Source organism: Ailuropoda melanoleuca, chromosome 14 (genome assembly GCF_002007445.2).
Source record: "Ailuropoda melanoleuca isolate Jingjing chromosome 14, ASM200744v2, whole genome shotgun sequence".
Classification (NCBI taxonomy): domain Eukaryota; kingdom Metazoa; phylum Chordata; class Mammalia; order Carnivora; family Ursidae; genus Ailuropoda; species Ailuropoda melanoleuca.
The window spans coordinates 7145621-7198237 of NC_048231.1; the positions used below are offsets into that span (position 1 = coordinate 7145621).

The 52617-nt window shown below is 47.6% G+C and overlaps 3 protein-coding genes across 4 annotated transcripts; 1 reads left to right on the plus strand and 2 right to left on the minus strand.

The window, feature by feature from the left end:
* The first annotated feature begins 6636 nt into the window (after positions 1-6636).
* Positions 6637-22304, plus strand: CHURC1 (churchill domain containing 1). Of its 2 annotated transcripts, none has more exons than XM_019793881.2 (4): positions 6637-6793; positions 11599-11734; positions 13159-13232; positions 19880-22304. In XM_019793881.2, exons 1-4 carry the CDS (start codon positions 6674-6676, stop codon positions 19970-19972), a joined length of 423 nt encoding a protein of 140 aa, XP_019649440.1. In that variant the 5' UTR covers positions 6637-6673; the 3' UTR covers positions 19973-22304. The 2 variants fall into 2 exon arrangements, with proteins under 2 accessions (XP_019649440.1, XP_002914199.1); XM_002914153.4 differs by having other exon boundaries at positions 13162-13232.
* Positions 22305-23326: 1022 nt separating this feature from the next.
* On the minus strand, positions 23327-27894 carry GPX2 (glutathione peroxidase 2). Its single transcript, XM_011217735.3, has 2 exons — positions 27491-27894; positions 23327-25092 (listed from the first exon to the last, which is right to left on the minus strand). Exons 1-2 carry the CDS (start codon positions 27710-27712, stop codon positions 24742-24744), a joined length of 573 nt encoding a protein of 190 aa, XP_011216037.2. The 5' UTR covers positions 27713-27894; the 3' UTR covers positions 23327-24741.
* A 2602-nt stretch (positions 27895-30496) lies between these two features.
* On the minus strand, positions 30497-46581 carry RAB15 (RAB15, member RAS oncogene family). Its single transcript, XM_034642925.1, has 7 exons — positions 46562-46581; positions 36843-36903; positions 35970-36030; positions 35435-35512; positions 34655-34744; positions 33412-33477; positions 30497-33250 (listed from the first exon to the last, which is right to left on the minus strand). The coding sequence occupies exons 2-7, from the start codon at positions 36887-36889 to the stop codon at positions 33092-33094; spliced, it is 501 nt and encodes a 166-aa protein (XP_034498816.1). The 5' UTR covers positions 36890-36903; positions 46562-46581; the 3' UTR covers positions 30497-33091.
* Between the last annotated feature and the right edge of the window lie 6036 nt (positions 46582-52617).

Here is a 52617-nt window from a genome sequence, read left to right on the forward strand (position 1 = left end):
CTTAAAGTCTGCTGAAGTATCAACTTTTTTGGAAAATCTTTGCTGACATTGTGTCCCTCCTTTCTCCAACCTTTCCTAGGCTGACATGCCTGCCCTTTCTCTGGGCCCCAGTAGCATCCCTAAGTGTAATTATTACATTCTATTGTGATCACCGGTTTTTCTTTCCCCCTAGATTATAAACTACTTGAAGGCAAGCATGGGGCAAGTACTCTAAACATTGTATGAATTGAATCAAATTGAATTCCTGAGCTTTAATATTCTCATTTTACCTCTTCATTTACATTTTGGGCACTATTTTAAATTTTGTAATGAAAGACTGTCTGATATAGGCATCTCAAGTATTAACTGAGTTGGAGAGGACTAAGAAACCAAACTGGTAGAAGAGTCATCTATCCCAAACCACTATGGATTCAATTAATCTATGAAAGAAAACGACAAAGTAGTATAGAAAACCAATTGAAGTCAGGAAGTTGTTGCTAAACTTCCAGGAATAAGGTGACAAACTGAACTCTAAGTTTACAGATCGTTTCCTGGAGAGCAATGAGGTGTTAAATTGAATATTAGGGTACTTGTTTTTGCTGAGTCATCCATGCCTTAGGCAGAATCTTCCTTTTGGTGGGCACAGCATGAAGACATGACTAAGGAATAGATTATTGGTGCATAAGAAGACTATATTGAGCTTAAGACAATATTTTTAACCAAAACTCCTTCTCCTAAAAGTTGTTTGTTTTGCTTCTCAAATATTAAAATCCTTGAACGCAATGGCCTAGAGTGAATAGGTCATGAAAGTGGGGGGTTGGGGTAGGCTGGAAGGATGAGTGAAACTGTGTGTTCAGCTTGTATAACCAATCAAAAAGCATTCCTGAACATCCACTATGTGCCACGCATAATGCTAACAGGTGGGAAGCAAGCATTATGCTAAATGAGTTTGTAGTCAAGTGGTGACTGCATTCCATAATAGGGGAAAGAATAAAGTGTTTTTATAGGATTTCAAATAGGAAATTAATATTTGGTCTTCATGGAAGCAGTGATATGGGAACCATGTCTGAGAGACTGAATATGATCTCAACAGGCAAAGAAAGGGCCATTCTGGGCAGAGGGGACAGCACACAAAAAGCTAAAAAGAAGACTTAAAAGAACTTGGTGAGGTTAGGGCCATAAGTAGTTTGGTGAGGCTACAAATAGGTAATGTGTGATGATAAGGAAAGGTAGCAGAAGGAGAGAGGGGGAGCAGCAGGACACAAGGTGAGAGAAGTAGACTGGGGCCACTTTAAAAGGCTTTGAATACTGTAGTAAGGAACTTGGTCTTTTTCCTGAAGGCAATACAGAATCATGGAACTTTTAGGCAGTGACATAAGGTGATTTATTATAACCATTGCATTCTTGGCACTGTCTTCTATAATGGCTTTATAATATGCCTCAGTTCCCTCAAACCTTGGTATGTACTTTCCCATTGGTTTTCAAAGAAGATTTTGTCAAGAGAAAAAAAGTACAAGGAACTGGAAGGACTGGGAACTGGGCACCTGAGTGGCTCAGTCGGCTAAGTGTCTGCCTTTGGCTCAGGTCATGATCCAGGGTCCTGGGATCGATCTCCACATCTGGCTCCCTGCTCAAGTGGGAAGTCTGCTTCTCCCTCTCCCTCTGTCCCTCCCCCCCCAACTCGTTCTCTCTCTTTCTCTCTCTCAAATAAATAAATAAAATCTTTAAAAAAAATGAAATTAAAAAAAAAAGGACTGGGAACCTGTAATTCGGTAGGAGCCCAAAGTAGGGCTCCCTGCCTCTTTGCGCCTTTGGGAAACTTTCCAAGTCAGCTTCCCAGAAGAGCCTGGTTTTTTTGCTCTCTCTGTCATGGTTTCCCTCCCTAACACAACCCTTTCCCCATGGTGTTTTCACTACCACAGCAAGTTCACTCAGTCTTTCAAGTGCACAAAACCACCTTATACAAGTTAAGGAACACAGTCTCAAAATATCCAGTTCAGCTAGACACAGATTCTCATCCTGGGCAGTTATTCGCCATTATTACCAATCCCCTTTTCCTAATTTATTATCCACCCTTAGGTGGTAACCTCATGCTTACGGCCAGAATTATGTTTCTTAGCACACCTTGAGTCATATGTATATACTCATATATAAAACATTGGGTATTATTTCATAAAGCAACCCTGAGAGATAGGTATATTTATCATTGCCATCACTTTACAGATGAGAAAATTGAAGCCCAGCCAATAAGTGGTTTATGCTCCTCCTCCTGTTATTAAGATTCAATTAGGATGGAATCTTAAAAAAATTTTTTTAAAGATTTATTTATCAATTTGAGAGGGGGAGGAGGGGAGAGGGAGAGGTAGAGAGAACCTCAAGCAGACGCCCCACTGAGTGCGGAACCTGACGCCCGGGGCTCCATCCCATGACCCACGAGATCATGACCTGAGCTGAAACCAAGGGTTGGAGGCTTAATCAACTGAGTCACCCCATGAAATTTAAAATTTTAACTTTAAACCACCATACTATTTCCCAAATATTCCGTGCAGCTTCTATGTACCCTTTCTCCATTCCAAGTCATGCTACTCTTTTCAAAACTACCCAACCTTCTCGATTCCTATGGATTTCGCGCCTGAATTTCCTTGAAGTAAACCTCCCTCTGTTAGCCAGGACAAAAGAGGAGCTTCTTAACTTCCATTTCCTCACTCCATTGGCTTCTCTGAAAATTCCAAACTCCTTCACCTCTCAGAGTTGATATAGGTGGTAGAAAACAAAAGTCTGCTCTGAGTTTTACTATATCCTTAGGGCACACATTAGACATGGAATAAAATAAACGCATATCTAAAACCCAGTTATATTTTGATTATTAAATCTATCCCAATCCATGTAAAATTTGAAGGATAACATTTCCCCTGAAGAAAATCAGAGATTTTTTTTTTAAGATTTTATTTATTTATTCGACAGAGATAGAGACAGCCAGCAAGAGAGGGAACACAAGCAGGAGGAGTGGGAGAGGAAAGCAGGCTTCCAGTTGAGGAGCCTGATGTGGGGCTCGATCCCAGAACGCCGGGATCACGCCCTGAGCCGAAGGCAGACGCTTAACCGCTGTGCCACCCAGGCGCCCCGAAAATCAGAGATTTTGACGTATGTTATGAAAATTGTATATGGAAATAATCATCTGTATATTTCAGCTAAAGGAAACAGAGTCAAAGGGGAACAGTAGCAATTCTCTTTTTGTTTAAATGTCACATATTTGGAAGCTGGAGTTTATAATCTGAATAGCCATGAGAACCCTGAATAAAAGAAAGTCCAACTTAGCCATTGAACTAAAGGAAAAAAATAAACAAAGCTGGCCCCAAGCTCTTGGGAGCCTTCTTAGGAGCTTTTTTGCACCTGCCCCCAGTCAGGCTCACCTGTGTTCACAGTAAAACACCAGAGTTGCTGCTGACTCATCCTCCCCAGGCAGGTGAAACCAGGTAAAGACAACCACCCCTGTTAACACTTCCCTTAAGATAATGGAAAGAACACATGCCTTCACCAAGCAGATAAATCTTCCTTTTAGAAATGAGTTTCAATCTATCTGTGAAATTACGCTCCAGGGTGTTTCCTTATCCCTTTAAACAAAGGATGAAAATGATAGGTATGCTCTAGGCCCTGCATCCTTCCAGCTTCTTGGAATCAGGCATCATAAAAGACAAAAGACAAACGTATTAGAAAGAGGGTGTTAAAAGAAGATTCAAACTGCACTCTTAAGGAAAAACTGTAATCCTGCCCCAGGGATGTAGTTTAGCATATGCAATTGAACAGGTTTAACATCTAGTTTCTTAAACGGGTTGTTTTTACCAAGAAATAAACTCATGCATAAGCTGCAACACATGGGCATACTTAATATACATTATTGACATCATATGTTTACTAATGATTCCTATGGTAGAGTACTGTCCCAGAGAAAATTCTATTAGAAGTTAATCCTTGAATGATTCCTACAAACTTTATTTTAAATAAATACCTATGAGAGAAAAGAAAATAGATTTTTTTGGTAACCTTTTTTTGCTTATTTTACACCACTACTTGGTCATTCCTTTCCAGGGCTAATCTCCTGTTTGGTAGCCTCTATTTTCCTTTCTTCTACCTGTCAACCTCAGAAAACTTCATATTCTTTTAAGGGATAATCACACTTCAAATTCTGGTGCTGCCCACCTCCTCCCATCTCATTTACTGCCTCTCTGCCCTGGATATATTTAGATTTGAATGGAGAATTTCATTGGGTGGATAGCCATTAGCTCTTGAAAGTTCATACCTAAGAATAGATGACCTTTTTATTCAGGTGCTCATTTTAATAACAAGATACCATATCACTCTGGGAAGTTAAAAAAACAAACAAACCTGGCAGACATGTAGATTGTCTTTCATGCCAAAGAACCTACTCTTTGAGATCTTTGACTACAATGTATTTTTTATTTATTTAATTTTTAAAATCATAATTGTTCCCTGTTAGTGATGAGGCAGAAAGCTATACATCTCCCCCTTGTGGTTTCTGTTAGTGTTTGCCTTTCAATGTCCCATTTCTTCTCGTTCCTATCATTCCCAATAAAATACTGTTAAAATGATCTTCATAAACACAATTCTGATATCACCCTCCTGCTCAAACTTCCAGTGGCTCACTATCACCTGCAGGATAATCCAAACTCCTTGCCATGGTCCACCTGAAATTCCTATACTAAAATTCTCTGCTTTTTAAAATCCTATATATCCTTCAAGGCCCAAATTTCTCTTTCCCAATTCCCAGCTAGAAGTAGTCTCTCCATTTTGTACTCTTAAACGACAGTCTGCCTGTAATTATAGGTATTTATGCTTATCTTAACTCTCAAGCTCTATTGTGAGTCTCTGGAGAATAAGAAGGGACAATGTCTTTTTCACCTTCCTATTGTCCACACAGATCCTTGAGCAAACGCCTCCATAAATGTCTATAGAATTGAAAAAAATAGATACAGTGGTTAGTAATATTAAAAGTCAGCATTAGGTTTTAAAAACAGAGGACACATTTAAAAATGGATCAAGAGAGAGAATTGTATAGACCAGCCTCGTCCAGCAGAAATACAATACATGGGGTGCCTGGGTGGCATAGCAGTTAAGCCTCTGCCTTCGGCTCAGGGCGTGATCCCTGCGTTATGGGATCAAGCCCCACGTCAGGCTCCTCTGCTATGAGCCTGCTTCTTCCTCTCCCACTCCCCCTGCTTGTGTTCCCTCTCTCGCTGGCTGTCTCTATCTCTGTCAAATAAATAAATAAAATCTTTTTTAAAAAAAATACAATACAAGCTACTTGTGTAATTCAAAATTTTCTAGTAGCCAGATTTAAAATAGATGAAATTAACTTTAATAATAATTTTTTTGCCCAATTATTTTAACATGTGATCAATATAAAAATTACTGATGAAATATTTTACATTTTTACAATTTTTTACTAAAATTGTCTTCTAAATCTAGTGTGTACTGACAATACATCTCGGTTCCAATTTGCCACATGTAAAAGTGCTTTATAGCCACATGTGGCTACCGGCTACTATTAAAAAGAAGTTGAGCCCAGGATAGGAACGAAGTCCTAGTCCTGGGTGACTGGTAGCAGTTTTGTGACCACAGATAAGACCTTTCACCATTTATTTCTTGGTTTCCTCATCTGAAAAGGGGAGACATTTTCCTTACCATTCTTATAGGGTTGTAAAGGCATAAAATTAGAAGCTGAAATGAGGACACTTTGGCAGGTTGAAAGTATCATACAAGTGGAAGGCATTGTAATTATTCCAAGAATAGAATGAACTTTGAAATCGCTCTTAATCTTTTCTTTAAAGAATCTGGATTCCACAGTCTCATATGCTCCCTGATTCTTCACTGACTTGACTACAATAGGCAGGGTTGAGGGAGGATGCTGATGCTCTTATTGAATGTCTCCACTGGAGTAGCTGGGTATGATGAAGACAGGTTGTTCAGAAACACAAAGACAGATTCTGGATATTCATATTCAGGTTCATTATGTTACTGTGAAAAGTAAGATGCTTTCAATATGGAGGAAAAGGAAAAGGCAGAGTTCCAACCACAAGTATTTTCAGCCCCTGCAGGATCGACCTGGTCATTTTCTATTTGCATAGTGTGTGCATGTCCCGGAGGTGCTTCTATGACACAGAAACACGTTTCCCACCGCTAATGGGATAAATGATGGTCATTTATTATTAACATTTTAAGAGTTCTTTTTAGGAGTTTTAGGAGATTCTCTGCAGAGCTGTAAGTGCCTCTTCCCGGACACTTCGGTTATTGCTTATTCACCTGCCGAGAGCTGATTTATCACTCTCACCGATATGATGTTGTATATAAATCATTATAATTTCAGCTTTATGTACGAAGTAAGCCGAGGCAGCGAGAAACAACTCCCTTTCGTGTGTGTTGTGACTCGCCTTTCTGTCAGTCCAGACTCAGGAGGGCGCCTGTAAGAACTCTGCTCCGTGGGAGCTCCCTTTCGCTTTCCCGCCACAAGCTCCACGGTCCCGCCCTTCTTCCTCCTTAGGTTTCCCAAGTTCCACTCCGGGCCCGGCGTCGTTGCCTAGGAGACCAGGCGCTGCCCGAACAACCCTGGCTAACGGGCGGAGACTTTGCGTAAGTTCCCGAGAGCAAATACTCCAGAGTCGAGTACTTCGGGCGCATGCGGCAACCTTTCTTTTGCTCTCGCGAGGTTTCGTCTTCCCGGAAGCGCTGGAGGACCGTTTTCGTGAACGGCGTCGGGATGTGTGGGGGCTGTGTGGAGAAGGAGTATCCCAACCGGGTGAGCGAGTGGGCGCTGAGAACTTTTCTCTCCCTTGGCCCATGGCCAGCCCCTGGGACTTCTCGTGGCCCCGGCTGGCCTTCCCTGAGAGGCCGGGTGCAGGCCGACCCAGCCGCTCTGCCCATTCCAGTGACCCGGTAGCTGTATTTAGGCACTTGACGGCGGGGTGGCCTGTGGCCGTACGTTCCGCCGGTCCCCGCCCTGGCGGCTGACATCAGCGGTCACCCCGCTTCTCTCGAGCTCCAGGGGACAACCAAGGAAACCCCATTACCACCAACAATCCAGTACGACGCCGAAGGGACACGCTTTCCACCCCTCCCCCACACACACCCCTGATTTCATTCTCAAGCTTGATTTGGTGAAATGCACTTTTCTTACTGAATTCTAGCTCTGGAAGGGACCTCTGAGGCCATATGTTATAACCCAGTTTTGCAGATGAAACTATTGCCCAAAGAGGGGAAATCATCACTTGCCCAAGTTCACATTCTCTTAAGAGGAGAGCCAAGGCCAGAATTCAGGTTTCCTGGCTGTTACGTTTTGAAAAATCTCGTCTCCTCTCAAGCTCGGGAGGTTGCCGAAGCTTGTTTACTCTCATTCATTCCAGGTATACTTACTGAACATTTATGTGTGCAGCTAGATTACTTTGCTAGGCCAGAAAGGGATGCCAAAGAAGAAATCGGCAGCTTTCATTGCATCTGAGGAGTATGTGTTTAACAAAAAATGAGTAGTACAGTTCATAAATGCTGTTCAAGTTCAGAGAAAGGGGAGAGAAATAGCGCTGTTCTCCCAAAAGGAAGGTGAACTTCATTTGGGACTTGAAGGCTGGTTGTGACCAGGGTAGAAAAGAAGGAAAGGAGGAGCCAGAGGTTTGGGGAATATAACAAGAACAAGGATTCTTGTAATGGTTGGGAGGTAGGAAATCTATAGTTGTTTCATCTCTTAATATCTTAATACGTAGTTTTTGGGGAAGGATATATAACAAGAACATTCACGGTACAACCTTGGAAAAAGGTTTAGCATTATCAAATGAAAATATGCATATGAATGACCCAGCAGTTCCCATTCTAGAGAAATAAATGCATTACATATGTTCCTGGAGACTTGTATAAGAATGCTCACAGCAGCATTATTTGTAGTGGTACACTGGAAAAGTGTGATGCAGTCATAGAATGGAATGAATGAATAATGAAAGTGAATTAATTAGAGCAGTGGTTCTCAACTAGGTGAGATTTTGCTTCCCCAGGGATGCTTGGCACTATCTGTAGACCTTTTTAGTTGTCACAGCTGGGGGTACTACTGACATCTTGTAGGTAGAGGCATTATACTGTATATTTATGTTTCATATACTTTATTGTGTTCTATTTCATGCTTTTTTAAAAGTGTAAAATTTTTTTATGAATCCAATAATGAACACTGCACGTTTCAGAGACCACACGAGGGAGGCGCTCGTAGTGAAGAGTACTAAAGAGATTGGGTTGGATTCTTAAGAATTGAGCTAATCAAAAGACTTAAAAATTGTATTAAGTTTAGATTCTACACTTTAGGCATTGGGCATCCATCAAGAAAATCGAATAGGTACATAATTCTGAAATCTATTATTTAGGAGAATGGAATCTTATGGCTGTATATTGAGGTTATGGTAGGGGGGGAATAGAAAAGGGAGAGTCCTACAGAGTATTTGGGGAGCCATGGTAATAGTAGTGTAGGCATGAGATAACGAAGACCTCCTGTCAAGGAGAGAATTACTAGAACTCAGCCAATTTAATGGAGGGAGGAGCATAGATGATCTTAGGGTTTTCAATCTAGGCAGTTGGGAAATTGGAAATATCATTACAGAAATTGGAGGCATATGGGAGAAAGAACGAAAATTGGGGTGCACATGGTCAGATTGTTTTTATCATGTTTCATCTAAGATTGAGAATGTAACATCCAAGAAGTTAAGTGAAAATACAAGATTGCAGTTTAGGTGTGAAATTCAACCAGATGAGTTAGTGGAATAAGAGTGTCAAAATAGAAAGGATTTGTTTTCTTGGGAAAAGAATGTGGAGAATCAAGCAGGATCAAGGACTGAGCTTCAAGGAATAATTTGGAAACTGAAAATAAAGTTAAGAAGAATAGAGAAAAGTATTGAGGGGATTGGGAAACCAGAAAAGTGCCTTTCATTGGCACTTTTTTCTGACTTAATTCTGTTCTAAAATAATTAAAGGGCTGTCATTCTGGAATTTCAGAAGGCAGATTTAGAAATCATTAGTGGGTGGATGTTATTGGGTTGTAGGCTTTGAATCAGAACAAAGAAATTTCTAACAGATTTTCAAAAGTGGAATGGGCAACCATTGGAGAAATGTTGTTCAGGAGGGACAGACCATTTGAAATCTGAAAGGTCCTTCCAACTCATGGAGTTTTCGATGTCATGCGATATTTCTGAGGGCAGTAAGAACAGAAGCCACTTTGAGCTTAGCAAAGGAAAGGACAATAAGATGATAGTAGCAAGTATAGTGTACTCATCCAAAAAATTGTCGGTGAAAAATAATGGATTAGCATGTCAAGAAGTTCTAAGTGCGGAATGAGTAGGTAATAAATATTTATCTTTGGTTTCATAAAATTTTCTAGAGATTTGTGGTAGATATTTTTCACAGACGAAATACTAGTCTTAGAAGACAAACAAATAGTGAAAGAAAAAGTTTGATAAATTGGACTTCATAAGAATCAAAACTAAGTGCTCTTCAAAAGACATTATTTAAAAATGGCATGCCAATAATAGGGAGAACATATTTGTAATACAAATCTGACAGAGGATTTGTATCTAAGATATATAAAGAACTCCTACAACTCAATAGTAACTCTTACAACTGGATAGGATAAACAACCTAACTTTCAAAAAATGGTCAAAAGACTTGACTAGACACTCTACAAAAGAAGGTACTGTGTAGGCACCATGAAAAGATGCTTAATGTTATTAGTCATGAGGGAAATACAAATTAAAAACTGTGAGATACCACATGATTAATATGGCTAAGATAAGAAAAGACACAGTACCTCAAGTCGGTGAGGACGTGGAGCAACTGGAGCTCAACAGTGCTGGTGGGAAGAGAAAATGGAAAACTAACGGGCAGTTATGACGTTCATATGGACCATATTTTTACCATCTGACTCAGCAACTCCACTTCAGGTGTTTACTGAAGAGAAAGATATATGTTTCCACAAGACTTACTGAATCTTTGTAGCTGCTTTATTCATAATAGCCCCAAACTGAAAAGGACCCAAAAGTCTCACAGCATGAATCCATGCTGTTTGGCAATGAAAAGCAATGGGCTACCAGTACAGCAACATAGGTGACTAATACGGACAGAGCAGAAGAAACTGGATGCAGAAGAGTATACCTCACGGTCCTATTTGTATAAAATTTTATAACAGGCAAATCTAATATCTAGAGATAGTAATCAGATCAAGGGGTGCCTGAGGCGAGATAGGGGTTGGAGATAGACTGCAAAGCCTGAAGACTGTCCTAGGAAGATAGAAATTTTTATATCTTGGTTGGGATAGTGGTTACCTTGATACACATATCTGTTAAAAGTCATTCACCTATACCCTTACAGTGTGTGGGTTTTATTGTATAGAAGCTGTACTTCAGTGATGTTTATTTTTAAGAAAATCAAAGCAAAGGACCTGTTCTTAATAGCTGGAAATTTATACTTTAACCCTAAGGCCTTTTTCCCCCTTTAATAGTTACGTTGATGTGCCTGTGATTTAGTATCTCCCAACTACATAGTTAGATTGATTTCCTCGCTTCCACCCACCCCCGCCTCCAGAGTTAATCTCTACCTTAATATATAGCATCAAGGAGCCACTCAAAAGGGAGAGGTTAACTGTGGTGCTGGGAATCCAGGAAGGCTTCACTGTGGCATCACTTAAAGCTGGTCTTCCTGATAGTTCATAAGCTCCTTGGAGGAAGAAAGAGGTGACTCATTCTCTGATCCTTCACTTGCTTTTGCACAGTATCAGGCACATAGCTGCATCGGAGAATTGGTGCTTGGACTGGTTTTTAGTCACATGGACTGTTAAAAATACTCTCTGTATTGGTCAGAAATGAGGTTGAGTTAGATTCTTTATAAAATGACTTTCTGAACAATTATTAGTAAGCCTTCAGCAAAGACCTCCCTTGAGCTAGGAGCATAAGGTGTTTACAATTTCTTCATGAAGAAGCAAATCCCTTTCTCTTTTGAGTGCCATGGTGTCAGTCTGATGAATTGCAGAGCTTATCTTCTCTGCCTGAATCACACATACCCTAAAGGACTGGCATCTGTAGAGATGAGAGTTTATTCTTGTTTGCTTATCTTGTGTTATTTTTTAAGGCATCAGAAAATGCTATTTCAATAATCAACTCAGCATCACATTGTATAAGATCGTTTTTATCATTAGTTCAGTATTTCCATTTTGATTGAATTTTAATTCTAGTTTTATGCTATGCCTCATTGAATATTATTGGCTATTAAATTTTTCTAATTTTTCCTTTTCACATTTTATATTATTAAAGCTTCATTAAGTTTCTAAATATCCATTTGCATTTAGTCCTCTCAAACACAGTTGCAGTCCTCAGAGACTTACAGCTTTAACACCGCTTCAGTTTTCTTTGCCGTAAATAGCACTTCTAAAGGAAAGCTAGTAATTTCAAAAATTACTTGGTGCAGACTTCAAGCAAGTAAATTCTAGCCATGTTTTTTTGCCTTTAGAAATTTTTAGTCTATTAATTATTTTCACTAAGGGTTTTAAAATAGAAAATTAAATTTCTATTTTTAATATTTTAGGGTAACATCTGCCTGGAGAATGGATCTTTCTTGCTGAACTTTACAGGCTGTGCAGTGTGCAGTAAGCGGGATTTTATGCTGATCACAAACAAATCTTTGAAAGAGGAAGATGGAGAAGAAATAGTTACCTATGATCGTAAGTAGACTTTTTATTTTCGAGCAAGTCTGGTAGCAGATACTGGCTTTTGAAAGCTGATAGTGTTGTACCTACTGATATGTTGTGTTTTATGAGGCCTGTTTCAATATTGTATTGCAACAGAGTTGCTAGTTTGGTTTTTAAGAGGAAAATAGAGATGATCCTAGCATCATCAGACTCTGCATAAGTGACTTTTGGAGATAACTGAAGCTTATGATTCAGGCACCATTTTTTGTTTATTTTTAAAGTCTTTATGCCTTCTGAAATGAGAGGTTTTTTTTTTTTAACCTTTCGGGTCATTCACGTGAGTTTTCTTTTTTTTATTACAGTCTAATACAGTGATGTTCTCCAACAGCTACTGAAGTGTTTAGGGCTCTTTGCTGCCATGCTACATGGCCCTGGGATGTTATGGTTTTTTTCGTCTTGTTTCTGCCCTCCTAGCTTTTTTGGTCTTCTATCTCATCATCCGTCTGTTGTTTCTTTTGCTGTGCTGCCTTCATATGCTGATCCTCATCCTCAGCACTGGGGACCAAATAAATAAGCTGAGGTTGGCATTCTAAGAATTTTTATGAGTAAATTAAGTATAGGTACATTTTAGTCGCCAGGTATGGTGACAAGAAATTAAACTGTTCACACCCCTTTTTGCTTGTTTCCTGGTTCTTTGGTATGTTCTGAATATATGAGGAATAGATGTGCAAATAATGATATTTTTAAAAAGGAATATGAAGGACACTAAGCCTTTAGAATTGAGTCGGACTATTGAAAGTATTCTAAAGTAGAACAGACTATTTCTTTATTTTAGCCATAACCCTTTAAATTCTGTTTTAAAGAGGTAGTAGGATATAGTGGTTACAAGCAAGGGCTCTGGAGCCAGAATGAATGGGTTTGAATTCTGTTTCCAACACTTCCTACCTCAGTAGTCTTGCGAATTACTTAACGGTGGTGTGGCTTTGTTTCTTTATCCTTAAAAAGGTGATAACAATAGTATCTGCTTCTCTGGGTTTTGAGAAGATTAAGTAAGTAAACAGATAAAAACCATTTAAAACAGTAAGCACTCACTAAGCACTCAAATCCTAGTTATTATATGTTTTTACTAGAGTCTCTTGTTACTATTAAATTCACTTTAATGTCTAGCATTGGCTTTTTATTTATGATTGTTTTTAGTAGCACAGTGTCTCTAAGTCCTGAGAATGGGAATTAATATATGCCTGTTAAATGTCTGAGTTGAGGCCCTTCGTTATGTAGCATTGCTATGTGATGGATTTTGGATTTCTTATCAAGGCAGATATTATAATGGGTTTCCTGCTGCTGTGTTAAATATATCAGTTAAGAGTCTTTTAAAGCAATACCATGCTGAAAATAGAAATTTTTCTGTCTTAAGACACCTTCCAAGGCTTAATTGTTTAAGTCTCCCTCTGTTTCAGCAGATCTGTGTAAGAATTGTCATCACGTAATAGCCCGGCACGAGTACACTTTCAGTATCATGGATGAATTTCAGGTAAATGTATCAATGTGGTATGTTATTGTGGGGAAGGGGGAATAATAAAAGTACTTTTGTAAATCTAGATATAGTTTTAATAAGTGAAGTACTAGTAAATATAAAAAAGGAGACCATCCTTCTTTTCTACTTATGTTAAGAGAGACACTTTAGACGTGAGTATATCTGTTCAAATCTGTCTCCATAAGAGTCACAAATCAAAATGCATGCCTTACAAGTAATATCTCAGGCCTGTCGTGTTTGTTTATAAAGAACAGCACATTGTGGCTTCTTATGAGGTTACAGTTGTGCCTGTTTTTCTCTATCCAGTTATGTAATTGCACAGTTGTTGGTTTTATAAGTGTTGGCTTGCCCACTGCCCCCATACTTGCTGAGCATGGAAATTTTGATAAGGAGGTTATCTTTGTCTTCCCCCACGGGCATATAGAGCTGAGCAACTCTGTAGTCTCAGTTGTGGTAAGGCATTTTAATACAATTCACTAAGTAAGATGACAGGGTGGATATATCAAGGTTGGGGGAAAGAAGCTGGACCACCATAAGGATAGAGAATAAGTACTTATTATAAGGACGAAGCCTTGTACAATCATGAGAGCACATGAAGAATTGTACGGAAGGCTACCGTATGCCTGAGTTGTTGATGATTCACAGATCTGATGGTCAGGAAGAAAAGCTGGACAGTGGGGCAGAGCCAAGGGTAAACTGGAAACCATAAGGACACACTGGAACCTGTGACTGTCCCTTACTGCCTCCATTTTCAAGCTTTCAGATTGAGTTACTTACTTGGAGTGAACTGTGTATTCATCTATAGGATATAAATATCAGGTTGGAGCTTTTAACAGGCAGGGGAATTTTTTTAAGTCCTTCAAATTTGGGTAGGATTTTAATGAGAAAAAAATGATAATCTTCCATAACAGAATCTGACAATGTAACCGCTCTCGTTCATTCGTATTTTAGTGTAGACGAGAGTACTTATTCACCTGTGAGAATCTGGTCTGATATGTTGTGGTTAATCTGTAAAACATCTTGACCACATCTTCTCAGCATCCAAAAATTATGCCTCAAAAAATGTTTAAATGTTATATGTAACTTAAGGCAAAATCAAGATCTCAGTGAATGAGTAGTGGCCAAATAGGGGAGGGAGCATATCATGGGCTTAAAGGAGCAGCTCTGTCCTTTCATGAGAGGAAAGGAGGGCTTATAGCCATTTTGCAGAAGCTTCTGAAGCCCCTGGGAGCTTTTTAGAGCCCTAAATGGATGTTAAGATTGCCCTAATTAAGCCATTGTCTATCACTGCCATGAAAGCAAAGTCTAGCTGATTTTCCTTTATGACTGAACATAGCCATCTTCCAAGCTGCCCCAGAAATGACTATGGGGTAGGAAGAAGATAAAGGAAGATGGCTGGTATTCACAATGCCTAGCCAGTAAAATTCTCTTGCCAAAAAAACCCAACTCTTAAACCAGCCTCTCCACCTCCTCTTCTCTCTCAACATCTGCTTCCCTCCACCTGTATTCTATATCCTACCATCAGATTCATTTCCTGAAAGTGATGCTTTAGACTACCGCTTTGGCCTTTCCATAGCTCATTTTAGCTACAGTGTAATATATCTGAGCTCCTCATTTCAGGGTTCTTACGGGGCTGGCCACCTTCCCTTTCTCTTCTTTCCCACTAGTCTCTTTGGCTCACCACACATAGCATTGTCCAGCCTCAGACTCTTCCCTCTGTCCCAGAAGAGAGGAAGATTTTTATTCCTTTCTAAGGCTACCCTTTCTGCATTTCCTCACCAATCTGCTCTCTACCGAGCATCTTCTTTGTCTCCCTGGGATTTAAAATATTTCTTACAGTAAATATACTTGATTCTTCTTTGGTTAAAAAATAAGTTAAAAATCCTTTCACTTCACTCACCTACCTCTAATCATCTCTGTCCCTCCTTTTGCTTCTTTTCTTGAATAGGTCTTTACTCTATTTTCCTTATTTCCCTGTGCTCCTCTTAACCACCTGCAAACTGGTTTTCATTTTCACTTTGCTAAAACTATTCTCTCAGAGGTCTCCTATAATGTAGCCGAATGCTGTGACCTTGCCTCAGTTCTTAGCTCTTTTAGTGTCTCTCCTGGGTCTGGTTTTGTCAACCATTGTGCTTTTTGAAGGATTTCTTCCCTTGAGGTCCATGGTGCCAGACTTTTTTCTTTCTTTTTAAATCATTCCGAGCCCTCTTATGCTTTTTCCCTGGTTTCCTTTCCTATTGTCCCCTAACTGATTTTTCCTCTGAGCTTTGGTCTCTGGTCTGGAACCTTCTCTTTACTTTCTCAAATAGTGAGCACACGTACACTCAGGCTCACCGGAAACCTATCAGCTGTCTCCCAAATGTCCTTCTTTGACGCTAACACTCTGCCTGCCCTCCTTTCTTTCTTTGTTTCTCTTGCCTTTTTTGGCCCTTGCTGCCACATGTCATGTCAAGGACCATACCCACTCCAACCGAAATTACTACAGCAGCTCCCAAACTCTAGTTCGACGCACTGCCGTCAAGTTAATCTTGCTCAAATACATCATCCTGCTGATCTCGCTGCTCCATGTGGGAAATGTTTGCCCTTTCCCTCTCACTGTCCTTATTCCTGCCTTTTCCCTGACTTGACTAGTCCCTTTCTCTACCTTCAGGTCAACTAAATCTTAACTTCTTTCAAGCAGAACTTAAATTCTGTCTCCTCCTTGCTCTTGATAGTCCGGCCTGTACTGCTTTCCCCGTTTCCTTATACCGACAGTGGGCCCTGACTCCTGTGAGTAGCCACTTGGGAACTTCCTTCTCAGCCCCACTGGCACAAGAACTCTGTTCTCAGCTTCAACAGTCTACTTCCTCATTCCCGCCCTGCCCCAGCGCCTGTTTCACTCCAGCGATACTTCAGGTTCAAGGTGGGATTCCCCACATTGGTAATGTTTTGTTTTAAATGTCTTATGGGCGAAAGTAGGCAGAATAGTGTTTTAACCTCCACCATCCAGCTTCAGTTTGTTTTACTTTGTATCTCACCATTCCCACATCGCCCTACAGGATTATTTTGGATCAAATCCCAAATATATCACTACTTCTGTAAATATTTCAGTACATATCTCTAAAAGATAAGAATTCTGTTTTTAAAATAACCATAATATCATTGTTAAAGTGAGATTTTCCGATGGCACAAGTGGGGGGGGAGGACAGAAGTACAGAGTTTAAACAGAAAATGCATTATAAATGATTACTGGTGTCCTTTATTTTTTATATCACCCTAAAAGCCATTGAAAGGACTATGAGTTTGCCTCAGGAAGCAAAAGGGGAACTGTGAGACTGCCTTCTCTTCCTCTGTGGACTAGGGAAGGAAAGGAGTTGGGGTCAGAATTAATAGGTAGTAATAGTAGAAAAGTGCCATGGGCCCCTCAGAATAAAGCAAAGGATCTGGTCTTCCCAAAGGTGATTCCACACACTCCACCCTTCCTTCCAAATCTCTGTCCCTGTGCTTTGCCCAGGTGGAGACTTTGAGGGTTTCCATGAATGACTTGAGGGGGGGGGTTTCTTATCCTCCCAACTTGGCGAGTTTTGATAAGAGGTGTCCTGATCCTGGCAGCACGGGGGGATGTGTTCCTGGCATTCCAAGTTAGAATTCTCGATTTTCCCACAGAAGCACTGCTATGTACGGTTAGATTCTATAGTACTTACACAGTATGAGTTTGAAAGACTCCCTGGAATTTCCTGGCAACCTAACTGCTGTGTACAACATTGCTACTATGGGGAACTGCTTTTGAAATCCAAGTAATTGACCTACATTGAAACTTGGATTCCAGACCAACTAGAAATTAAAGATTTCAGGTGTAATCGGTCTTACTTATTTAATAACCTTTCCAGAATACACCACGTGTTAAGTTTTTTTCTTGCTCTCAAGTTAGATTGTAAATTTTGCAAGGTCAGACCTTGTTCTTTCCTTCTCTTATGTCTGCCAGTGCGCCTAGCTAATTGCAAAGCATTTAGGCACTTAATAAAAACTTGTCAATGGATAGATTGGGTGAAAACTCAGATGTTTGTCTCGCTTCACACATTTTTCTGTTTTGACTATTATTGTTTTCTTCTTCATTTCCAGTGAAAGGTTCACATCCTACTAGTAATGTCTGGCAGGTGAAAGCAAAAGTATTTGAGAGCAGTAAAAGAGCTAGAGGGTGGATTTTTATTTCATTGTTTTAGAAAGATCTCTTTATTTTGAGGGGGAGGGGCAGAGGGAAAGAATCTTCAAGCCGACTCCCTGCTGAGTGCAGAGCCCCGGCCTGGGGCTCAATGTCATGACCCTGAGACCATAACCTGAGCCAAAACCAAGAGTCGGACACTCAACTGATTGAGTCACCCAGATGCCCCTATTTCATTTTTATTATTATTATTATTATTTTTAATGATTTTTTTATTATATTATGTTAATCACCATACAGTACATCCCCGGATTGCGATGTAAAGTTCGATGCTTCATTAGTTGCGTATTAGTGCACCATGCAATACGTGCCCTCCTTACTACCCATCACCAGACTATCCCATTCCCCCACCCCCCTCCCCTCTATTTCATTTTTTAATTTATGAGACCTGTATTTGTTCTTTGAGCTTTAGCCCCTATTTATCCCTATCGTGTGTGTAGAGTAGACCTTGAAATTAAGTGTGGTCTCTAAGAAACAATCTTTCTTTTGCCACAAGTAAGCTCCCCTGCTGAACTCACTCATAGGAAACAGAAATACACTTGCCTGAGTTCTGAGTCTCTGAACCATAGTCATTGTTTATCTCTGTGACCCTCTCTCTAGTGACTGTTCAGACCCATGAAACACAAACTGCCTTGACTGACCAGTTCCCAGACAGCTAACAATCTCAGTTTGAAGTGTGGAAATACTAGTAGATTTGGCATTAGGTTTGTTTTCCTAAAGAAGATAAGAAAGTTTTTAAGCAAAAGCTTGAAAGGAACTATGTGTGTATAGTTTATGATCTATATTAAATATTCTAGAAGGGGAAGACTATAAAAACAGGACTTTGCCCTAGGAGTTTTCCCTAAAACAAAGCTGCTTCTGTCACCAGCCTGGACATTTTTTAAAATTTTAATTCCAGTATCAGGAACGTACAGTGTTACAGTAGTTTCAGGTGTACAAGGTAATGACTTAACCCTTCTATACAACACTTGGTGCTCATCACGGCAAGTGCCCTCCTTCATCCCCGTCCCCTATTTCCCCCATCCCCCTGCCCACCTCCCCTCTGGTAACCATCAGTTTGTTCTCTATAGTTAAGAGTCTGTTGCTTGGTTTGTGTCTCTCTTCCTTTGCTCATTTGTTTCGTTTCTTAAATTCCACATGAGTGAAATCATATGGTATTTGTCTTTCTCTGACTGACTGACTTCACTTAGCATGATATACTCTAGGTCCCTTCATGTCATTGCAGATGGCAATTTTTCGTTCTTTTCTTTTTTTTTAAATCAGCCTGGACATTTGGTAAGCCCAAGAAACATAAACTCCTGAAATAGATCAAATTCCAGACAGCTAGCTATCTAAATATGAGGCATGATGAGTGGATTTAACTTAATTGTTTATTTTCTTGGAGTAGATAAAAATAGTTGTTTTAGTTTGGGATCTTTCTTTCTTTCATTTTAAAAAAATCATTTCTGTTGCTTAGTAGTCTTAAATAATCTATAAAGGAGCAACTTTAAGAATAGGAATTTGTCCATAGGGATCCACACTCAATTTGCTTCACCCCTTTATTTTATTTTATTTTTTAAGATTTTATTTATTTATTTGTGAGAGAGAGAGAATGTGAGCATAAGCAGGGGGAGTGGCAGAGGGAGAGGGAAAAGGAGGCTTCCTGTTGAACAGGGAGCCCGATGCAGGGCTTGATTCCAGGATCATGACCTGAAGGCAGATGCTTAACCGACTGAGCCACCCAGGTGCCCTGCTTCACTACTTTAAATAGCAGCACTAGGGGCACCTGGGTGGCTGTCAGTTGAGCTCTTGGTTTCGACTCAGGTCATGATCTCAGGGTCATGAGATTGAGCACCCCCTACTCCTCCCACCCCATGGGGCTCCATGCTGAGTGTGGAGCCTACTTAAGATTTTCCCTATCCCTCTCCCCCTCCTCCACCCCAGTCCCCCCCCACTAACTCTCTCTCTCAGTTAATTAAATAGTGCTAATTAAACCCAATATGTGTTTGGATTTTTTTTTAAGAGAGGGAAGGTGGGAAGGGGCAGAGGGAGAGGGAGAGACTCCTAAGCAGTCTCCATGCCCAGCATGGTACCCGATATGGGGCTCCATCTCATGACCGCAAGATCATGACCTGAGCCGAAATCAAGAGTCAGACGCTTAACTGACCAAGCCACCCAAGCGCCCCTAACCCAGTATGTGTTTTAAGTCCAAGAAATAGCCATGCATTTCCAAGATGACATTCTTGTATACACAGTAAATAGAGCATCAGCATGTGTTCAGTTTACATAAACAAAAGACTCTAGGATACACAGAATAAACCTAAGACATCCCTGATAGGTATTGAAGAGATCGATCTAACGTGCAGAAGAAATATCCATTTCAAGAGAATAGCTTTACCAGAGTAAGTTATGAAGGTCTTTCTCCTTGTTCCTCAATGTAATTATGCACTTTATCTTGTTCTAGGAGTACACCATGCTGTGTCTGTTATGCGGCAAAGCTGAAGATACTATCAGTATTCTCCCTGATGACCCTCGACAAATGACTCTGTTATTCTAAGGATCCTTCTGCAGTTCTGTAGTAACTATGTTGTGTTGGGTTACAATACAGCAAAGCAAGCCTCATGGTCTGTCTTCCTTCATTTATAATGGAAATTATTTTGCATATTTTTTTCTGCTTAGACTTAACTATCCTTTGAAAGAAAAAGTAATTTAGGGGATTAGGTTCTTCTGCTGAGCTCTTCTGCTAAAGTTCCCAGTTCACATCAGAATGAAGAATCTCTGTTAGAAGTTATGTGGCTGGAAAATAAAGCTAGAATGGGAGCATACCTAATGCCCAGGTCTTGGTGCCAATAAAAGGAACCAGGGCTCCTTGGAGAAATGATTGATTCTAGGACTGAGGCAGTAAATATACAAGATGAGCTCGGAGCATTTTATGCCACAAGGAAAGTGCCCCCAAAAACCCCCGTAAAATCCCCATAAAACACAATGATTGGGAGTATGTCAAAAGGACAAAAGAGCCAGCTGAAGGAGCTCCCAGTGACTGAAGTTGGAATAGTTTCAGCAACAAAATAAAGTAGTATTGAATTATAACCCAAACATTAAATATCTATGAGCCCTTACTGATATAAATAAGTGATTGAATAAATAAAGACATAGATTGGAAGGATAGACATGCAGAAGAATTTCAAGTAATATATGTAGATATTCCCCACTCCTTAAGGGTGGGTTATGCATAGCAGCTTCCTTCCAAAGAGTAGAGTATGCCAGGGGAGAAGAGTAACTTTAAGTGGAAAAACCTGACAAACACTAGCTCAACCAAGTGACCACGGTTAACATCCTCAGTGATAATCCTATCGATAATAGCATGTACTCTTGATATGATGTGGTGAAAGGGTACTTTACCTTTATGGTCTTCCTTCCCTAAACCCATAACCCCACTCTAATCATGAGAAAAACATCAGAGGAATCCAAGTTGAGGGCCAGCCTGCAGAATAACTGACCAATACTCCTCAAAATTGTCAAGGCCATAAAGACAAGTCTGGGAAACTCGCACAGCCAAAAAGAGTGTAAAGAAACGTGACAACTAAATGTAACAAAGTGTCCCGGGACAGAAAAAGGACATTTGGTTAAAACTCGCAAAATCTGAGTCAAGTGGGGACTTTAATTAATATAAGTAAATAGAATGATTTCAACTGCTGTAAAGAGATCTTAGAATATCTCACCCTGTGTAGTTGAAAGAACACTGGTTTGGGTGTCGGAAACCCTGGCATTTAGATCTCTCCGCCATTTGGTAGCAGGATAACCATTAAGCAAAGCATACCTCTGGTCTTTATTGTCCCATTTCTATTAGACTGGGCTAAAAAAAGTTGATATTTTACTTCCTTCACAGTATTGTTAGAAGATCCAAATAAGCATATAAAGTACTATATACAATGAGATGGCTTTTGGTTAGTTCTTCTCGTTCTAAGACCAAAATTTAAAGGGTCAGACATTAGAAACAAAATTGTTTCCTCTTCATATCTAAGAAATTTGAAAATTCTAAACTAAAGCTTTGCTTGTAAGGGAAAAAAGTGAGTCAAGTGTTCATTGTTGATCCCAGGGAAGTTTTGTTACATAACAGGAATAATAATAATAATAATAATAATAATAATAATAATACTGAGGTTTATTGAGTCTTTACTATGTGCCAAGGCCTTTTTAAACACTTACTTCGTACTCATTAACAACGCCATGAAGTAGGTACTATTGTTATCCCAATTTTAGAGCCAAAGAAATTAAAGCACAAAGAGGTTAAGGAACTTGAGGTCACACAACTAGTATAGTGACTCCGTCTCAACACAGCTGTTCATGACACATGAAGTATAAGGGTCTGGCAAGGTAAGGAAGAAGTTGAAAATGTCGGCTACAGCACTCTAAGGAATCTAGGCATGTCAGACTAAGACTTGTTATTCAGAAAAGTTAAGTCATCTCTTCCTTAGGGATCAGTTGCATTATTCCTGGAAAATGTTTTCCACTTTTCTGCGAATCTATATCTGACCTGCTGAGGAAATCATTTGGTGAAATGGATCCAGAAAGCAGAGAAAATGCTTCATTACTTTAAATAGCAGCACTAAGCCCATTATAGCCTCTGAATTGTCCCTTCTTGGGGTTTGCTACTGCTTCCAACTTAGTCATTTGGAGCTCAAGGGTATGATTTTATAAGCCCCAACTGATACCCTCATCTATTACAGGCTGTATAATTATCTGTTTTGGACTATATATTACAAAACTTAAAACATAAGATCCTATCCATATTTGTCATTATTAAACTAACTTTGTGCTGTGTTTTGTGATACTTTATTTTCTAAAATTCTTCTATGGATCTAATCAAATAAAGACCTTTTGAACCCAGTTCTACTGAATGCATATTTTTCTGTTCAGATAAAGGGGAGCCAGGCAAAAATATCAGTTTTCTTTACTTCCCTTCTTGAGATGCAAGAAAGAAAAGGAATCATCTATAGATGTAATTGGGCTTGTCCTAGCACCTCATTCTTTGTCTGCTTGCTCTGTGATGTATAGATCTGCAGTCTGTATACTTAAGCTCTTGGAGTCAGAGCTCAACGTGTTTGTTTTGTTATTTTAGCTGGCCCAGTCTTTCTCAAATGATCTTGGCTTCTCCTAATACTAATCAATTGATATATGATATATTGCGGGCACAACCAGATATGGTTTGTTACTTATCAGTAATTACTAAGAAGTATATGTTCCCTGTTCTTTATCAAGGTATCAAGAATTCTTTGTTTCATTCCTCTTTTTTTTTTTTGTGAGCAAGGTTAAGTTACTTCACTGAATTTGAGGCTCTCAGTTTCAGTTGTGTGTTTCTCGACTGTAGTACAGTCTCTATTGTGAGATACAGTATGGTTGAATAGAGAGGAAACCAAGAGACTTAGGTCTAAAATTAGCTTTGCCACCTGCTCGTGTTGGGATATTAGACAAGGAACTTATATGCACCTCGGTTCTTCAGTGGAAAAATAGAAATAATCATGCCTCCTGCAGAGTTTTTAAATCAAATGATGTAAGTGAAAATGTTTTTAAGTTGTGCAGTGCCGTGTATAGGCAGCTAACAGTGGTCTTTCTGAAGGAACTCTGAGATAGAGGAAAGCACTATTGTGTTGTATTTAAGAGTGCAGGCTTTGGGGCACCTGCCTGGCTCAGTTAAGCATCTGACTCTTGATTTCAGCTCAGATCATGATCTCAGGGTTGTGGGATCAAGCCCCATGTTGGGCTCTGTGCTCCGCTGGAGATTCTCTCCCTCTCCCTCTGCCTTACCACACCCCCAAATAAATAAATCTTAAAAAAAAAAAAGAGTACAGGCTTTATAGTTGACTGACCTGGGTTTAACTTTCAACTCTGCTACTTGGAGCCCTCTGTCCTTGGCAGGTCTTCTTCACTTACCTTCTCTTTAAACAGAACAATTTTTCTTAGGGTCAGTATGAGAATTAAGTAACCTAATATATATAAAGTACTTATGCAGTGTGTGAGTGTAGTAAATATTCCATAAATGATAGTTTAGATGACAGTTGTGATGGTGATTATAAGAAATCAGATTTGAAATCACCGATTAGATTTTGGCTCAGTGTTTCTTAAACTAAGGAGATTTAGCTGTGGGAACATAGTCATGGAAATAATAACTTTCAGTCTGTGTACCTTGGTTCCCTAAAATCATTTACCCCAAGCTTTATTTTTTTGTTAGAGCCCTCAGAGAAGTGATTGTCTCTGTCCCTCCTCTAAATCCAGTGGCATTATCTCAGCTCTCAGGGAAAGCTTGTTTGTGAGACACCTTCCTACTTCCTGAGTGCCCCTAGGGAAATGTGATGAAAAGATTGAAAGTGGGTGATTATATTAAACTTTGCCATATCTTGTTTATGACCGTATGCTGATACTTCTGAGGATGGAAAAGGAGACAAACGAGATGAAGAATAAAGGAAACAGTTTCTCACTTCCCTTCATCTTAACAACAGCACAACTAAAGATTCAGTAAGAGGGAAATGTCCTTGTAAAAGAAGTCTCTCCAGTCCTGCCTTCCCTGTTCCCTTCTGAGCCAGACTGGTTAGGTCCCTTCTGAAGCATGTAGCATTTTCCCTGCCCAAGTGGGGAGCCCTTTTCCTAGCTTTATGGCCCTTACTGACTCTCTGCAAAATCACTTATACTGTTAATTCCTGATCCTTTGGGAATCTTTAAATAATTCCTTCAACTTGAGCCTCATGGGAAAGACCCAACACGTTGTACTGGCATATCAGCCCTAAATTGCCTGTGGCATAATGCCAACATCAGGACAGCTGCTCTGTTATTAGACATAGCAACAGCCTTTAGCAGTATGGAGATGCTGAACAAATCACCCTGGCCAGAGCCTGAACAGTCATTGGGGTGTCCCCCTGATCAGAGCCTCCCTCTATCAAGCCTTTGTGTGCTGCCAGCTCTCTGTCCCACCTGCGGTTTTGTACCATCCCTCTACCCTCCGTCAAGGAAGAAGACACAGAGAGCCTGGCCGTTTGCATACCTGCCCTTTATTGGATGCATCTAGCAGGTGGCTCTAAGCCCTTCACACTTCTCAGACACCGCCCACACAGTTTAGGAAGGCGCCATCATTCTGTGAAGGCCCAGAGCCACCCAAGTCTTGGAGGTCCAAATGGAATCACCAACCAGAAGGTAGGGGGAGGGAAGGGAGACAGGCGGACTGGAAGGGCAAGGCTCTTCAAGGGGAAGCTTTGGTCCAGCAGTGTCTCCTGCGGGCACACTGGACCCTAAGGAAAGATAGCAGGGGCTGGATGGAGTAGATCTGCATGTCTATATGGCAACTTTGAGGAGGCGCTTGATGTCAGGCTCAATGTTGATGGTAGGGAAGGTGCGGCTGTAGCGGCGGAAGGGCTCCCCCTCCGGCCCAATAAGGAACTTCTCAAAGTTCCAGGCCACATCGGAGCGGCGCACCGGGCTCCAAATGATGAACTTCGGATCGGTCATGAGGGAAAACGGGTCATCATAAGGGTAGCGGAGCTTGTCTTTCAGGTAGGCGAAGACAGGATGCTCGTTCTGACCATTCACCTCACACTTTTGGACCAGGGTAAAGGTCGGCTGGAATCCACCCCCGGGGCGGACATACTGGAGACTGTTCAGGATCTCCTCATTCTGACAGTTCTCCTGGGGGAGGAAAAAGACAAAGAGCATGGAAGAGGGAAGGGGGAAGTGAAGGATCCACAAAAATCTTTCACCCTCCTGTACTCCCTTCCCAGGATCATTCTCTTCTATGTAGCGCCCCCCACTCCCACTCTATTCTTTCTCTTCCCTTCTTCACTAGCTTTGTCCTACTCTTGACTGGGAGATTCCTCACTCACAGCTATTGTTTGATAGTTTGCTAGGCCATCCTGCAAATTCTTGCAGTTCCTAGCTAGGCTGTTCTTACAGTGAATGACTTAGCACTTTCGAACTGCTGAATGACCCTGAACAGTTCTTAGGGTATCTGTCTGAAACTTCAGGCAACCTTGAGGTCAGGGCAGTAGAACAAAAGGAAAAGGAGGCTCAGGTGATGCCACCTAGAACTCTCCCTTCCATTGCTCCCCCCATACACACTCACACTCACACACACGTCCAGCCAAACCTTCCCTTTCCCTCTGCCCTGATTTTGCCTCCGTTGCTTCTAATTACATGTGAGTGTTGAGTATAGCCTCTGTCTCTGTCCTGCTCATTTTCTCAAGCTAAGGGTGAAATTGAGGACTAGAGGAATGGGATTTATAGCTTCTTGCTTTCATCTTGCCTTGTCTTAGATCTGAAGCATAAGTAGGAAGAAGCTTTGGTGAAGGAAGACCCCATCCAAGGAACTCTGGCTTTCAGGTACCACAAAAGCAAAGTAAGTTAGAGATAATAGTGGATGTACCCTAAATGGAATTGCTCAGTGACCGACAGGGATGTATTCAACCGGATAGGGCGTTTAGGGTTCTGGAATAGGCCAGGCCATAGGAAGTTAAGTGCGTGCTTGAGGGTTAAAATTTGTAAATGTGTAGTTATCATTCCTTTTACTTCCAGACTGCTCTTTCAAGACTTCTTACACTCACTCGCTGGACGTAGCTTTGAAGGCTTTAGCTCTGAGCCTGTTACCTGTCCAGCCCCCGCCCCATCCCTGTCCTGTCCCTACTCGGCATTCCCCACCCCTGACAACCCCCAAAGGCCCATGGAAACCCTTATTTTCCACCCCTCCCCCTGGGTCTAAGAGTCAGATATCTCCCTGTGGGAGAAAGTTCTTGCCTCTGACCTACTAGAACCAATCAGTACAGTTAGTTCCAGGCCATCATGACACCTTGAGCCCAAAGGTGATCTCTATTAGAGTCCTTACCTCTTAATGCAAATGGCCGGCCGGCTACCAGTAGGTTACAGATTCCCTCCAGCCACTAGCTAGCCTGAAGTGATGGTGTAAGGCTGGAGGCACCTCTGGGGCCAAAGAGACACCCCTAAAGAGGTTTTGCCCTTTCCCTCTCCAGCCCTGGCCAAGCCTAGAAACAGACTGAGACACGGAAAGAACGATGACAGCAGTGATGGTCTGGGCTCAGGTTTGTCACAGTCAATAACACTTCAGCCTTCCTGCTGTATGTCTGCTAGTCAAGTCCTTGCCTTCACGCCACTGTGAATTGAACTGAGGGGGTAATAATTAGAGGGTTCACTTGAGGACATTCTGCCTGCTGGTACTGTTAAAATGATAAGTGAAAATAGGGGAATCCCTAAAAGACAACTTGAGGTGTGTGGGCTGAAGATCTAAAACTTAACCCAGTAATCAGAGACAGAGATTTGATCCCCAAATGGGACACACACACACACACCAAAAAAGAAAAAAGGAAAAAAAAAAAAAAGAGAAAAATCAGAGACAGAGAGGGGCACGTGACACCCAGAGGAGACCCGTGCACATTGCACACCCTCAGCTTCACCAAAATCACTCTCCACTCCGCCGATTTAAAACAAAGTCCTTCAACCTAGATAATACAGTTGCTTTTGCTTTCACTTGCATATTACTTTATATTTTTCAAGTTATTTTTGTATCTGTTACCCTCTGAACCTCACAATTATCCTATGAGATAAGTGGCATTATCCCTCCCCCCCCCATTTACAGATGAGGAAACTAAAACAGAAAAGTCAAGTGACTCTTCCGAGGGCACAGAGCCGCGGAACAGCAGAACCACGTCTAGCTAGGACTCAGGTCTCCTGGGTCAGCTCAAACCCGGTTTGATTGTTGATCTTCTATTTCGTCCCCTTATCCGCTCCGCGGGTATTTACCAGGTGACTTCTCGACAGTGGAGGGAAAAGCAGACCCGTACCAGCCCTCATGGAGCATATGGGAAGACAAGAAACAACAAAACCCCACCCTCGGCGCGGCAGCACAGACAGAACTTCGCATGCTTCCTCTGGGTAGTCACCTGCACCCCGAGACTGGGATTGACAAAATGTACCCGCGATTCCAGACGTTACGACACACGGTCCCTCTCCCCCTCCCCGTAGCCTACCAAAGCTTCAGCAGCCCAGCTCCTCGGGTACGTGACAAGGCACCCCTCACCTGATGTCCAAATTGGTTGCAAGGGAAGCCAAGAACCACCAGGCGCCTGGGAAAGCGGCATTGCAGCTCGTTGAGCTGGGTGAAGTCCCGGGTGGTCGTGCCTCAGAGCGAGGCCACGTTCTCAATCAGCACGGCCCTGCCTCGGAACGTATTGAAATCTACCTTCTCCCCGTCCAGGCTGATGGCACTGAGGTCGTAGAAGGACTTGGCTATGTAAGCCATGGTGAAGGGGCAGAGTGAGGCCTGCAGAGTGGCGGAGCCAACTTCAGGGTCTGTTAAAGGGGTGGGGAGGAAGGAGGAGCCTGGAAGGACAGGAAGGGTTTCACAGTGGGGCTCTGAGCACCCCCAGGATGACTTAGCAAAAACAGTCACCCACCTGTAGGAGTCGTTTCCACAAGGAGGTGCCTTCTCCTATTTACAGACTCTGGACAAAGCCGCCTGCCTGCCCCACCCCGCTGGCAACCTGGGAAGGGCCAATTTGATATCTATGTGCAAACATGAATAATTCACTACTTGCAGGAAACTGGAGCCCCAAAGGTCAAACGGGGAGGAAAAAAGGGAGGGAGGGATGCCGGATTGACTCTGACTTGCCCCAGCAAGTCGTTCTCGCTTGGCACAGACATTTCTTGTCGGCTGAAGGCCAAGCTCTGAACTGCGCGATTGAGAGGTCAGGGTCTGCCAAGATCTGAAAATGAGGAAGAGAAATGGGGTGAATGTCCCCTTAACTCAGACCATAAACTAAATATACATAGGCCTGTGCACATCGCTTTCTTTGGCTGTTGTTTTCCACAAACACACAATCAAAGGGATCCTTAGGAGGACAGTATGATTTTCTAGAAATAATGACTTTTAGTGGTCAGCATGTGCCAGGCTGAAGAGCTAAAGTTTGTCATCAAGGGTCTTTCAGTGAGTGATGTTGCTTCTGCTGGAGAGCACCTCTGCTTTTGCCCCCTGCATGGCACCAACTCCTGCACGATGTCCCCCACTCTGCCTCCACAGGCTCGCGAGGAGGCCATCAGTGGTGGCGGGGGCGATGGTGAGGAGTCACAGAGCAGGTGGGTAACTCCCAGGACATGAGCCACACCTGCCTCCTCTCAGACAAAGGCTCAGTCCCAAAGACTTCTCCCAGCAGGCTTGTGCTGCCCATTACCCTCCCCTCCCCGAAGGAAGGGTTCAGGGAGTCAAAGCTTTTATGGTTCTGAACCCAGCGGAGCCACCCAGGTTTTCAGCACCAGCCACAGAACGTACTGCAGGACGTCTGAGGATGTAAGCGAAGGCCTAGGGCTTCACTTCATTATTCCAAGCACCCACCAGCTCAATAAATAGGATTTTTAAAAAAATGTCTAGACTTCACCATCAGAAAGACTGGCATTTAGGCTTGACCTGGCTTTGGGATTTTTGGAGTGTTACTTCAGTAACAATGCAAATGTTTACTAGAGAGTGTTTTCACAGGTACACATCCATTGGGAACTGTCTTCTAGAACAAAGAATAAGCAAGGCTTGGGAGCAGCTGATATTGAGAATCTGATTTGCTGAGAAGATGGAGGCACTACTCACCAGGGAGTGCCCAGCTTTTCTGTCTTTTGTAACCTGTTCTGTGGCTGTTCATAGCACGTCGGAACTCATGTCCCCACTGGCTGCTCCCTCAAAACAAGCCTCCATGACTCGAGTGGGAATGGAATCTTTGGCCATTAAAAGAGGTGGCAGGAAATGCAGCATGAAGTATGTCCCCTGATGAGACTGGGTAGAGTTCCTAGAAACAGCCAATAAAGTCCCTACCAGGCCACTGCATCAGAAGAACTTGGCCCTGCCAGTGGGCTGAACCTCAACATGACCTTGCCAGACTTACCTGCATGCCCAGAGCTTCCCCGGGACTCCCAGGCATCTGGACACCTCATATTGGCTGCCCTTCTGGTCCTTTGTCCAGGAAGACCATGGAAGTTCCTGAGCTGGGGGCTCGTGGGGGCTCCCTCTTCCTCAGGGACACGCATCCCTTTTCTCCAAGAACAACTTAGGACCTTCTGTCAGGCAGGCTCTCACCTTTCACGATTGAATAAAACTGATGGGCTCTTTTAAAGCACCTTTGCCTCCAACTTTACCTCAAACTGGCCCACTTTCCAGAAACTTATTACTTTGGACATGCACTAACAGGTGTGTGATTCCCATGGCTTTCCACAGGGACAGTGGTTCTGGAAACTGCACTGGCTTAGTAGGCAACAAGTCTAGGTAGGTGGTTCTCCACTCTGGCTACAGATGACAATTGCTTATCGAGATTTTTCTAAAGAGAGATGCTAAAGCTTTTCGCTCCAGAGATTTCAGTTCTGATGTTTCTGGCCAGGACTCTGCGCTGCTACTCGTGGCCCTTAGGCACCTCTCTGTAATCACCCTCCTTATCTCCCACAGAGATGATTGTTAGGATGGAAGAGATGAAGTATTGCAAGTTCTCCATAAACTGTAAAGTGCAGGTTAAGATCTTAGGCTACCATTGCCCGTCTTGTTTGACTCTTTCCTTCTTCATCTATCCTGACTCCCATTTTCTGCCTCTTCCGTCAACTCTGTGCCCCAAAGTATAGTATTTGGCACCCCCAGGCCCCCGAGATAACAGTTTTCCTTACTTCGCTGGAGTACCCAGTCGCAGGGCTAGGACAAACTTCTGAAAGATTTAATCCCTCCTGGTGCCTTCAGGGAGACCTGTTCCTGTTCCATCTCCGACGGATGAGAACCTTCTTGGCTTTAAAGACTCCCTCAGACACAGGTATCCGGCATCCTGCCCGTGACGCCATCTTCTTTCTGTACTTGTAGGCCCGCGGCAGAGCGCCGGGGGCTTTGCTGGGGCTCCCCTGCAGGTGGCGTTGGGAATGGTCCAGTAAGGAAGGTGACAGCCTCGCTGCTTCTGTTGATTCTCCTGCTGTTGCTTTCTAAGGTTCTGGAGCCTCTTCTGCCAGCACTGCCTCTCCCCCGCCCCCTTAACTGCCAAGGTCCAAGCGAAAACTCCTCCTAGGGACTCATACAAGCAGGCACACCTGTGGTTTGAAATATTCTTTATTTTGTAAACATCTGTGTTTAAAATAGATGAACCCTGCTCACAATTCATATATTGGACCCAAGACACAGTACACGAAGTTCACCGGTCACAGGGAGATGGTGGGGGCTTGGGAGCAGGTGGAATGCCTGGGGGCTGGGCTGAGTCTCAAGACAGCAGGTGCGGAGGTGGTGAGGAGTAAACAGGCAGGAGCGCCTGCTCACCAGTCTGGGCCTAAGGCCAGATCCCAGGCCACCTCCCGGACTGCAGAAGTTTATGAGACGCCGACTCCGATATCTGGTGAGCGTAGCTGGCCCTAAAGCTCCAACCCTCCCGCTCCCACAGCTCTCCCCAGCTGTGGCCCTGGTGGATGGGGCTCATCGGTTCATAAAATCTCCACCCCGTGTTTTCCCTTCCAGAACCCCTAGGTACAGTAAAAATATAGTCCCTGTGTCCCGAGGGGGCGAGGAGGGAAAGGCAATAATGCTCTGCCCGATCTTCAGGGAACACTGCAACACTGATCCACGGGTTGGAGCCGACGCCCGGCACAACGTCTGCTTTCTGGAGCCCCTGGCGGCCGGCACCCTGCAGGCTGGCGTTACCGTCGCCCCACCCCTGGTGTGATGCTGTGTCCTGACACCCGAGGAGTCAGTCCTCAAGGAAGCATCCCAGCCATAGTCATGACTTCATCCTAAAGAGTCTGCTATCTCAGTTTCTCATGAGCTAACAATTTACAACTATTCCTGTCCTTTTCCTTACACTATGTTAGCCAATCCCTGGTCCTACATCCTGAGCTACCGTCTCCTACTCTGGTAAGAGTCAGGAGGAAAGGTTTGGTGATTTCTTCCCCCCCCTTTTTTTTTTTTTTTTTGAGGAACAAGGAAGTGGGGCTCTTAATCCTTCACATGTGTGTGCCCTGACTTTGGGCCTTAGTTGGTGAATGTCCAGTGCTCGAGTCTTTGTTTTAGCTCCAGCCCGAGCCATGTGACACAGCTAATACATAGCTTAAGAATGAGCCTCTGGCCCTGGGAAGTGGGGAGGAACCCCCCCAGGGCCTGTCACTGACCTGTCCCTTCTTTAAAGTGCCTCCTTCAAGCGCCCTTTGGGCCACGTGGGGTTAAAGAAAGTTCTTCCTGAACAAAGAGCTCTGGAGGAAGGAGTCCGCTCCCCCTCCTGTAGCCGCTGCGCAGTCGGCTCCCCTTCAAGGAGCTAGAGGCGCAAGATGAGCACTTTGTCCGGAAGGCCGAAGAGAACAGCACCAAGCATTTCTACCCAGGGCCCTCTTTCTCTCTCTCCCCATGAAGCTCCTGCCCTTCTCCCATAGACTTTGAGTCTCAGGAAAACCTGGAGCGCTGAAGGCTGGGTTCAGTGGTTACGTCACCTCTCACGTGCCAGGGGGTTGTGGGGAAACGCCCTTCTTACACGGAAAGGGAAGTTGCTGCCATATTCCCCTCTGGTTTGCAAAATGCTGTCTCTGGCCTCCTCTCCCTCGCTTTTACCTGATATGCAGGGGCTAGTCCTTCATTTCCAAACACTCCCCTTCCTGGGGTGTGTGGCTGGCTCGTCAACATCACTGGCCCCCTGGGCTTTCCTCACCCCTGCAGTGCCCTGAGACCTTGGTACACATCTTTAAATTCAGGAGCCCAGGTGGGGAGAAATTGTGTACATGCCGCATGGGAGGTAGAGAATGGAGGTGACCTTTTATTCCTGCCTCCCCTCAATCTTTTTTTTTTTCTTCTCTGAAGCACCTGCTTCTGAGCTCACTTTCCCCAAGAGGCAGGTGGGCAGGCAGCCAAGCAAGGCCAAAGCTGGGGGGAGGGTAGGGGGCAGGCAGGGAAAGCTGGGACAGCCCCAGTCTTGAGGACCACCAGTTTGGTGTTTCCTTCCTACCTTGATGTTCCACTTTCCCAGATCATTGGTGAGGCAGGCCCATGACACGGGAAGGGGCGGTGGGGAGGGGAAGATAGGAAGAAGCACCCCGTAGGCCTCGGCCCCTTCACAAAGCAGGGTGGGGGGTTCTCCCAGAAGAAGAGTATGGAATATCCCCATGAGCCTGAGTCCCTTCCCTTGGACGCGGTTGGGAAGAAAGGAAAGAAACAAGCTGCACCGGCAGCCACACAGCGGGACAGAGAGGGAAAGAGGTGCAAGGGGGCTTTGACACAGAACGCACTTGAGCGGGGAAGGGGACAAGAAAGAGAGGTGGGAGGAAGAGAGGAAAAGCAGAGAGGAGACAAGATGCACTGAGAAAGAAGGAGCCTCAGAGTGGCCTCACTCCAGACGGGGCCAGTGTCTGGGGAGCCTGGGGCGGCGAGACAGAGCGCCCGTAGCATATGGGGGCTCGTGGCAGGCCTGTGGCGGGGAAACAGGCTGAAGGGAGCCCCTCCAAGCTGGAGGGCAGGGGGCAGACGCTGCTCCGAGATGACAGCGGGGCTGCTCTCAGGGCCAGGCAGGGGAGTAGCAGCTACTGGTATTCCACAGGGTCACCCGAGTGAGAGGAGAAGCAGGGCAAAGCCCGGACTCCCTGTCTGCCACAGGCCTCCTGAGGGGAGGGGGATCGGTGGGTGCTCCACGCAGGACCCTCAGCACCAGCAGGTTTTCGAAGAGTTCGCTGGGCCCTCAGGTTTGCCCTCCTCCTCCTCCAGCTCGGCCAATGCCAACTCATTGCTGGCACGTGTCCGGAGACCATCCAGCTCCTTTCTGTGGGCCTGCAGCACCAGCTCCGTCAGCCGCGTGAAAGACTGGGAAACCAAGGGTGGCGGGTGAGTGGGGCGCCCCTGTATATGCCCCGGGGGAGGGGTCTCATCAACTGACCTGAGCTCCCCTCCGCCCCCGGCCTGCCTGCTCCACCCCCCGGGACTGGGCCACAGAGGCAGGGCAGCGGGGGCTGCGGGGCTCTCACCTCTTTAATGTTGAGGTTGGTGCAGGCACTTGTTTCATAGAAGTCCATGCCATACTCTTTAGCCAGCTGCAAGAAAAGAACATTCCTGAAAGGGAGTCAGTAAGGGAAGGGAGGTGCCCACAGCACCTGGCACACACTTCTGCCACTGCCCTCACAGCCCATGCTGAGCTGTGACAGCTTCTCATTGACGGTCACTTCTAAGACACGGGCTAGCCGAGAATGGAGAAGATGCTCCGCAAACCCCCGCCCGCACTCCGCACCCACACCCCACAGACACACACCCCTGCCCCCAGCACACACCCATCATGCATCAGGAGACCAAGGTCCCCAAATCTTGTGCAAGATGTGGAATTAATGAAAAACACGGGCTTTGGGGTCAAATGGACCCAGCCTTAGACGCTAGTGCCGCCACTCAGCGCCGTACAACCTTGGACAAGTTACGGACTCTAAGCCCCACGCTGCCGTCTGTTAAAGGGGGACGACGGTGTCTATCAACCGAAGTCATGGAATGACTAAAAGGGGTCATGCGTCTCAAAGCACTTGCTTAGCACCAGCCATACATACAGTGCTCGATACATACTATTCTAGAAGGGTTTATTCTAGTACGGTTTGCCTCTACTTTCAGATTTTTCAATGACCCTGTATTTGTATGCCAAAAATCCATTTTATTTTAAGCGCTTTGGACAGAAAGAGGGAGAAAAAAGCTCTCGAGGTCCTCAGAGTGGGTGGATGACCCTCGTCTCCATGGTATGCATCCTTCTGTCTTTTGGGAGGGCAGTGTCCCTCGGCACCAACTTCCTACCCTCTCTGCCCCACGGCTTCTCCGACCATGGGCCCTTTATTCCCTTATTTTCCTCCCTACCCCTTCCCAGTATAAGGACAGGACTGGGATACCTGTAGACAGTAGCTGTGCCCGGATGCTGCTGGGGAAGCCAGCAGCTGGGAGCCCTTCCTCACCATGAACACTGGGATGACCTCGTTAGCAGAGGGCAATCCTGCTCTGGGACCCTTAGAGCTGGAAGGGGGGCTGCCTGAGAGGTCTTTGTTTCAGGATGGCTCCCAAATCACTGTCCCAAAGGAGAGAAAGCAAACTCTCAAGGATGGCAACTCGCCCGGAGCCTTGGGGAACTGTGGGAGGTGCAGGGTGCCTGAGGACGTGGACAGAATCCTGGGTCCCAGCTCTCAGGACTGGCCCTGACGACAGGAGGCCCGAGGGACGGACTCAGCCAGTTGCTCCACTTACCTGCTGCCCTTGCTCCCTTCCCACCTGCCGCTTCTGCTCTTCATCAGCCTTATTCCCTATAAGGATCTTCTGGACACCTTCCGGTGCATACTGGGGACCAGGACAGGCAGAACTGCCAGTGAGTGCTGTGTCCCCCCCCCAACTCCCCACCATACAGTCTACTGGCCTCCACACCAGCACCAAGCTCCAGAGCCCCAGGGACAGAGCAGGCTGACTCAGCGGAGGTGCGAGCCCCTCCCAAGCACCATGGCTGACCCCACGGGTCCCAGAGGCCTGTCATGGGGACAGCTCAGAGTAGAAGACACCCTGGCTACTATTGGCACTTCCTGGGGTCAGACAGCTGATATCTGACCTGGCAAGGACATTGCACTTAAGTCCATGCCTTCATTCTACAGAGGAGAAACTGGGGACTCAGAGAGTTCAAGTGGCTTGCCCAAGGCTCCAGAGCCAGGACTAGGACCCCAGACTCACGACTCCTCCTGCTCCTGAGATTTCAGGAAGGCAGATGGTCACGGGGTAGGCTCTGACCTAACTCACTGCCAAGAAGAGACAGCCATGGCGGCCTGGCTGGGTGCAGAGCATGGATGGCGTGGCAGCTTGGGCTTCTTTCCCATGCCTACTCACCCAGAGGTCTTCATCCAGGGTTGGGAAAAGCAGGGTTTCCTGGGAGTGTTTGCTCGCCAACCCCGAGAGCTTCGGCCCTTCCCATCTGGCCCTCACTTTGCCTTCCCCTCCGAGGCACCCCTCCCCCACCCCCAGCGCTGAGGCAGCATGTCCTACCTCATCCACATCACTGACCCACTTCATGATGTGCTGGTAAGAGCGCTCGCTGCTGATGTCGTAGACTAAAAATATTCCCTGAGAGTGAGAGGAAAGAGAGACGGGGGAGGTAGATCACAGAGACAGTGCACCGTCACGGGTCCAGAAGCAGCTGTGGTACCTAAATGCGGGCTCCCACTCCCCCTTCTCCCTGCTCAGCATGATGAGGCTCCCTCGGCACCCAGAAACTTCTCCTCCTCTCTCACACCCCCAACGCTATTGTGCCCTAGGCCTGTCACAGAACTCCCTGAGGTAGGGAGGCGCCAGATCTTCTGACCCGGGTCTTTGGCCCAGGGTGGAGGGTGGGGAAGAGGTTGGGGGACCCGCTTGTGGTGTGTGCTCAGAGAATAATTGACGAGTGAGTGACGGTGGCCCTCCCCAGCAGGCAGTCCGAGGGCCCGATTCTGGGAGGCGGTGGCATAAATATCTCAAGCGCTCGGAGCCAGATGTGTGGATGGCAGTGTCCCACCTCCAAACCCTGAAAATGGCGGCTCACCTGGGCCCGTCGGTAGTACTGTTTCGTGATGGTCTGATATCTCTCCTGCCCCGCCGTGTCCCTGCAGGTAGAAAGCCAGGCGGTCAGAAGAGCAGGGACCATGGAGCCAGAGGGGAAGGGATGAACAGAGCTGGGAGACCCTGTGCCCTTGCAGGAAAAACTGGGGAGCTACAGGGTGAAAAGTCAGGAGTTTTGATCCCCAAAGGGGTCTGAACATACCAGACTCTGCAGGAGAGAGGCCTGATTATCTGGTGCTGACGGGGCTTATGGGGGCCTTGTCAACTCTATCTGTGCCAGGAGCCCCAAACCAAACTGAGCTTTGGACAACTCTCTTTAGAACTGGGCCGTTGTGTTCAGACAGGTTGGACTATTCCACCTCGGGTCGCGGTGGGGCCTCTCAAGGAAACGTCCACAGCATTCTCCAAACTGGAAGCAGCGCCAAAGGCTGGTGAAGGCTGCTTTTGCAGAAACCTCAGGCCAGAGAGCCACAGCGGCCCCCTGTGGCCACTGGTGTGAACTGCACCATGCTGTCCTGGGGATCTCTCCCCAGGGTCCCATCCTCACTATGGGGTGTAACCCTCCCTCCCATGCACTGCCGCATGGCCCAGGGGCAAAGCCTCATCCTAAAACAAACCCCCACTTGTGAGTTTGCCAATTCCCTCTAATTCCTGCCTTTTGGTGACTTGTGGCCAATCCCATGAAGTTTCCTAAGAAAAAGAGATTAAGGCTCATAGGAGCAGGAGGTGGGCTTTGATACATCTGGTTCTCTCCCTAGAAGAGGCGGCCAGTAATCCCAGATGCAGCTTCGGGATTTTCACACATGGCAGCGGCGGCCAGGGAACAGCCCCATGTTTCTCCTCCTCCCCAACTCACCAAATCTGTATCCGCACTTTGATGCCATCTACTTCTATGGTCTTCATCTTAAAATCCACGCCTGGGGAAAGGAAGAGAGCAAGGAAGTTAGGAAGAGTACCATGGAGACTGAATAGTAAAGGCCCAGGGCACTTGCACTGGATTACCTATGACTTAACACGGCAGAAAGATGGCATGAGGTAAAGGCATTCTTGAGCCAAAGATTGACCCTAAGGAAGTATCTGGGGCTTTGAATGGGGCTTCCCTTCCTCCTTGACCTGAGAGTTGTTGGCAGTAAAGGGCAGGGGCGGTGGGGAGGGGGATGCAGGAGGAGGGCAGAGTGAGTAGGGGGGAATCCACTCCATCACTGCCTCACTCAGCCCCCAAATGTGTCTCCCTCTCCTCAGTGTGATGTCTTCCTATTTACACTGCTGGAGAGAACTTCAGGTACTTATATATCCCCCCTGGAACTCCAACCTGTAGGAACAGCAAATTACTTAGTTTGCCTGTTTGTTTGGTTTTTTTCTTTCTCTGCCTTATTAAAAACTGGAGGGGATGTGGTGCTGACTTGAATGTGGGGAAGGCACACGGACCCTGGAGAGAGTCCCTAGCAGGGACCCTAGCAGAGCCCCCCCCCCCAGTCCAGAAGGCCTGGGGGCTCTGCTGTTGACTCCCCCGTTTATCGGAGGAGGCACTGTTGTGCACTCCTTTATTTAGAAGGAGCATGGGCTTTGAAGCCAGGCCAGAGCTTGAATCCTGACTCTGGCCACTTCAATCACAGCTATGACTTGGGACACTTGCTTCTCTGAGCCTCCATTTCCTCATCTGTAAAATGGGGACATCACCAATCATTTTAGAGGGTGGATGAGAAGACCAGATGAGATACAGGGCCCAGCACCTGGGAGATACTCAGTTGACAGCAGTTACCACTGTAACCCGTACAGTCCTGGTCTGTCGTGGGTGCTTGTAAATTACGACCAGTGACCAGAGGACAGGGCAGTGGCACAGCATGCTGCTGTGGGAGGGACGGGAGGACGGACAGCCTTCTTGGGCTCATCTGCCCGAGGGCTGGAGGAGCTCAGCTGCCACAAGACCCAGGAAACATAAGGCATTTGGCAAAGCAGCCCAAGGCAGAAACATATTTGGGGAAACTTGCAGGAGGAGTCAGCAGCACCCGCAGCACACAGGCTTGAATCTGAGTGATGACGGAGATGAGGGGAGACATTTTTATCACCACGCCTCTTTCCAGCCCCAACTGTGCCCGGGCACTGTGCCCGGTGATGCAAGAGCTCTAGTGAGTAGGTTAATTAAGCTTAAGTCTCCGTGTGCTCCCTGGAGACAGGTCAGGAATGGGCATCATTAACCAGTTTTCAGGTGGAGAACATGGTCAAGGCAGAGTTCCAGACGGACGGTAGTCACCAGGCTGCACGGCACAGCCCCAAAGACCCCGAAGGCACCAGAGTCCCCAACACCACCGCTGTACCCCTCAACATTAGTTCTTTACCACTGGGAACATGTCTCCCCTTCTCCAGCCTGATACAAATACAGACAGATTAAATTCAGGCCCTTCCTTCTCCCCATCAAGACCAATCATCATTTAACTGGAGGGGGGAGAACGGCTCAGAATGGACAACCCAAACTAGATCAAGTCGGTCAGATGTGAATCATTTTTCGCCTGCCCAAGCTGATTCATATCTATTGAGCTGTACTTTTCCAAATGGGGAACGTCTGGCAGCCATTCTTCCGAGTGTGCAGAGAAAACAAGGGTGGGGGGCACCGGGCCTTGGTCGGGGCAGGGGCGTGCTCACCCCCTCCTCAGACAGGCAGTCATCAAGAATTTGCTTCTCGCCATCTCTGGCATCGAAGGGAATCAGGAAATTCTTGTTCTTTCATGGGCCAGGGCTGGCTTCCCAGGAGAACCAGCAATTTGGTTCATCTTATAATCAACCTAGCTCATCCTCATACTAGGCCAGCAAGCCTGGTCCAGGACAGTGCCTCGTGCAGAGAGGTCACAAGGTGGCAGGGATGGAGACAGAAGGCTCTACCTTTCTTTATTCCATACACTTCTGTGGGAACTTACTATGTGCCCTGCACAGTACTAGGTGCAGACAGAATGGTAAAAAGCACATAGGATCCTTGACCTTACAGAGCTTAGTGGAAAGGAGACAAAGGCCCAGAGACTTAAGATAACTAACCCAAGGTCCACACAGCAGGTGGCAGAGATTCAAACACAGGCCTGTTTGATGCCAGAGCTCGTGCTACCCCCAGCACTGCTTCTCCGGGGGAATGAGAGCTGTGTATGAACTAGACACAGAGGACTTAACTATGCTGATTTCCCTTAGGTCCTGGAGCAAGGCTTAGCCGGGAAGGAGCACGCAGCACTAGGGGACTCTGCCCGAAAATGTCAGCAGGTGTTAGAAGAGGCAGCTACCCTGGGAGTGAGCGCCGGGCTTGGAGTCCCTCTCCCGCTTTCCTCACTTCTTAGTTGTGTGGCCAGGACTGAGGCTGAGGGATTTGGGGGGCCCACAGCACCCCCGCACCCATCCTCTTACAACTTAGGTCCTCCTGACCACCCAGTAAAATCTGTGGAGCTCGGAAAATGCTTTCATTTTGTCTATTCATAGGCACTAAGCAAGAAACTCAGTAAGTCTAGGCCTTTTGAGGGATTTTCCTCCCCCCCCCCCCTTTTTTTTTTTTTTTAAAGATTTTATTTATTTATTTGACAGAGAGAACACACAAGCAGGGGGAGCAGCAGGCTCCCCGCTGAGCAAAAAGCCCGATGCAGGGCTCAATCCCAGGACCCTGAGATCATGCATGACCTGAGCGAAGGCAGACGTTCAACCAACTGAGCCACCCAGGCGCCCCCACTTTTTTTTTTTTTTAATAAAAAAAGATGAACAGCCCAGTGATCTTCTAGTGGACTCTATTCTTTCTATCCTCCCTGGTCCCATAGCCTAGACCTCCCACTGCGGCCACCTACCAACCCACAGCCCACCGTGCCTGTGGCCCCTCCAACCGCCCATGTGGCTGTTAGTTTTCTCCGCTGCTGAGCACTGCAGGGCAGTCAAAACGCTGGCCTGGATGGTCACCCACAGACTCATTTTCCCACCTCAATGGGGCCCTCGTAGCTGCTGTCACCCCATTTATACGGAGGTGTGTCCCCCCCCATCCCCTTCCCCACAGCCACCGTCCCTCCCTGAAGGCTTCAGCCCCCGTGCTCCCCCTCCTCAGTGCCACTCACTCAACAGAACTCCTTCTCCACTCTCCAGGGGTGAGCCGAATGCTGCCTGATGAAGCCGTTCCTGAGGCCCACCTCATTTCCTCAGAGTGGGCCTCTGTTCTCTTCGCCTTCCTTGGGGGAAGAGGCCTCTCTCCTTCCCAAGCCTCAGCTCTCAGCCCCTCATCAGCCCCCTCTGGGTGCTCGTCCTCTCACGGTCTGGCCCCTTTCTGCTGATCTCCAAACTCTATGGGGAGGAGAGATGCTCTCCCCCCACCTCCATCCCCTGTGTGTCCTCTCTCTGGCTCCCCCAGGGCAGCCCTCCTCAAACGCCAAAGTGCACACAGACCACTTGGGGGTTGTGTTAAGATGCAGACTCTGGTTTGGTAGCTGTGAGATGAGGCCCGAGATGCTGAGTTAAACTTCCAGCTGAGGCTGGTGCTACTGGCCCATAGACCCCACTTTCGACAGTCAGCTTCTAGACCGTGCTTCTCAAAGTGTGGTCCCCTGACCAGCAGCAGCATTGTCATCAGCCAGGACTTATTAGAAATGCAAATTCTTGAGTCCCACCTCCAACCTACAGAATCAGAAACTCTGGGGGTGGGGCCCAGGAATCTGTAGTTTAACAAGCCCTCCAGGTGATTCTAATCATGCTGCAGTTTGAGGTGTGGGCTGCAGCTTTGCTCCGGAGTGCCAGCTGGGACAGGCTGGGCGTGCTCCCATTCTCCGGGCGTGCTTGGCAGGAGCTCAGCTTTAGAACCCCCTGGGCTGATTTTTTTTTTTTTTTTAAATGCTGCTACCTTGACTGGCCTTGACCCTCTGAATCCAAATCAGAGGGCAAGGGCCAGAGACCTGAACTTTTAACAGAGTGATGGGGGGTTTTTAGAGGAAAGTTTGAGCTATAATACAGGAAAAGAGCTATCCATCAATCAGCCTTGGAATCAGAAAGACCTGGGTCTGAATCTGGATTCTGGCACTTGCTGTGTGACTTTGGGCAACTTTCCACTTCTCTGAGCCTCAGTTTTCTACCTGTGGAATGAGAATAGCACTGGCCTCCTCAGGGCTGTTGCAGGATAGGAATCAGGCCGTGGATGTGAAGCATTTGCCTACCTTCCCTCTGCTGAATAACCGCTTCCCAGCGGGCGGCCGGGCAAACCAACCCAGAGAACCCTTGATGTGGAAAGGGTTACCGGGTCTAGTCCCTTGCTACCCTACCGCCCTTGCGAGTCCAGGCACCGGCATCAATGTCATCAGGGAGCATGTTAGAAAGGCCATTCCCCAGGTCCACCCGGATTGAGGTTTGAGAACCACTGTCTAGCCCATCTCAAGGCAGAACCACACCCACTCCATTATCCTCATAATGATCCTTGCAGCACACCCCTTAGCCAAGGAATCCAGAGGCCTCCGTTCTCCAGCCAGCCCTGCGAAGGGAAGCGGGGAAGAGTGGTGCTGAGTAGTGGAGGGGCAGAGAGGCCAGGTGACTGCCTCCTGCTCCCACACCCAGCGGCTGAGCCAGAACTAGAGGACTGGCCTCCCGGCAGCCACCCCTTACTGCCGGGCATAGCCCATACCTGTTCTGCTCCGATGAGGCATCTAGAAGCGAGGCCCTGGGCACTCGAGGAGCAAGCCCACCATCACCTAGCTTCGGGAACCCCTTGCTCCCTGAGACAGGTCAGAATGGCCCTCAGCCCAGACGCATCACCTTGCACCGAGCCACATCACTGTCCCCAGGCACAGGGAACACCGTGGCGTGAAGAAACAGGCTCACCGCCTCCACACCTCTCCAGCAGTCGTTCTCGAAGATGCGGGGAGTGCTGGGAGAGAAAGTCAGGAAGAGGGGGCCCTCTGCCAACCAAGTACGGAAAGCACAGTGAGCAGCGCACCATTTTTCTCAGCACTTGGGATGTGCCAGTCATGGTGACTGCCACACCCAGAGTCCTTTTCTGGCTGGAACTGCCCTGGCCAAAGCTTCTGCTCAGGGAAGCAGGGCTGGGTACAGTGTGTTCTCTGTGGCGAAGCAGCTCCTAACTGGACCAGAGGTGGCTATCTGACCATAGGAGCACAGGATGCTGGTCCATCAGTGGGCTTGCTGGGGACCCCCAAGGTGACCTGGCCAACACGGGCAAGGGGATCTAGCTAAGCCGATCAAACCAGCTCCCTCCAGATGGTGCCGAGGGGATTGGTCAGCTGGTAACAAGAGGAACATGAGGCAGATGTGCAGAGAAGCAGAGATGCCTAACAGCAGAACGCACTGGCCAGAGTGGGGGCTGGGGGTGCTGGATCCTGGCACAGACCCCACCTTCCAGCCCATGGGTACCTCAGAGCACACCTGCCTTCCCTAGTGAAGCCTGAGGGAGCCTGGGGATTGCCTGAGGATTCACATCCTGTGTCTGTCTGCTGCTGCCTAATGCCCCCACCTCCCCACCCAGGGCAGGTGGGCAAGATGTTTCAACTACGGGGCTGGGAGGGAAACTCCCCCCAAATTCCCTTCTTGTTGCTGCCTCCTAGTTTTTGTCTTCTAGCCCCAACTAGATGCAAAGTACCTAAGGGCCAGAGAGTATATTTTGTATTTGACAATATTTTTTGTTTTTAAAACCTCTGCCTCCAATCCAGCAGAGCGCTGGGCATAAAGCAGCAATTCCACTAGTGGCCCAGAGAGCGTGAGGAGGGTGGGCACCCGTGGCTCAAGAACAGCGACATGTGTTCTGCCATGTGACTGCCTCACAGACATCGGCAAGAAAAGCCCCTCAGCTAAGTGCCTCCTGCCTGTGACTGTGGACAGTGCTGCCCTCGCTACACGGATGGCCTCCGGCCTTCCTGCTTGTTCTCAGTCCGTACGTACAGCCTCTGCTTCTCCAGCAGCAGCCCTCGGAGACGGTGAGGCCACAAGTGGAGTGTGGAGCGCCGTGACAGGACCGCTGTCAGAGAACGGGAGGAGGGACAAGGCTGGCCTCTGGGTCCTGGGGGCTGGAGCAGGACAGAGGAACAGGACAGGGGAGATGGCTCACCGGGGGTGGTAACCCCGAAGTGCGCTTACTGCCCCCTCGGTCTAGCAGTGAGGGGCTGAGAAGATTGTGGGAAGAAGGGAACAGGGCACATTCAGGGGAAAGAACACCCCTTCTCATCACCATCTGCCTCCAAAGAGAGCCCCAGAAAGCCTGGAGGAAGAGTGGCACGGGCCGTAAGAACACAATCGCGTGGTCAGAGTTCGCTTCCCATCCCGCCTTTCCCACTCATTGCCCGTGCGGTCTTCTTACCCTCCCTTTGCTGTTTCCTCACCCATAAAATGGGAATGACAATCCCGGGTGTCAGAGACTTTCTGTGAGGGTTGTGAGAGCAGGTGTAAAGCCTATAACACACGGCCTGACACACAGAGTTTCATGAAATGTTAGCTGAAGACACTATCAGCTCCCTAGGGAATGAGGAGATCAGGCAGCCCAGGGTCACAGTGCGGGGAACAGACAGAGTTCTGGAAAGTAGGAGGGGCTCACACTGGGGAGAGGAAGGAGGGCAGGGAGGTGAGGCAAGGGCCAGCCCTAAGTCACAGTGTTCCAACAAAAAGAGAAAATGCCACCCACCACGGAGCCCAGATGCCTTCCTCCCACCCCCACCGAGTCTGCCTACAACCTAATTCTGGCAAAGTTCAGGTGTGCCTATTGGCAGGCCAGCACCTAATGGGTTAACGTCAGGTGCCAGCTTGCGTGCCTGCCAAGTGCCACATGTTTCCAGTGGAAATAAGGTTCTTTCTGGTTGCCCACTGTTATCGCTCTGATCAACTGCAGCCCAAAGGACCAGCAGCGTGACTTGAGCCTCTTCATCAGCAATGAGACGCCACAACAGGAACAACTTAATACAGCTGAAACCCAAGGCAGACACCCAATCCCGGGAGCCATGCTGGCTCCAGTTACCAAGCCCAAGGCCAGGAAGGCCCCCAGCCCCTCCTCGGCAGGAAACCAGCATGTGTTGGACATGTAGGGCTCACGGGGCAGGAGGTCACCTCCAAAGAGGTCGCCCTGAACAACCCCAAAACAAGCTTTAGGGAAAGGCAGGCCCAGTGAGGAGGTGGCTGCCTGACTGTGCCACCCCAAATAAGGCATCAGAGAGATCCCCATCTCAAAACCCTCTTCTCTAGGCAGGAGAGAAAACCCCTACCACCCAGAGAACGATGATGCCATCTTCCCCCAGCTGAGGGACAAATGAGGGGAAGAAGGGGGACAAGGACAATACAGAAGGTGAACTAAGAGACAAAAGTCCCTCTTGCCAGGTAGATGCAGGGAGAGGGGAGAGTGTCTCTGCCCCAAATCTGCGACTGGCTGCGTTCTTCTTCCTTCTGTCTGGGGACACTGCCTCACTGTCTGCTGGGCTGCACGCTGCCACCTGACTTCCTCCTCTTACCCACTCGCAGACTGTCTCTCACGCTGGCCTCGCTCTGGGGAGAAGAGGCACCAGGTTCTCTCAGCAAATGCATTAGGCAGCATTTGCACCCTTTTGTTCTGGGAGGGATGGGAAGCAGAAATAAAAGAGGAGGCCCTGGTGTTTGGCAGACAGCATCCTGAGCCTTGAACTCAAGGCTGTGTTTTCACCCCCAGGACACTGAGTCAGTGGCTCTGATCAGATGCCACCCACAAGAAAGACTGCAGATTTCAGAATGATCTTCTATCTCTCCTTTCTTTTTTAAGATGCAAACAATATGTGCGTGCACATACCACGCGCGCGCACACACACACACTCCCTCAATGTGATCAGAGGTGATATGGGGACCAGGACAACTCTAGAGGTTACCACCTTCACATAAAATCTTGAAGGGCCAATCTTTGTTAACCCAGGGCCCAGAAACCCAGGGGCTTTTATCACGTAGAAGGATTTCCCAGTCAAACACGGAGTCCCATGAGGCTGGAAGGAATGCTTGTTCCCAGGGCCTGAGCTTAGGTTCTCCCCACTCTAGAGCCCCTGGCAGGGAGGACAGAAAATAAGCACACTAATCAATACTTCCAGAGTTATGTTAAGGGGCAAAAGCAGAATAATGGGGTAGACAGTGAGGAGATCTGTGTGAAAGCTGCTTTAGATTGGCTGGTCAGCAAAGACCTTTTAAAGTAGGTGACATTTGAGCTGAGACCTAAGGGACAAGAAGGTACCATCACAAAGATCTGAGGGACCAGGGCCCCAGGCAGGAGCACAGTCCAGTCAAAATTGAAGTACCTCAGAAGAGACAAGGAAGAGGGATCCACATGACTCTTTCCTTTGTGATAAAGGCTGGGGCGAGTGGGGTGTGTGTAGAAGCCCAGCAAGGCCCTCCCCTTCTCCGGGATCTCAGGGGGACCCAGCCTCATATGTGCACATACATATAAACTTGCTCGGAGGATCTAACCTGAAGAATGTACCAAGAAAATTCTCAAACTTGGGGCCAACTTGGGGACTCCTTGCCCCCCACTTTATGATGAGATCTCTGTACTGAATGGCTCATATGTATAAAGCACAACTGTTCCTGTGCACACAGTAGGTACACTGAGTAGGTACTCAGGGCACGCCAGTTCCCTTCCCCTTGCCCTTCCCACTGCCACGTGCACAGACCTACATAGGGCTTCTGTGACACGTGCTGTGTGTTCCAGCGAACCCTATCCTGCTCCCCTCCGGCACACCCCTGACCTGGGCCTTGCCTCTCGGAACCTGCTACTGAATGGTCAGTGGGCACCGCTGAGGCAGCCAAGGCCTGCCAAGCTACTGACCACTCACCCTTCCATCCTCCTCCCGAGCCTCTTCCTAGGCAGGGCCACGCTGACAGGCAGCAGAAGGTTCCCAAAGACTGGGGCTGGGAGCCTCAGGAGCAAACATCTTGTAGGGGACAGGGCCTCCAGATGTGTCTGCCTTCACACAGGGCCAACAAAGCTAACTCCTAGCAAGGATCGATGACCGTGGCCCGCCACTACCAGCGGGCCCAGCCAGGCAAGAGAGTAGAAACCCCAAATCATGAGGTGTTCTCTACAGCACCTCCTCCGCCACCCTTTGCCCCCTGAGGAACCTCACTCAGTCTTCCAGGAGCCACTCCAATGTCACGTCTTCTGTGAAGCCTTCTCCAACCAACCCAGGAGGAGTTTATCAGCTCTCTGTGACTCCCAAGCATGCTGACATTGCTTTGCATACTCTTCTGCTTGTCTGTTTGGATGCCTGACTTCCCAACTGTCTGCACTGTGAGCTCCCAGAGGGCAAAACAGCATCTTATTCATTTCACGTTCCCATTGCCTGGCAGAAGGCAGATATAATCATACATATTATTCAACAAAATTGAATAAAGGAAAGAAAAAATGAATGTGTGGGTGAGTAAGAGAATAAATGAGTGAATGAATGAAGTCAGTACATCCCAGGAGAAAAGATGAGTGAGAAAAAATTTTGAGAGCGATCTGGGGATGACCCACATTTTGAAGCCAACTGTCAGCCTTCTCTATAGATTACAGGGCCCCAGTCACTGAGTTCTCAGCAAATATGTTCTCCAAATAGTAATATGAAGGCATCACTCAGATCTTACCCTCAAGGGTCTCCCAGCCAGGCTCCTCAATCCTAGCCCCTGATAGTTCCCCAGAGGGTCATGTCAAGGAGGCCCACTTGGCCAACAGCAGAGGCACATGTGTCCCGCCATCCCAGAGCTCTCGGTGGGTGGGGGAGGCACACGTCTGGTTCACTGGAGAGAGGTGCTGCTTGGCAGCCTGTCGAAGGGTCTTCTGGGATGAGCAAGGGCATGCCCAAAGCCCGTCTGGAGAAACGGCAGAGGAGGTGGTTCAAAGTTGAGCCACTCGCATGCAAGCTGTGAGCCATCAGTTTTCTTGAGGCCTTAGTTTCCCCTGTCACAAAACCAGGCTGATGATGAATCCTGAGGAATTAAATGTCCAGGAAGCCCCTTGGCCCCGAGTGATGGCAAAGCACACTGCCCAGGCAGGAGAGCCAAGGACAGGTCACATGCCTGTGCAGAAAACTGGCAGTTTTACAGGGAAACAGCCACAAATATTAGATTACAGAAGAAGGCACCCTGAGAAAGAACTGGCAATCAGGGTAGAAGGGTAATGGCCAAATATCGACTTTCGTGCCATAAAGCTCATCACCAAGATGTCTGGGGATTGGGGGAAGATGGGAGGAGAACGGAAGGAGAATGGAAGGAGGGGGGAAGGGGCAGGAATCTGGGCCCTCAAGCCGGGGGTGGTTCTGCAGAGCGGGGAAGGTGGCACAGGTGTGCAGAGCAGCTGAAATGAAAGCCTCTGAGGGTTTCAGAGCTGTTCTCGGGGATCACATCCTTGTGGGAACAGAGTGTGCAGAATGGGGGCAAGGTGACACCAGGCAGAGCCCTTCCCCCTCGGTCCTATGCTCTCAGGTCACCTGTCTCCCCACTCCTTCCCACCTCCTCCCCAACTCACCCTTCCTTCCCACCTCCTCCCCAACTCACCCTTCCTTCCCAGAGAATTCGAAATGCTGGGGCAAGGGTGGGGGGCTGGCAGCGAAGCTGACACGAAGCCCAGAGCCTGCTCCTGTGACCCCCTGGAAATGAGCTGGTGCCCCTGCTCCTGCCTGCTCCCTGCTGTATCCCCAGCTCCTCGCAGGTGCCTAGCTCGGGGGTGTTCGGTAAATAGAGCCCAAATCACCGAGTGCGTGAGTGATTGGCCTGGAAGAGCACCACTGACAGTATATTAATCTCTACAACTTTCTTATGAGCTAGGAATAACAATAAGAATAAGAATGGTAATAGTCATATAATCACAGCAGCTACCATTTCATTTGAGGGCTCTGCCAAGGGCTTTGCAGCCACTAGCCTCCGTAATCTTCACAATGACCTTTAAGGAAGAGTCTGTTACTCTCTTCAATTTACAGATGTGGAGACGAAGGAAAGCGTTGTTAGACAAGCGTCTGAGGGCGGCGGAGCTGGGTGAGGCCACGGGGACTCTCCTGCAAGTCAGTGCTCTTTCCATTCTCCCCTGCAGCTTCTCCCCCTCCAGGCCTTCCTGCAGCAAGGCGCCCCTCGCCCGGAGCGGGCACAGCTCCCCCAAGCTGCAGGGGACATCCCGTGCCGGAGCAGGTGTCCCTCCACCGCCACTGCAGGATCCATGCCCCGGCCCCGCTCCAGCCCTCTCCCTCCCCCTCAGTCCCCCCGCCCCCGCAGCCCTAGCCCCAGGCAGCCCAAGCCAGTTTGGACAAACTTTCAGAGAAAGGGGATCCCGCAGCAGCAAAGCCAGCCCCAGGAAGCAGCCCTGCAGCCACAGCACAGTTCAACCGGTCGGACCAGAAAATCACCGCAGCCTCCTTAGAACCCAGGTGGCCTTTAAAACAAGAAGGTCCGGAGACCATGTGACCTGGTTACTCCAGGAAGAGCAAGGATGGCCCTCCCATCAGCTTCAGGAGAGGCTCACATGGCTCCTGGCCACCCCGTAGAAAGGGAACCAAAGGCCCCCTGCACATGGATGTCACATAGGCTGGGATGTGGTCTCCCTGCCCGGGCAGGCAGCGCAGGTCACATGAGGCCCTCTGAGAAGTTGCCAGCTGGTTCAAACTCTCTCCTCTTCCCGAGGGGGAGGAGCCTCGGAGCTGGTGTGGAGTTTGGTGTGGTGGCCACAGGAGGGGTGTGTGGCAGAGAGAACAGAGCTGCCACCACAGCCCTTGACTGGTCTCCCTGCTGCAAGTTTTAACTCCCGCTCCCAGCCAGTACCCTAAGTGCCACTGTCACCATGTCATTGCCCAGCCCAGGAACCTTCTATTCCACGGCTGAGGCCCTAGGCCCACCTCCTTAGCCAGGCCCTCAATGTCCTCTGCCCTCATTCATCCTTTAATTCAACAACATGTATGAAGCTCGAGCCTGGCGCTATATAAGGACGATGAAAACAGAGGTAGGAGACTTGGTTTCACCCTCACGCCCTTAAAGTAGAGTTTGGAAGAGATAAACAAGAATGTTCTCCCTCTTCCCCTAAAATCTCCCTTCTGTTCTAGCCAGGCTGCCCAGAATCCCATGAACGCCCACTGGATTCCCACCTCTGCCGTCTCTGCTCCTGGTATTCCATCTGCTCCTTTCCCTCCAGGAACTGAAAAGCAGCCCACACTGCAAGGCCTCCCCTCAGCCTCCCTTCCTTCTAGAGCCTTCCCTGCCACTTCTAGTCAGCAGGGCCTCCTCTTGTCTGGCCTCCTCTAGCACTTTGTCACAGCGCTAGCACTCTTTGTCCCCTCCCCATCACTGGCTGCCTCTGGCACCCTGGGATCCTTCTTTAGCTGCTGGAAATGCCAGCAAGAGCTCTGTAACAGTAAAAATGATCCTAATTGATCCCCCACATGTGAGGACTGCTTCACCAAGTGCTTCCAGATCTGTTGTGGCCTTCGCTCTTTTTGCCTGTGTGCAGGAAAAGGTGGACTGAATGTCTCTAAAATGCCTGGCACAGTGCTTTGTAGTGAATCCTTAATTAATTAGTTTGACGGGTGAGGAACCAGCACAGGCCATTAAGGCTTGGGCTGCCCACCTGCACACGACCCCGTCCGGGTCGGCACAGCCACATAGGGAAAGCTGGCTCATGGCACTGATCCAGCCCACAGCCACCTGTCTGCCTGCTGACTAAAAAGAAGAGGGGCAGTCAGTGCGTCAGCCGGCCTGGGAGGCCTCCTCACTGCTCCCTGGCAGGCCCTTCTCTGGAACACCACAGGCCCTTAGAGTAAATGGCATCAACAGTAAATCACAAAAGTGCCAGCCCAGGTCACATCAACGTGATCTAAGAATCTGAACTCTGTCTTGCCAATAACTAGTGAAATGCCTCGTTTTCCCCATTTCACCAAAGTTGCTCCGGGAAAGGTGCCTAGATCAACGTCCAGCATGGTAAAAGAATGTGTCTTAGACAAGGAGCAGCTTGAGAGAGGTGACCACGCGTATTGTTCATCTTGGAATCTCCAGGCCTCAGCCCCGAGCCCAGCTACAGGACACGTGCGCTTTCTCTGAAAGGATAAATTAATATGACTCGGTAGTACCCATTTCCTTGGCTCCTTGATTTGCTTCCTGGCTGCCCTTTCTAACTCCATGGGAAACTCTCTGGGTCACTGCAGGGAAAGCTTTTCTTGACCATCCAGCTCTGTCCCTAAGTCATGGTTTTTGCTGAAAAACATGCCCGAGAGGAGGTAGAACCACAAGAGCCTTAGGGAGCTTCAAACGGAACACATGCGAGAAGCCCAGCGGGCAGATTTGAAAAGGCTAGTGTGAAGAAAGACAGGTTTCTTTCTTTCCCATGGAGACCCAGTTCCTCAGTCCTCTGTGTCCTGGGAAAAGGTGGACCCAACCATCCCAAGCAGAGGAAGCACCCGCTCGGGTTTTAGGTCAATACACCGAGGGCCTTGAGGGGATGGGATGGGGAATGTGCTGTAGAGAGACCCCCACTCAGCTTGCCGATTCACCGCCTCAAAAGTGGTCAGCCCCCGGGGGACTCTGAGGACGGCCCTGTGACCCGTGAAGGGAAACTGCACATTTGCCCCTCCTCTAGCAGGAGGAAGGCGTCCAAAAAGGGAGAAGACGAGGTGGGAGAGACTTTGGGGGCAAGGGACTTAAGGAAAACACAAGCCTCAGAAGGGCCATCTTGGGGTTTCAGAAACATCGGTTTTCTCGTTTGTCTGCGGGAGCTAGCTCCCCTAACAACTCTGAGCAGGAGCCCAAGAGCTTCTGAAATGAGGTGGATGAATAAAGTGCTCCAGGGGAAAAACCGAGGTCACTCCTTGGACTTGAAATGTGGCCAGAACACCAGGGCGCAAACTACTCCTCATCAGGCAAAGTCTGGGGCCACACTCCCCCAGTCTCCAGAAGCCCACAGTCCTCTGTGATACCTCAGCAGTTCCTGGCATCAAGCCTGTCCATAAAAGAGCCACTGAAAATTTCCTTAAGCGCTAACCTGCTGCCCTTTGTCCCCCAGCCTGCAACCTGTCCCCATATCCCATCTGGTTCCTCAGCCCCTCCCTTGCTCACTCCCAGGCCTTTCCCTAATGCCTCCTCTTTCCTGAGGCTTCCCTAGAGGCATGCAGTCCTGCCTTGGGTCTAGTACCCGGCCCATCCCTCCAGACAGGTATCTCTCATCCAGGCAGTGGCCCAGCCTGAGCTCCAGAACTCCTAGTAGCCGGCCTCACAGCTCCCCTGAGAAAGATGGATGCATCTGTTCCCTCACCCTAAGTTCCTTGAAGATAGTGAAGCAAAGAGGGAACAAGACCCCGGGAGCTCAAGGACAATGACAACAGTAATAACTAGCATTTATCTAGTTATCTAGTGTCCAACTTTGTGTGAAGTGCTTTTACAAACATAAAATCATTTAATCCTTAGAGCACCTCAGGAGGCAAGTACTGTTATACCCATTCTACAGATGAGAAATGCAAGCTCAAAAGCTTAAGTGGTATTCAAGGTCACACTGTCCCAAAGTGAGGTCTCCAGGCCTTTGTGACAACACAGACTGCCTCTTAACCACAAGTCTCTGTCCCTCCTGACTCTCCCTGCTCCCTCTTCTGTTGTGACAAGTAAGGTGTGTTGAGAGGGAGGGTGGAAGCCTGGAGTGGGAGCTGAGTGCAGGGGCTCTCACCCACTGGAGCGGGGACCCGGGCAGTGCTGAGGCTCCTCCAGGGCAACAGTGGGGGAAGCTGTTAAATGCGGGGGAATTCCCTCAGCTCAGACCCCCCCCTCCAGAGGAGGCGGTCCCTCAGGCCCCCCTGGCGGGGGGAGAAACCCCCTCAGACAGGATCTACCCACCCCCTCCCAGAACAAAGGATGCCATCACAGTCCAGTCTGGGAAGCCACCAGATCTTGTCCCTCTGAGCACAGGCTCCAGCACTGCCAGATCAAAGCGATGTTCTGGAAGGTGGGTTCTTATCAGCCATCTGACTCCGAGGTGTGGACAGTAGTCCTGGCATTCCTCGTCCTCCTCAGCCTCCTTCAAAACAAATCTTTTGCCAACTGTTTTTCTGGAGCTGGCTGATAAGTATCCTTTTCAAAAGCAAACACGCTCACCGAACCTGAACCTGTGCCCGCCTCCAGGTGTCCCACCTTGCGGCTTACCTTCACCGGCCGTGCTCTGGAAACTCAATCCCTTCGGCCCCTCCCTTCCTCCTGTCTTCCCCCTCCTGGCTCCACATTGGGTCACCCCTGAACTGAGGGTACCCAGTGACTCAGTGATGCGGCTCTCTACCCTGAACCCCTCTTCCGGAGCACAGGCTTTACTTCCCCTCCCCCTCTCCACCTGGGGGTGTGGGGAAGTCATTTCAGTGGCTATGATTCTCGCTGCCCCAGCTCGGGGTACCCAGGCCTACACGCACCCCGGTTGTCTAGGCTCCGATGGGCAGGCTCCCCAGTGCGAGGCCGGAGAACCTATCCCTAATCACGGACAACAGCAGGGACGCCCTCACCGCCAGGACCCGCGGCTCCAGTCCCCAGGCGGTGGCCGCTCACCGGGATTTCTTCCCTGGTCCTGGCCTCCCGCGTCAACGCCTCCAGCCGGACAGGCGGACGGTTCCCCCGGGCTGGGGCTGGGGCAGGGGCAGGGGTGGGGGGCCGCCCGGGCCAGCTGTGGCGGTGGGGAGGGTGGGGCGCCCCTCCGG

Excerpts from the sequence above, each read along its gene's own strand:
- CHURC1 (XM_019793881.2), top strand. The coding sequence starts at position 6,674 with ATGCGGCAACCTTTCTTTTGCTCTCGCGAGGTTTCGTCTTCCCGGAAG. Across the intron at positions 11,735-13,158 it reads AGAAATAGTTACCTATGATC|CAGATCTGTGTAAGAATTGT; the intron begins GTAAGTAGACTT and ends CCTCTGTTTCAG. Across the intron at positions 13,233-19,879 it reads GTATCATGGATGAATTTCAG|GAGTACACCATGCTGTGTCT; the intron begins GTAAATGTATCA and ends ATCTTGTTCTAG.
- RAB15 (XM_034642925.1), bottom strand. The coding sequence starts at position 36,889 with ATGAAGACCATAGAAGTAGATGGCATCAAAGTGCGGATACAGATTTG. Across the intron at positions 36,031-36,842 it reads AAAGTGCGGATACAGATTTG|GGACACGGCGGGGCAGGAGA; the intron begins GTGAGTTGGGGA and ends TTCTACCTGCAG. Across the intron at positions 34,745-35,434 it reads GGGTCAGTGATGTGGATGAG|TATGCACCGGAAGGTGTCCA; the intron begins GTAGGACATGCT and ends CCTGGTCCCCAG.